Below are 70,817 nucleotides of genomic sequence, written 5' to 3' on the forward strand. Positions count from 1 at the left end.
AACTATAAACAAGGGTAGGCTGAACAAATGACCAACAGGTCAAACTTGAACACAGAACTCATTAACAACCTCTTTCTTGTATGCTTTCCTGTATGGCTGATGAACCTGGGGGATGCTTCAACAGTCAACAGTGGTAATTGTCACATACACTGTTGACTGGTATACAGAAAACTGTGAAAGGCAAACTCATCATACTCTAATGATTGTGTAATTGAAAAAATGTCTGTATAAAGACTCATTGAATAATAAGGAATGGATCAAATAAACACTAAACAAGAAACAATATATTCAAGACGTATGTAGGCCTCAATTTACCTCTGTTGTTGCATCACAGACTTGAGTGTGTTTTTTAGGGGCAAAGTGGATAACTGATGGTCTCTGTGGCAGGTAAAGGTCTTCAGTTAGTCTTTCCAAATCTCCTCCCATGGTCAAAGAGTTGGGGCCATCAGAACATGTGCTGGTCTCATTCTCTTTGAGGATCTTGTGAGATTCTTGAGTGGTGACTTGCCTGTCATCATTTTGGCTTCTTCTGTATGGCTTGATGTGGTTGACACCCAGGTCTACTGACGCACCCATGCGTCAAAGATGGCCACCGTGCGAGTATATACATTAATGTTATTAATATCTCAGCGATACAACATCGCAGACACACGGTTCGAATGTTTTTGAAAACTGGAAACTGTTTTAAAAAAATGTTAATTCATGCTTGAGCAGACTGGCCACAAGATGGCAATACATGACCGAGTTGAAGCACGCCCGTATATGGCTAATCCTTTTATGGCTTGCACAAGGGGGGGGGTTATTGCGCCTGCCTGTGACTGCTGTGACTGCTGTGACTGGCGGATTCAAGTGTCAGTCATTACATGACCGCTGACATCACTCACATCGCCCTTTACGGATGTAGGAGGGTTTTAGGACGGCATTAGATCCGTTTCACCTCGGACAAACACGGAAATACAGACTTTGACGGCCGCTAGCTAGCGAGCTAGCGTCTACTTAACTACATGGCGATGGTGAAGGTATGTTGATGATCGATGACTAAATGAATGTTATTTTGCAATATTGATCACTATAATAGCGGGCGATCACAGATAGGGTCGCGAATTTCGCGATGGTCCCGTGTAGTTAGTTCGCTAGCTAGCAGCTAGCTAGCACCTGGCTAGCTAGCAGCTAGCTAGCATCTGGCTAGCTAGCGTCTACTGATGAACCTGTGTTGATTTCCTGAGGGGTTTATGAAAAATATAAACGATCGATGACTAAATGCAATATCGATCACTATAATAGCGGGCGATCACAGATAGGGTCGCGAATTTCGCGATGGTGTACTGTAGTCCTGTTTGTAGTTCTATGTAGCATCTAGCTAGCTAGCGTCTACTGATGACCCCATATTGTAGGCCTGAGGAGAGACTCGTGACCGATGACCCGATGACCTACGACCTCAGGAAACATATCGCCCTTTGCGGAAGTTTTGGCCGCTTTTTGACGCCTGAGGTAAAAAAACCGGTTTTGCTCAGTAGTTTACTACTACTACTACTAGCCCTTACTACTACTACATAGCGGTTATGAACCTATGTTGATTTCCTGAAGGGTTTTATGAAAAGTATAACAGATCGAAGGCTAAATGAATGATATTTTGCAATATTGCTCACTATAATAGCGGACGATCGCAGATCGGCTCGCGATGTGTTACTAGCTGTCTAGCTAGCCTCCTGCTAATTTATTCTTTATAAAATTATTTTTACTTATTTTTTTATTATTTCGTATTTGTCTTTTGCCTATATGCTTGCTTTGTAGATGTGAAAGTATAGTATATAATAATCTAGATGAGTGGATATGGTTTTGGCTAAGCTGATTTAGCCTGTAGTTCAGGAGTTTGATGGGAGTTTCGTAGTTTGGTGTACACATTTTTGTACACTAATTTATACTTGTATACTACTATATATATTACATGTTTCACTATTTTTGTGAAGCAAACCCTTGTGCAAACATATTTCAAGCAACAATATTATTGATCTTTTAGTAAATGTGTAATTTCATATAAAATATGAAAGAATTTTTGAAAATATGCCTCATATTTCCAGGTTTAGGACCATATTATTTATTTATGCAATACTCTAAGTCAATGTAACCTCATTAGGAAGAGAACTGAGATTGTTCTGAACATTTTGATATGAGACATGTGGGTAAAATGCTATAATTAAGTATGTTTAGAGACACATTTATGTAACCATGCTTAAACAGCAAAAATGCCCATAGTGTGTGTCTGTGTCTCTCTCTGTTCAATAAAAACAAGTTGCTGTGCGCAATTGGCTGCCGCTTCTCGCCGGTGTGTGATTGGTTGTCTGAGAGGTAGCTGTCTTAACAATTGTAAAGCGCCTTGGGTATCCTGAAAAGGCACTATATAAATTGAAACATTCATTCATTCATTCATTTATAACAGATATGCAGATTTATCAACAGCTCAAAACACACAAGAACGCACTTCAACACATACCCAGTTGTCAAGATCAATGGTCATGCCAAGCCAGTAAAATCTGGAGCACACTACAGCTCGAGTTTTCAGGATGCCTGAATGTCCTCCAATCGGAGAGGCGTGAAATTCCTGAAAGCTTTCTTTTCTTATTTTATGGCTTTTCTACTTTTAAAGAAAAGCTGTCCTTCTGCATTGAATATTCATTAACATTCATTAAAGTCGTATAATAATTAAAGAGCTACCTTACCAAGACACTGGCTACATTTAAACAAATAAATGCTCACCCTTTTCAGTAAATTTGGAAGCATACCTCCTCAAATTTAATTTTTGGGAGTTATTATACCCAGATGGGTATGATCCCTGAGAGAGGAAGTTGAATACCTCATCCCACCTGTTCTCCATAGCTATATATGTATAGGGAGAGAGAAGAGATGGGATAACTTTTATAATTTTATTTGGATGTAAAATGGTACATTTCATAGTACATCTCTATTATATATAGAGTACTGAGTATAATGTGCTATATATCTTATCTTTTGTTTGTTTTTAAGGCATGGATTACAGTGAAGTAGAGAGCATGGAAAGAAATCTCTTAAATTTTGCGCTGACCATTCTGAACATTCTAGAAAAGTGGAGGCACCACCACGAATTTGCCTCATGAAATCCTGCCTCATGTCATCTTTGCAAAGCCAGTATGTAAAACATTTACATGTTTATAGGTCAAAATGACAATAGAAACAAATGACAAGCCTGTGGGTCTGCGCATGTGCAAAACCGCAAACGAGCACAACTCGATGCTAAGCACAACTCGACAGAACACCGGCTGTCAGGGGAGGTCAGTGTGAGAGCCTGTGCTACAGGTCCATGAAGAAGGAGTCACCACACAGTTTACGAGTAGGGAGGAGGAAGTGTAGGGCTAAAGCAGGGGTTTCATATTTCAGTCCTGTGTCCACAACACTGCACAGTTTAGCATTAAATTATTTTTAATTTTATACAACTGTATTGTTCTAAAATTGGAATAACATTGAGCTGTTGGTATCCTGGAGCTGAGCTTGAAACTCTATGGCAGTGTTTCTCAGTCCTGTTCCTAACTGCTCCACACAGTTTTAAATATTCCACGATTCAACACACTAAGTATTGAATGTACATGATCTAGCTCCAACTGCTTATCAAACAAACGGTTTATTAAGTCATTAGTGAAGTGGATTATGTGTGTTGAGCTATGTGAATTACCACAAGTAGGATTAAGAGACACTGCTCTAGGAATGAATATATTGGCAAAACAGAGTCCCCAGAGTCAGTCCTGTCAACACTATACTTTGCAGTTTTTTGTGTTCCTCCAATATGACAGTTTTTTACTTAGTTAATTGAAGAAGTGCATTTTAAGTGCATTATCAAGTACTATAGCCTAAATTCCAGCACTTTTCAAATCTGAAACACAAAGCAACATTAAAATTCATCAGGTAGATGTTCCTTCTCCTGTTTTTGAGGGGTGTTTCTTTATTCTACCACATCATATCGTTTCAGACAACACTGCATGTGACGCGGCTAGTATAAACGCCTCCGCCGTTCGCGCGAGGTGTGCGAAGTCGCGCGCTACAGTCACTCGTGAAAGTATAACTAGCTTTATAGGAGAGACACGGACAGCCATCGCTAAAAGGGAGAGCTCTTATGTGATTTAGGAAGACTGAATGTGGATCTTGTGTTTAAAAAATGTCTTTTATAGAATTATTTGTTCAATTAATTGGTTCAACGCAGACAGATTTTTTCATAACTTATAATTAGTAGGCTTGAAATTTACTGGATTCCCAGAGTTCCCAGATCCTGTTCCGGCTCAAATTAAGCTCTGGCTATAGTACAAAAGTAATTTTGTGAATCATAGCTTTTTAATTTTTTAAAACAACCATTTAAGACTCCTAATTGAAAAGGCACATTACGCATACCAAACAACAAAAAGACTATAGATCCTTGTTCCTTGTGCATGTGATAAATTACATTCTGCACAGTTATCTCAGGATATGTCAACAGAAAATAACAATCATAGAACAATATATATCTATAGTCACCATGACAACAGTTATCATGATAAGTGTTAGTATTTCAAAGTGCAAAAAGAGCAGAGCTCCTAGGCATGTTAAACCTGATGTGATTCGCTAAAATCTGTGCTCCTTATTTAAAAGGACTTCTGAGTTTAATGATTTAGCTTTCTGCTAATTTGACTTTCTTCCTCTCTCTTTCATTTAAAGTGCAGGCACAGTAAGAAATGCACAAACATCTCCATCTTCAAGTAGAAACCATGTTGGGGTTTATTTTGGTCTGGAGGTCTGGCTGGCAGCTCTCAGTTGATCGAGAGGTTCTTCACAAACTCGTTTAGGCTCTTGCGGTTCGGCATAGGTGGACAGTGGCCCCCCCTTACGCTTCCACCCCTCCCGTGGACTGTACCACTGTTGCTGGAGGTCCCCAGGAGGTACCAGAGCAGAGGAAGCACCTTCTGCTCAACCAGTTGTGGCTTGCAGGGGTAGAGTTCCCTAACCAGCTCTATAAAAAGAACAAGATAAATAAATCAACCCTGGACAGTACTGGGTTATTGCAGAAGCATTTTCTTAACCTAGAAAGATTTAATTCAATTAAAGTGACAGTATTTGGTAACTATGGTAACTCTCTGGAATGATTATTATCAATATTATAAATATTATTAATAAATATAGGAATTATAGTATTTCTGGTAAATCTTTTATCTTTTTTTTTATCTCTGGCATCTCTTAGCATATCAGTGGAATGACTTTCTGAAATAATTGTTTTTTGATAAATGTATTTGAATTTGTAGAATATTTCTGTATACACAACCACAAAAGATTAGACACTGTATATTGTATACTTACCTGCAACTTTATCAACAAGATCCACTTTAGCTTTTCCACTGAGAAATTGAGCCTTTGTGCAAAACGGTTGAAGAAGTAGTGTTATCTGAAAAAAGATAGATCAAGGACAGTGTTGGTCAAGTTCAGCAATATTTACAGTATGGTAATTCTTTTTAGAAACGTGTCCTGCTTTATCAAAACAACTAATTATTCACATAAAATGTTACACTTTAACTAAATATATATGAACAGTATCTGATAGGAGCACAAAGCTCTGTTTGCAAATGGTCATTTGGAACGCATATGCATAATTATTTGAGTGCATATTAGGCAGAACAAAAGAGCCTAAGCACATCCACTGTAAACTCCATTATTTAACAATCTGCTGTCAGATAACGCAAGATCTCCTGTCAGTCTTTTTTTTCTCTTTATATTGGACTGTGCCTTAATATGAAAGGAAATTTCCATTTGATCTGCACCACAAACATCTAGCCAAAGAGCAAGAACATTCTTTTACCGATTTGTGTGAACCTTTTCCCCAAAGGTAAAACAGAACACAATCATTGTTGTTGTTGTTTTTCTAAAGCCCAGTGGCATGTGTTCTTCAAGATGTTTTGTGAAGAGAGAAAAGAACCCACCAAGGTTATTGATGAGAGCGTGAATGGCACCTATTGTTGCCATGTAGATGGCGTTATTCTTGGAGCTGAGGTGATTGTCCACTATAGCTGGGACTAAGATCTAGACCACTTGGGCCAGGTTGTCTCTGAGCAGTGCTGGCACATCTGAGCAGTGTGATGTGCCAGCATTTAAAATGTGCCAGCATTTAATGTTCTCCAACGTATGATCCCCTATACAGATCACTTCTGAAAGCTGCTGAAAACATTAAAAATCAATTCAGTTCAAATGAGTTACCGGGAACATGTTGCCCACGACCATATATGGGTTGTCTTCGCAGTCGACCACCAGCTGATCAATGCACTTGATGCGCTCCCTGAAGTCTTTTGAACCCAGCAGGGCCTTGAGCTGCTTGACGTACTCCGTCTTGTCTGCAATGCTAAGGATGTGTGCTCTGCTGCTGTCTTTGCTGAACACACACAAGAGAGAAAACACAAGGATTGGGTTATAGTGTCCAAACAGAAAATGAACAAGGCTGCAATCAAATTAAACCAACATCAAAACCATCAAAATTGCAAACATCAAAGCAGTTCCAATCAGGATGCACTTTTTTGTTGTTGTTTTGATTTTTGTTGTTGTTTGATTTTAAATATTCACCTGCTGGCAAACTGAGGAGGAGGTACGCATGACTCCACAGCTGGGATGGAGCGCCTGCCTCGAGCTGTGTATCCTGAGGCATCTCACCCAGATCCTAAAGCCACATCAACATCATGGAGTGATGATATTGAAGTCCACATGTTGCTTCATACTTTGGTTCTATCCCAAAGGTTTCAAGCCGGTTCATTTTGAACCGGTTCATGCTGTCCTTTAACTACTGGGTCTGGGACTACACTGTGCATGCCCTACTGTAAATACACTGTATGGTGCCACGCACTGCCCTGTACTTTAATATTTTTTTACAATATATGTCTACCATCACAGTTTAGATGGTTTTTTTTTGCAGTCTGTTTCACCTAAAGGTTTTGTGAATAAGCTTTGTTTAGTGAGTAAACATGGGGCATAGTGGCTGAATGGGATAAAAAATCCTCATCGTGTATGCAAACATGTTCCATTTATACTCCTTGTCTAACCTGAGTTAGTTCTGAAGTCCTTCTAAAAACCACTCATGTGCAAGAACATCCTCGAGCACAGGACGTTTTGCAGGATCCTTTTGAAGACACCATGTTATCAGATGGCGGCAGTCTGTGTGTGTAGCAACGGGATTAGTTGAGAAAGAAAATCAATTACCATCTGAAACTTCTGATCTGACTGTTCTAATGGCTTATTCAAAGTTTATAAATGACAGAACTGTACAGAAACCTCCATCACTAACAAAAAAGACTGAACAAAACTTTTTATCATTTTAAGATGGTTACAAAATGTTGTATTGCCAATTCTCCATTCTTCATTAGTCCATTTTATCAATCTGTGGTTGTGTATTACATTACCAGATTAAATAATTACATAAATGATCATTTTGCAATTTAGACTTTCTAGTTATCTTGAAGATGCTTCTGCCTTTTCACCTCTGGATGGGTTTCCACTGAAGCACAGGTGTGCCTCAACAATGTCCTCCACCTTCTCAAAGGGCAGATGTCCACAGATAATACTGTAGAGGAGCACACCCAGACTCCAGATGGTGGCTTGACGGCCCTCATACGTCCTGTCAACCTGCCATTCAGGTGGGCTGTATACCATGGTGCCTGAGACAACGAGAGAGAATCATCAGTAACAAAATAAAAAGATTATAATAGTCTCTAATTTGATCCCATTTTTTAACTTGAGGTGCACATTTCATTCCTATGGTGAATAACCTCTAAAGTGCCTGTAGGGTCCGGTCTTAAGCAGATCGCCACAGCCAAAGTCGATCAACTTGACGTCAAGGGTGTCCAGGTTCACCAGAAGGTTCTTTCCCTTGATGTCTCTATGCAGAACTCCACGGTCATGGCAGTGAAGGACAGCCTGAACCACCTGATGCATGATCCGTCGTGCCAGTGGCTCAGGCAGTTGGCGTTGGTGCAAGTTCAAGAAGTCAAACAGGTCTATGCAGGGGACGGGTCGCTCCAGAATCAAGATGAAGCACTTGTGGCACTCAAACCATTCTAGGAGCTCCACAATATGCTCACAACGAGGTGGCTTGCACACCATCTCCATTAAAGCCACCTCTAAGGGGAGACGGCGAGTATTGCCGGGCTAAAATTAAGGAAGACTTGGTTAGTATGGGTTTGAAGTTTTATAGTGGAATTATGGTTAGCAGGTTAACATGAAAGGGATCTGGATTGGTACCAATCATTAGATGAAACCTGAATCTAAAATGTGAACTGTTTTCCATTCGTGTTGTGAGGAGTCACTGAATGGAAAATTAACAGCTTTGCGTTTATAGTCCCTTTACAGTTTTACCCATCTAAAAAGTTCCAAACATTGTTGCAATATTACATAAGTAAAGGTATTGGACTTACAACAGTGATGAACCTTTCTGCGTGATACTTTGGCACAAATTTAATGGCGATCTGGTCACATAAAAAACACAGGAAGTGAAGTTATTTACACAAAACAGACAGTATATTTAACATATCTAAGGGCTTTCAGATGGTAGCCACAGCTTCTCGGGTAACTCATAAATCTGGAGTCTGATAAATACTCATCCACAGATTACCAAGCTTATCACATTGTATAATCAGGATCTTTGTGTTCAAAAAGTGGAAAAAGGTCAAGGTACATTAGACTTGACCACTTGATTGCCATGTGAATAACAAAGGATCTCTAGGGAAAACTCATAGCTCAAAGTTCTAATCACAATCTAAAATAGAAATTAGGTCCCACAATCATTCTTGTATTGTGTGCTGATGCTCACCTGTTTTCCATCAGCCTTGCGGACTCCTGCATACACTGAGCCGAATCCTCCTGTGCCCAGAAGACGTCCCGCAGTGTAACGTGAAGTGAAGCTCACTACATGAAACAAAAAAAGTTACATCCTTGTAACTGCAAAACATTATTCAACATGGAGAACTAGATTTAAAACATTGTTGTGTAATTGTTGTGCAGTGTAAACAGCAAAGCAATTTACGTGCAAGCGCAGTGATCACACATGTAGAAGCTGAAGAGCAGGCAACACTCACCAGAACTGTTTGAAAGGGACGGGCGTGCTCTGATCAGACTGGGAGCTCGTCTGCGTCGTGGCAGTAAGTGTTTAGTAGGGACAGCCGTGGGGGGGCTGGGATGAAGCGGGGGAATCAAACTTTTGACGGGACTTCTGGGGGTGCGTGCATTGCTGGGGCTCGTGGGCAAATCATCCATGAGGACATCGGTCTTAGTCTGGGCTGGAACATTACTGTTCAGCTGCAGGTCTGATGAGAAGGAGGTTCATAGGTAAGCGGTAAGGTAAAGTTCTCAGGAAACAGGAGGGGAGCGTTTGCCGAGGTCAGCCGTTACCTTTCAGAGGTGCCGCGTCGTCTGGGCTCACGTCCCTCACCGTGTGCCTAAGGCTGCGCTTCATTCGCTGCGTGTTCTGCCGATCCGTCTGTGCGGCTGGAGCTTCTTGCTGCTCCAGACGAGGCTGACGCATCTTATATCTTGGAATCCTAGACACCTTTGTCCTCTTCTGGGAATACACACGTACGAATCACCACAAAACATGGAGTGATGATATTGAAGTCCACATGTTGCTTCATACTTTGATTCTATCCCAAAGGTTTCAAACCGGTTCATTTTGAACCATGCTCAACCACTGTGCATGCCCTACTGTAAATACAATGTGTGGTGTCACGCACTGCCCTGTACTTTATTATTTGTTTACAATATATGTCTACCATGACAGTTTAGATGTTTTTTTATTGCAGTCTGTTTCACCTAGAAGTTTTGTGAATAAGCTTTGTTTAGTGAGTAAACATGGGGCATAGTTGCTGAAAGGGATAAAAAATCCTCATCATGTATCCAAACATGAATCGCCACCTTGGATTTCAGAGTGAGGACAGTGTCCCTGATGGTTGCCAGGTCTTTGGCAGGGATGTACTTTTCCACCATCTTATCAAAGTCATGGTGGGAGGACAGGAACAGCAGCATACGCCGGCCCAAGCGCCTGAGACGAGGAACAGACCCCAAAACAGGAGAGAACCGAGAGTGAGGGATCCATGACTCACAGCATCTATTACTATCTGGGAAATTGAATAAGCTTTGTAGAATTCTCGTTCTGATCACAATACTAACCTGGTTTCTTGGGAAGAGTCCTGTGCCAACTTGGAGACTGCAGGAATAATTCGCTCTGCACCAATCTTCTCTACCAAAGTAGCCAAGTGCCGAGCAGTACACTTTCTTACTGCAGCATTCAGATGACTTTTGAGGAAAACAGAAGGAAAAAAATTAGGGCATTCAAAAAAAGAAGGTAATAACTATTAATCCATCCAATCAATGTATACAGTACAACTTTTTGCTTCTATAAAGAAACTTAATACCCTTATGTATGATCTACGTGCACAATCAAATGATCATATTCTATTCAATGGCTTAGTTTGCAACAGTTAGTGTATATATCAGACCCTCCAGAAAGTCGCGATGTTGCGATTTGCAACTTCAACGCAACTTCAAGCAAACCCCGCGAATTCAGGGCGGTGTTGCAACTTCAGCCAATCACCGCAACTTTCCCGCAAATTTGACCAATCACTGATGTCGTATTGATGTGACGTCGACAAACTCCCGCCTTACTTCCGTATATACGTTCAAGAGGAGCAGACTGAAAGCAGCATGAGCGACGAAAATAACGGCAAAAAGATCGGGAAAAGCAGTATCCCAGTACACTACATGAAAGCGGGGATAAACTGTCCAGATCCGACCCGCGAATTGATTATCTATGGCCCCCTGGATGATATTTAATTACTATTAGAACCGACCCGCAGGCCACAGCCGCCCGATGGTGTTTTGCACGCACAAACACTACATTCCCCACAATGCAACGGTAGCCCGCGAAGTCACTGCAGCGCACGCAAGTGGCGAGGGTCTGAGATAAAGTTTATAAGTTTAAACTTTAAACTGAGATAAAGTTTATTTATCTCTGATCCATATCTATGAGTTACTAGTTCGCGCTGGCGCCAACCACTGGCGATTGATCTCGATATAATAATTAATTTGTGTCCATTTTACAGGCCGCCTGGTAACAACTTACGTTCGCTAACCCCGCCCCCCGTCAACAATTAATGTTCGCCACCCCCTCCAGGTTCAAATCTCACTTCAAGCGATCTTGAAAAGTTGGCAACCCTGAATAAATAGGTAAATAGATCATTAAAATGTACTACTAAATAGAGGAAACCATACAACATTTACTCCCTATTGTAATGTACTCACAAAAAAGCAAAAACACACCGCAACTTCCATCGCAATTTTTTTGAAAAACACCCGCAACATCAAACATTTTAGCCCGCAACAATCACAAAAAAGGCCCGCGAAATCCTGGTGGGACTGATATATGTATTTTTTAAACAGAAAATGTTTGTATGTCCTCTGTGAGCTAGCTAACTAGCCTATTCTTTAAGTGGTGTGAAGGGCAGTTTGGATCAGCAGAGCGGAGATGGAACTCAATAAAAAAAATATTTAAGAGGATAAATAACTAAAAATATTGATATAGGTCGTGGCAATATTTTGAAAGAACAATGGAGAAGTAAAAACAGCAGCCATAATCAGTGTTGTGTTAGCTTCTTGTGACTGTTGTTGCTATCTGAAAGCCACAGTTTAAAGCTCACTGCATGCTAACTGACCAGAGTCCTCCAGCAAGAAGGGCGTTCATGCTCCGAATGGGGGTGCAGTTCTGCACCATGCTGTCCAGAGCTGTGTCCACGTCCTGCCTGATGAAGCCATTGGACTCCGCTGCTTTGTGGAGGAGGACCTTAGCTGTAGCCTCCACTTCCTGGTCCATCCCTTTCTGCAGGCTGGAGTACAACTCCCTCAAGGACACCACCGCCATGCGGGACACTGCAGAATGCAGGTGCAGTACCTGCAGGAAAGACGACGTTCCAGCTCGTTTCAGCCACATCCAACACTGCCACCGCCATCTTAATAAGTATAATCCACCACTGCAATGTGTTATGTAGGCCTAAATACCTTAATCACTAATTACAGTTAGATATGCCATCTGAATTTCAATTAAATGAGAAATGTTTTTAAAAAAAAGGAATTTCAAAGTACTATGCTAACTCTGACTTGAGTTTGTCAGCAACATCACCTGTAATGTGTACATGCTGATGGCTGCCAATTTTAGAATTCAGAAGACAGATACACAGTCAGCAAATATAGTGGCTTACCTCTTGAATAAGAACAATACAGACATCATGAAGCCTGCTGCCAAGCACATCAGCGTGATACTGAGCCAATCTACGGATGAACATCAACCCTTCAATTTTCTTCTCCCTGTATAAAGATATTGAACATAGACACACACTGTAACCATCGGCTACTGAAAGTAAAAAATGCTACAAGAAAAGGGACAAAGAGGAAAAAACTTCACTAAATACATGCATACTTACCATATATGCAGAACACCATAAATGACTTGCTGTTTAACCTGCCCTAACCAAATGCTTCAGAATTTTGCAGGTGTGACTTACCAGTCATCAGAGCTAAGCAGTCTGAAGCTCTGAGCGAGAGCGAGGTCTGGTTTGTAGAAGGGCTGTAAAATCTGATGCTCATGGGGATCCTCCCTGGGAGTTCCTGGTTTGAGTTCATCTAGAGAGGAATACCAGAACCCAAACAAACTGACTAGGACTTTTAGGGCTACCAGCTCAACTTTGGTTCAAATCAGCTTGAAAACTGACTGCAAAACATTATTCAACATGGAGAACTAGATATAAAACATTGTTGTGTAATGCAGTGTTAACAGCAAAGCAATTCCAACCTCTGCCAACTACTCCTTCACACATGTCGTCAGCAGGGACTGCCCTGGTGCTTTGCACTTGAGATCCTGAAAAGCACAATACATATTAACACGTACTCCATCAAAAATCCCAAATATAACTTCTGGTTTCATAGTGGTTTCTTCATGGTGCAGAAAAACATGTCCATGGGTGCAGGCATAGCAATGTACAAGAGGATCAGCAGGGGCTTTTTGTTTGTAGTATAGGGCTTTCAAAGCAGTTTTTACTCTTTTAATACTTTTTTTACTTTTTTTGTTGTTGTTGGTGCAGCAAATGATTTTGGATGCAATTTCCAGGAGAGCAAAAGAGTGAGCTCACCTTTGGCAGGCCTGAAGGCACGGAGAGGCTCTCGGCCAGAAGGTTTGGGGAGTGGAGGCAACTTTGTGAAGGTGGGCGGAGAAGGCCTCATCAGTCCTGACGAGGTGACTGTCGTGCGTGAAGCGAGCACAGGCAGTGGGGGACACCTGCTGGAGCCAACTTCACCTGCATGGGCGAATAAGGCCATTAGCAGAAATTACCTCACCATAACATTTCTCAGTGCCTTAGTACTACGTTGCATATGTTTCTTTATCTGAAAGTGCCACTGAAATATGATTCAAGCAAGATGGACCGAGAACGGCAACATCTCATATGCATCTTGCTACAATTCATGTAATGGCAGCACAATGAATTAGTACTGAAGAACTGAAAGCAGGGCATCCGTGAGCCCAGAAGCAGGAAGACATTTATCAGAGCTTCAGTAAATGTGTGACCCAGTTTTAGTTTAGCTTAGTTGTGATTCTTTTAGTTTATTGCATCATGAAGTCTTACATTTAAATACAATTTGATTCAATTTAATTATTTCGGCACAATTCAAAATTATTTTAATTCTGATACTGGTAGATACTGAAGCGCCAAACTACAGTACCGCCTAGCTCTGCTAATGGCTAGCACATGTCGCCTCTGCTAGACACTGTTCCATTACTGAGTGAAACCAGGTCAGATGAAGAGCATCAGTATGAGTATTTTGTACATTTGACAAGTGGTGACTATAAATGATCCAAGTATATGCACATTTTTTGGTTAAAATAAAATTCATGTAGTATGTATGACACCACAAAATTAGGTCTGCTCATCACTTTACCACTGACGTGGGAACAAGTGCAAGACAAGCTTAGTGCAAGACCAACTTAACTTAACCGGACACCCAAATAACCGGCCATGCCTCACTGTGTGTGCCTAGCACGTTCTTAGCAACGTAGCCATGCGCTCACCAGTACTGTCCCTCCACGGGCCCGGGTCTCTGCGCCGAGGGCTCGTGTCTCGCTTGTGTCGTCTACGATGCAGAGTGGGAGTGAGCTGCACTCCCGGAAGAGTGGCCAGAGGGTAGGAGGGCAGTAGGAAAGACCCGGGGGGGTTCCCAGACAGCAAGCGGCTGGATTTGGGCAAACCTGCATGGGAAAGGGCATCCATGCTCATGAGTTTAGCTCCGTTCACTTGACACCTGAGTGAAGTTTCTGACTAACTGATCTCCTTGTTCCCAAATATCGTATTTAGCAATATTTTAACACAAAACAAATGATGCAACATTATAAATTCTACATTTTGTACAGGTATTTCAATGACATATAAAGTAAAGCCAACATCAATAAGTCACCTCTACCAGCATCACTGGGGTTAGCTGCTTCGAAGATGTCTGGGAGCAAGGGTTGAAGATGTCTGCCGCTCCGGTGAAGTCTCCCCACTCTCTCTCTCCTCCACCCTGGAGAGTGGAGCTGGGGAGGCTCCACTGAACCTGGACATGAAACACAGGCAGAACTGTAGAGGACACGTTCAATCTTCAGACCAGCATATGAAATTAAGACCTGCAGATCATACTGCATTTTAAATAACAATAATAGATTATGATAATCGATATTTTGGCATGGCTCAAATGTATATCAAGAGTAGCATTAAGTGGATAAACGAAATGTGCTAATGAATAGGAGCAATTTGAATAACATTTAAGAAAACTTTTATTCATAATCAAATCTGCAGATGGCAGTGAGGAGCAAAAGTGGCTATGGGAGAGCTCTGGAAAGCTCTGGATCGGAACAGCGCAGGCCTGGGGAGTGGGGTGCTGGCACAATCAACTGACTGCAATAAAACATTCAAGTCTAGTCTTGCTTGTAAGCTCACATTGCCCTTGCCAACAGAAGTAGGTACAAAGCACAAACTCCTTATATCACACAGACTGCTGCTGCTTGACGCTGTCCAGGTGATACCCAATACTTAAAGAAGCCATGTTATATAGATTACAAAGATTAATAGATATATGCTTTAGCAGCAGTCCAGATGAGGTATCAGAAGCCAGCAAAGCAGCATGACAATGTTTTGTTTAGATTGTTTGGGGGTGTACTAAAATAGTGATAAATGACATCTGTAATCCATATACATGTATTATCAGTATTATACTATGCTGGTATAACAATGATTCGAAGCATTATCACCTTATACTAAACACAACCGCCTAGCAGATGAGTGAACTGATGGTGTTACAACTCTCCCCATGTTACAACCATACCCGGTCTCCCCTATAGGGTTTTCAAAGCAGTTTTAACTTTTTAAATATTTTTTTTTTACTTTTTTTGTTGCTGCAACAAACGGTTTGGATGCCATTTCCAGGAGAGCAAAAGAGTGAGCTCACCTTTGGCAGGCCTGAAGGCACGGAGAGGCTCTCGGCCAGCAGGTTTGGGGAGTGGAGGCAACCTTGTGAAGGTGGGTGGAGAAGGCCTCATCAGTCCTGACGAGGTGACTGTCGTGCGTGAAGTGAGCACAGGCAGTGGGGGACACCTGTTGGAGCCAACTTCACCTGCATGGGCGAATAAGGCCATTCGCAGAAATGACCTCACCATAACATTTCTCAGTGCCTTAGTACTACGTTGCATATGTTTCTTTATCTGAAAGTGCCACTGAAATATGATTCAAGCAAGTGGCTGAGTTGCTGTTAATCGCAAACACTTCCATTTCCTTATAATACAGCTGACTGTCGAATTTTAGGAGCGAGGAAATTTCACGACTGGATTTATTGCACAGGTGGCATACTGTCACAGTTCCACGCTGGAATTCACTGAGCTCCTGAGAGTGACCCATTCACAAATGTTTGTAAAAACAGTCCGCGTGCCTAGTAAAAATATCTTATCAATGTCTATATGAAAGAAGACAGTTATCGATGAAGAACCCACCAGCAGGCTGGAGGTAGACTGGATCCATCTGCCTCAGAACCTTGCCTTGAACATGGGGCTGAGCAAGGTGTCTCTGCCTCTCCATGTCAGGGCCTAAATGCAAAACACCAACGCAGGGCACAGAGGAAGCATGAGCATGTACTGTTAAGATCATCAGGTTTATAAGAAGGGCTACAGTGCCATGTGAATTCATTACAATGTTGAAGAATATGTGATGTCATATTTTCTGATAAAACTGATGTTTTACTGGTCAGGTCATGTGCATAAAGCTGATGGTTCTGCACCTCTGCCAGACCTTACAAACAAATGTAATAAATACTTCATCATGCATGGTTATTTGGTTTGTTGAATACGCATGTAATCTTCAGTGTTACACAGTACCAGTGTGGAGTGGTCCTTCTACAGGGATGTTAACATGGCCGACATCTGAGGGTCCCGCCGTACTTCCGTGAGGGAAGGGTGCTGGTCCACAGGGATCCGTGTGGATCACTGTCGCTTGGGGGTTGTAGGGCACACCTGAAAATCCCACAGCAGGTAAAGTGAAACCCAGCACGCCTCCCAGTGAGGCTCAAATGCCTTGTAAGTGTTTCCCAATGAACAAGTGATTATAACAAGGGCTATGGTGCCATGTGATGTCATTAGAATGTGGGGAGAATGCTTAAGAATTTGTGAGGTCATGTTAGAAATCTGTTTCTTTTTAAAAATGTTTATTTTTATTTGCTTTTTCCATGGCCACATGGACAATGTTAACATGGTGGGATTTATGAAAATTGTGCTGAGTCAAAGAAATCAAAGAAATAACCCATGCTCCATTAATTATATTATCCTGTACACATGAAATAAAGAGCTTGACAGTCATCTGTAGAATAAATATACAGGTTATTTTTCCGAACCTTAGAAACCTACTATATAAATGTGTATACATATTTAACTTTTAATTATTATGAATAAGCCTATGGAAATCCATACTCATAAGAATTAATATACTGTCTTACATAGAAGTATAAAATTATGTACAGTATATATGAAAATGTATTTTTCTCACCATGAGTGGTAAAACCTGGTGTGTATATGAAGTGGTTCTGTTCCTGCCTAGGCCTAGGCTGGTCGGTTCTCCTGGGGAAAAAACTCATTCTCCACCTGAAAAATAGAAAGAATAGAAAGACAGAAAGATATAGAAGAAATAGAAAGATTTGTTAGATTTGTATGTATTGTAATTAACAGAGCAAAATGTCTTGCGACTTGTTCTGAGCTTTTCAGCATCAAAACTGAATCCAAACATTCCACCTTCCCAACCAAACATTCTAAACCAAACATTCCAAAGTTGAGTAGCACGTGATATCACAATTTCCAGTTTTTCTAACCAAAACACCAAATCAGCCAGACTGCTACAATAACCTGATGCCGCCTGGCTTGTACCCAAAGGGTTCATACCAGAGACCGTATATATTATATATATACATCAAAGGAATGAATTGAAACTAGCTAGCGGTGGTACGCTAACGACAGCTAGCGTCGCAACAGCGGGTGGAAATTATCATACAGTTAAGCCCGCCCACTAAGAGGGAAGACATGATTGGTCAATTTTGCTGTCTGTAAACGAACAGCGGGCATGACAGTCCTGATAGGGGGAGACACAGGCTCACAGGCTTCCACTTAACCCCTCACCTTCCAACACAGATTGAATAGACACGGTTGAATAATGTATTTCCTTATATTTTTGTCATTGTTTAGATGTCGATTGCCAAACTGTAAGTAGATCAAATAAATTTGGATAAATTATATTATATATATTTATGTTTTAAGAATATTTTTAGGCCCTCTGAGAGTACATACGGTCTCACTCTGGTCTCAACACAGCTCACTGTCAAATACTGCCCACTAGTGGGACAGGGATGTAGTACAAGTGACAAACTATTTTTAAAAAATCATACATTGCATAAAATTATACACATAATCACCATTACTAGGTTAAAAGCAGGAATGCTTAGATGTATAATAATTTATAGCTATAGTAAATTATATATGCTGTTTCAGTGTGCCTAAAAATACACCATTCAAAGAAGTATGTGGATTATAGTTCTACTGTAAATTAAACATAGAAGTTATTTTTGTTGTATAGTCAAAGTCAAATTTATTTATATAGCTTTCACAGTACATGTCACAAAGCAGCTTTACAATCGTATGGGTCCCTAATGAGCAAGCCAAGGCGACAGTGGCAAGGAAAAACTCCCTATGGTGGTGGGGATTAGGAAGAAACCTTGGGAGGACCAAGACTCAAAAGGGAACCCATCCTCCATTGGGCGGCCCGTTAGCACAAGTCCGTGGTGTGCAGGATGGTTCTACAGATAATGTTTAAGGTCCTTGTTCCCCGGCCAAGTAGTCACAGTCTTTTTGGTGTAGATGGTGAGCCTCAGGTAGGAGCATCAGCACGTCCTCTTGCATATAGTGTCATTAGCGGGCACACACACAGGATGTGGGAAATCTCTCTTATTATTTGAGTGTTTGGAGTTGATTTAAATGCTTTAGCTAATATTACTGTCATTTAATTTCCCTCACAAAAGTCCCAAAAACAAACACAAAAAGCAAGAACAAATGTTCAATATAACCCACAAGCACTTAGTGTTGTGCTGAAGTCCTCCCTGAGGCCGGTCTGCAAAATCTGCCATTACACTTATTAGCTATACAGTGCTTAATTTGTAAATCAAACAATGCCGGAACGCAAACAGCGGCATGAGACAAGGGGTCACTGAGGTCAACAATGTCACCGGATCGCACACAAAACGTAACGTTTAGGCGCACAAATGTCAAAATAACAAGCCAATTCGTATATATATATATATATATATATATATATATATATATATATATATATATATATATATATATATATATATATATTACTTTTCAATTATTTACGTGTGTTTTAATGAACTGAATCTGGTATTATAAATGAGGAAAAGCACTAAAATATGCATGACATGGGGTCTCAGTGACTGGGTTGGAGTCTCTGTTTGTCGTTAAGTTCAGATGTTCACTGTTTTTGACTAACAAAAGTTAAGGGGTTTGTTGACAGGTTAGACAGATACATGTCTCAGGATTATGTATAACTTGAGCATTATTTTAATGTCAGCCTATCCATGTTCTGTATGCAATCTATTGTCATAAAATAAGCAAACGGGTCCAGGTTCCATTCTTGGGGTTCTTATGCCATGCACATTTTTTTTCTCCATTTTAAAACACTTTTTTTACTCAGCCCCACCCACATTGATCTTAATTAGCTAAATAGGTCAATCAGGTTTTAGAAAAGGTAAAACACAACGTGTGATATAGGATCCCCAGGACTGGTATACGGAACCCCTGAATTAAACAAAGTCATTACTAATTTTGCTTACCCTCTTACAGATTGGACTTTCTGATTCAACTCCTGTTGTGCTGAGACACGCATGCTGTTCACATGTCGCAGACACTGCCCTATGCAAACGTATAGTTGCTTTGCTTTTTCAAACTGCACATTTTTCTCAGCTCAGTGTGCCAGTTGTTCCCCCTGTGCACAGCTGTACTGAAACTGAACAGTGCTGGCACAAACCTTGGACAATCGTAAGTTTATAATAATCACACTAGATGAATGATCTAATTTAATGCACTTCTTCTTTCGGCTATTCTCTTTCAGGGGTCACCACAGCGGATCAAACTCCTCCATCTGGCCCTGTCCTGAGTGTCCTCCACTGACACCCCAGCCACTCTGATATCCTCTACCACTGCATCCATAAACCTCCTCTTAGGTCAAGAACTCCACTGCTGTCTCTCCCAAACATTTCCATGCCTCCACTGGAATATCATCAGGTCCAACTGCCTTACCACACTTCATTCTCTGAATTGCAGCCCTTACTTCCTCCTTGCTCACCTGAGGCACTTCCTGATTCACAACCTCTACCTCTTCTAACCTTCTTTCCCTTTCATTCTCTTGATTCATCAGCTCCTCAAAATACTCCTTTCACCTTCCCAAGACACTCTCCTCACCAGACAACACATTTCCATCTTTATCCTTTATCATCCTAACCTGCTGCACATCCTGCCCATCACAGTTTCTCTGTCTGGCCAATCTGTACAGATCCTTTTCCCCTTCCTTAGTGTCCAACTTCTCATACAGCTTGCTATATGCCTTCTCTTTAGCTTCTGCCACTGCTCTCTTTGCCTTGCGACACATCTCCTTGTACCTCTGTCTACTTTCTTCATCTAGCTGAAAATCCCAATTCTTTTTAGCCAACCGCTTTCCTCTCAAACTTTCCTGAACTTCCTCATTCCACCACCACGACTCCTTGTCTATCTTCCTCTGTCCTGAGGTCAAGTACCTTCCTAGCCACATCCCTCACTGCATTTGAAGTTTCATCCCAGGTATCCAGAACACCACCACCATTACCCAGTACCTGCCTCACCTCATCCCTGAATTTTACACCACAGTCCTCATCCTTTAACTTCCACCACCTGATCTTAGGTTCCGCTCTCACTCTCTTCCTCTTCTTCACCTCCAACATCATCCTACATATCACCATCCTATGCTGTTTAGCTACGCTCTCCCCGGGTAACACCTTGCAATCACTAACCTCTTTCAGGTTTCGTCTCCTACAGAGGATATAGTCGACCTGTGTGCATCTTCCACCACTCTTATGTTACCCTGTGCATGTAACCCATGTAGCCTATCTGTTGACCTGGTGTGCTAAACCTTAAGCACATTCTCTGCCTTACACTCATTTAGAAATTCTAAAACACACTTTTTGCAAAACATTAAACACAGTTGTTCACATAAGACATTCAAACATTCAAAACTGAAAATCATGTGTTTCTTTTGGAAAACACTGCCACGCAACTGCTACACTCACCTACCAAAATCCATACCCAGTCCTCCTCACACGTTACAACACTTGAGCTATGTATGTTTAAATCAATAGTGGTTTAAATTGATGTCCACACACTCAGTCTGTATTGTCTATCTTTTTGCAGGCTTCTACCCAAGACAATTGCATGCAAGCACCTGGGAGATGGTCTGACTTGCCAGTGGATGTACTGATGCCGGGGTTGGATGTGCCATTGCCACAAGAGGACGTGCTGATGCTCCTACCTGAGGCCCAACATCTACACCGAAGGGACTGTGGGAACTAGAACCATAAATGTAGAACCACCTTTTGTCCACAAATACGGACTTGTGCCAACAGGCTGCCCAATGGAGGATGGGTTCCCTTTTCAGTCTTGGTCCTCCCAAGGTTTTCTTCCTAATTTTTTATTTATTTATTTAAACTTTATTTTACCAGGGAAAAATCCCATTAAGAACCTCTTTTTCAAGGGAGCCCTGGCCAAGATGCAACAACAGCAATACAGTTACAGCCAACAAATAAAATTACAAAGTTAATTAAAACAGGTGCATGTGAGGGAGGCTCTCTCTCCCTCACTTCCTAATCCCCACCATCATCGTGGGTTTTTCCTCGCCACTGTTGCCTTTGGCTTGCTCATTATGGATCTGGAGCCATACGATTGTAAAGCTGCTTTGTGACAACATGTGTTGTAAAAAGTGCTATATAAATAAATTTGACTTTGACTTTATGATCACAGTGTACCCTTCTTCTGATGGCTACTTCCAGCAGGATAACTCGCCATGTTATAATTCATGATTCATCTCAGACAGATTTATTGAACACAACAATGAGTTCCCTGTACTCCAGTGGCCTACATAGTCAGATCTCAATCCAATAGAGCACCTTTGGGATGTGGTGGAACGGGAGATTCGCATCATTGATGTGCAGCCGACAAATCTGCAGCAACTGCGTAGCAATCACATGATGCTATCATGTCAACATGGACCAGACTCTCTGAGGAATGTTTCCAGTACCTTGTTGAATCTATGCCACAAAGGATTAAGGCAGTTCTGAATGCAAAATGGGGTCCAACCTGGTACTAGCTGTAATGGTGGTGAACCCGAGGGTAGAGAAGGATCCATTAGCAGGTGTAAAGATGTTGAATTTTAATATAGAAAAACAATGAACTGAAGTCCCAAAAGGGGACGACCCCAAAGGGTAGACAGGCAGCAGCACAAAAGGGCAAGACAAAAACGGGAGAGTAAAAACCAGAGAAGACTAAGAGCAGCAGACAAAGGTAACAAAAGGGCCAAACAGGCAGGAGGATCAAAAACACAGAGCAAGGATCAGAAACCAGAACATCAATCAGAGAAATACACAGGATCACAGCTTGGTAAAGACACTCAGAGAGGCAATACTTCGCACTGGCGACTTGTGAACAGAGTCCTTAAGTAGGGTGTGGTGAATAGTAAATTAGAGTCAGGTGTTCTGGTCAATATTCCAGCGATGGCGCCCTCTGGCGGTCACGGGCGTGATTGCCATTCCTGACACTAGCAAGGTGTGCCTAATAACGTGGCCGGTGAGTGTATATACTATATATACTATATTATATAGTGTATATGATTGTGATGGAAATTGTGTTATACTGATTACAAGAGAATTGTGAAGTGTGATTCAGTATGAAATCATGTGCTCATGTGTATGTGTGTATTATGACCTATGTTAAAGGAATGTGCAGAGGTAGAAAACACTCTTATCTGCCTTGACCCGCGGACCCATCAGCTGTTTCTATAAGCTGCTGCTTATGCTAAAACATGAAAACTACTGTCAGGAGAGAATGCACATGTAAGGCAAAAACTGTCTACTGTGCATTCTGCCTTGTTTCTCAGTGTGCCCAAATGTAGTGTAAACATGTGATAAGAACCCCGCCTACTAAACGGTATAAAGGAGGGGGACGGTTCTCTCTCCTCTCAGCTTCTGTTCTAGACTGAACTTTCATGCTTATTTTGTCTATTAATAAATTTCTCTTTTAACCACGCCTGAGTCCTCGTATATTTCAGAAATTTCCACGACAATGATAATGAATTACATGAATGGTTTATACCTATTATTTTTACATTTTAATTATGACCAAAACTGCTATATTTATTTAAAATATCATGGGTATACATTCAACATAATACTAATGCTACTCCCACCACTAATAATAAAACTACTGTAAATGTTTTGTTAATTTTCCTTAGCTCAAGGACAGTAACGTTTCACTGGGGGCCATCCCGTTATTTACCACTAGGTGGAGTATGGATGCCATGCAGGGCTAAATGATCACTTAATTCTACATATTTTAAATCTATTTTAATTATCTAACAATAAAAATGAATTATTGTAATAATTTAACCATCAAGCTAAAAAAAGTCTAGATCTGGTACCATGGAAATGTCTTCAGAAGGTACAAGGTGTGTGGAGCACAATGCTAATAAATCTTTTTTTCTTTTAAACTTTAGATAATTCTCCAGTGGTCTGTTTCTGTATTCATACAAGTGCTAGAGCCATCATAAGCTCTTTTTTGAGGTTCTAATTTCTGTAATCCATGTTAAATTAACTTATTCCGACAGATGCACATGAAGTCAGAATCACATGCCCACTCAACAGGCAAACAGACCATCTTTAGTAGAATTAACAGCCTTTAAAATAACTTGGATGGTGGCTGCAGTCAGCTTCTAGGAATCCTCATGAATTATCATTTGTGTAAGTCAGATCATATGGTGGTCTGAATGCCACCCTCACCACACAGTCCATAAACCACATACAGTGAATTAAGTGTAAATGGAGTTTGTCACCATACTGGACCAGTAAGATAACACAATGCAACATAATGTAAGCATATTTTATTCATTCTGCTTTAACTGGAGACTGGAGTGACTCTGGAGTGTAACTGGAATCTTGGAGGTTAAGCAACAGCTGAGCTGGAAGACAAGAGACAAAAAGGTCATTCACTCACTCAAACACTAGCTTTCACCTTCAGTGCTGTAAACCACCTAATAGGTTTACCTGGTAGGTTCTGCAGATGCATCCTGGTATCCAGGATGTCCTGGAGTCTGTTCATCAGCACAAAGTAACGTAGGAGAAGCTCCTTGGGCCACAGCACCTTCTCATCCTCCATCTGGAGCTGCATCACCTGCATGTTCGCATACTGGGAGAAAAACTTGATGTTTTTCATCCACTCCCACAATCAGAATTAGAGAAAATAATTTCTTCCTTAAATTGTGCTACCTGCACACTAGACTCGGTTCCATCAAAGTTATTAAAAGAGGTATTACCAGCGGTAACTGAACCTCTTCTAACTATAGTTAACTCATCCATTACAATAGGTCACATGCCCAAATCATGTAAATTAGCAGTTATTAAACCTCTGATTAAGAAACCAAATCTTGATCCTACTGTACTATCTAATTATAGACCCATTTCAAACACATCATTTATATCTAAGATCATAGAAAAAGCTGTTGCCCAGCAATTATGCCTATATCTGCATAGGCATCACATATTTGAAAAGTTCCAATCTGGTTTTAGGCCCCATCACAGTACTGAAACAGCATTAGTTAAAGTAACAAATGACCTCCTCCTTGCTTCGGATCAAGGTTATGTATCGCTGTTAGTGCTTCTTGATCTTAGTGCAGCTTTCGACACAATTGATCATAGGATCTTGCTAGAAAGGTTAGAACGCTGGGTTGGAGTCTCTGGCACAGCCCTTTCATGGTTTCATTCTTACTTAACAAATCGCTATCAGTTTGTAGAGCTCAATAATATTCCATCCAAACGTACAAAAGTTAAATATGGGGTCCCGCAAGGCTCCATTCTAGGACCACTATTATTTACATTATATATGCTACCATTGGGCACAGTTATAAACAAACATGGTGTCGATTTTCACTGCTATGCAGATGACACTCAACTTTACATATCAGCCAAACCTGATGACAAACTCAGTTTAAGAAAAATTGAGGCCTGTGTAAGAGATATTAAATGCTGGATGTCTCTAAACTTCCTCCAACTTAATGAGGACAAAACAGAAGTTCTCCTTCTGGGCCCTAAGGCCTCAAAACAGAAAATTCCAGATCTAATGCTTAATCTCGCATAGCTTTTCTACATCTCCGTAACATTGCTAAATTAAGAAATGCATTATCACAGGATGATGCGGAAAAATTGGTGCACGCCTTTGTTAGCTCTAGATTAGACTACTGCAATGCACTACTGTCAGGATGTTCAAATAGGAATCTAAATAAACTTCAAATAGTTCAAAATGCCGCAGCCAGGGTTCTGACCAGAACTAGAAAATTTCAGCATATCAGTCCAGTCCTATCAGCCCTGCATTGCCTCCCAGTTAAATTCCGTATTGACTTTAAAATTCTTTTATTAACTTATAAAGCATTTCACGGGCTTGCTCCTGAGTACCTTCAGGAACTTATTTCCTATTACGAACCCCCACGCCCACTAAGATCACAGGGTGCTGGTCTTTTATTAGTTCCAAAAATTAATAAGGTAACAGCAGGGGGAAGAGCCTTTTCTTGTAAGGCCCCCCAGCTTTGGAATAATCTTCCTAAATGCGTCCGGGACTCCGACACAGTCACAATCTTTAAGTCTAGGTTGAAAACCCACTTATTAAGTTTAGCGTTTGATAATTAATATCCCCCCTTAGATAAAGGTACAGATCCAGGGGTTCACAGGCGAAGGGTTTTATGGTAGACTGGGGCGCTGGTGCTGTCGTCCTGTCACTGCTCGTGGTCACTCAAGTTTGTTGACAGTGCAGTGGACGGATGCTATTGTCTCAGAATGCCCCCAAGCCTATGTTACCTTCTGGTTCTGCCTTTTAGCTAGGCTGTAATAATTTAACTAAATGCCGGAGATGCTGCCACACTCCGGAAATGTTTATAATTTCACCTGTCCTGTATATGTCCTCATACAGAGCTAATTTTCCCTGTTTCATTTCTCCACATGGCTGCCCGCCTGCTTGAGAAATAATGAGATGAGGAGACCAGCGATCCATCCTGGGCCAGCCACCTCCTGCCTAACCAGATGCATACATCATGATGGACATTATTACATATTTTTCCTTTTCTTTCTCTTCTTTCTGTCTAAATTGTTGTTGTTGTTGTCATGGTGACCGGTGTCGGCCAGAGGAGGATGGGTTCCCCCCCTGAGTCTTGGATCCTCTCAAGGTTTCTTCCTCATGCAAAAAACTAGGGAGTTTTTCCTTGCCACTGTCGCCTTTGGCTTGCTCACTGGGGGCTAGGACTCGGCACTTGTAAAGCTGCTTTGTGACAACAACTGTTGTAAAAAGCGCTATATAAATAAAATTTGATTGATTGATTGATGTTCTCCTCCACATACGTCTCCCAGTCTAAAATATCTTCTTCATATACAGTGGAGCCTCCTGGGTGGAAATAGACTCCTCATCCTCCTCAAGTGTAGTAGGAAGTCTGGACAAAGAGCAAAATGCAGTAACCAAAAAATACCTATATAGTAACCAAAAAGTTGTACATTGTATTTTGGACTAGGGCTTGTCATGGTATGCCAGCCCTGTAGCCCAAGGGAGACGCCCACACACATCTGCACACACCCTTCACTTATTCTACACAAGTGACTGTAAGGAAGGAGTGAAGCTACACAAGCCTCCCGCTCTTCTGAAGTCACAGCGCCAGGGTCTCAAATTCTCGAAACATGCATGTTCAATCCCCTGAATACTAATGACCTCCACCTGTCCCTGTGTGTCCCCACCCTCCTCCACCTTTCTTACACTACTCACTCACCACTTTACATTGTGAAGTTTTGCCTCTGACGTTGCATAGTGAGCGTTCCTTGCTCGTTTTTGCCTACCGTTGTTGTGACCTTTGCTTCTCCCTTACACCTCATTCTCAGCCTGACCCCTGGATTTGTAATGGACTCTGGACTGTATGGACCATGCTGCCCTGACCCTGCTGCCCTGTGTTCGCTTCTTTTTGTACTGTGTGTTTTGTGTGTGTCTTGTGCTGCTAGCTACAGTAGATTGTGTCTGGAGGATAAAGAAGCACTACGCTGCATTTAGATCCTTTTGTGGTTTTTCCAGCACATATTACAGTCACAAATGTTACAGGTTTTGCTTCCCATCTACGTGGGACCATTACTTACCCACTAACTAGAGACTGGCTTAATCTGCTAAAATCAGAACAAAAAACAAACAAAACTTGGCTATTAATTTGTCTATTTGCATGCATAAAGATTGTCTGAGCAAATTAAGTAAAAAAACTACAGCATGAAAGAACTACTCACCTGCATTTCAATTCGTTGTTGCACTTGAGAGTTCGCTCCTTACAGAACCGAATGTATTTTCATGTGTGGGTATACAACATGGATTTGGCTTATTAATATTGTTCATTAAATGACAATGAATGAATTCTTCTGCCCTTGCACTACTTTACCATCTGCATATTTCATTCAGCACAACTAATGACTTGTAGTGTAACCTACCAAAAATGCCAATTACAATGTTCAGGAATATGAAGGAGCGAATACAAATCCACAGAACGATGTAAATGCTGCAGGTGATGCTGTCCAGCTCTGGAACCCTTTGTACTTCTGACAGCAGGACACACCAGTGAGTCATGGTGAACAGCGTGAACAGTGTGATAAATGCATTGTACAGATCTCTGGAGAACACAACCAGCACGCTCACTTTCAAAGCAAACACTGGCAATTATCAAATACAATGTAAAAACTGATGAGTCCAAAATGACTGAGGAGCGACTTTAGGCAAACAGCCAGAGAAAAGAACTAAGAACCATTTACTACTAATGTCACGGCCTTTCCCGACAAAGGGCAACATTTTATATTTCCCTTAGCCCAATCCCAACCACTACACCTTGGGGAGTCGCAAGTTGACAGAAATGCAGAGAGAAGATGGGAATTTGCACAATATATTTATTCAACAAAAGAATTTTATATATAAAAAAAAAAAATCCATCAACTCCAAGTGCACCCAGTCCCAGTCCAGAACCTCGGCAGCCAGTTCAAGGAGGGACACGCAACAGTCCACTTAGTGTTCTGGATAGCAATGCTGCAGACAAAGGACAGAACAAAAACAAAACGCAGTCACCACTCAAAATAACTGAAATTGTAACAACGAAACACACAAACCCACAAAGACGCAACACAAAAATGGAGCCCAAAGAATATAGAATATTTTAGCCAAACAAAATGTTCCCCAATAGGCTAGCACTGGAAAAAAAACTACTTAACACCACAGCAAACCCTCCAAATTATAAACCCCAAAATAAATCAAACCAAACAAATCCAAATCCCTTACACACAACCAAAAATCAAATAATGAAATAAACCTATAGCAGTACCCAGCCTAATAGAAAGCAACTTAGCTATTTATAGCAACGGACTCCAACAAACTAAAACGAAAATGAAAAATTAAAATGTACTGCCCTAAAACTACGACTGGTGGATGGCAGAAGGTTAAAATTCTTCTAAAAAGGTAGGGGGTTGCACTTAGCTTTTTATCAGCGCGCTTCTCGTGCACAGACAGCACCAGCAGCAGAGTCTCTCACGTTCTCGCTTTCACCAGCAGCTCAGCTTTACTCCGGCACATCCCAACTTCTCAGATCAGTCGGACAAAACAGACACCGCTTGGTTCACTCGGTTCACCCTTCAAACAACGGAAGTCTTTCCGCTTTGTTGCGTACTTGCCAGAGTCGGGAGCAGTGTCCGCCTGTGTCACGCCTTTTCTGGCCTTTAACACATGAATGGTGGAGAAAATCAAGCGTTGACAGGTCATCTAGGCTACATGCTGTCTAAAGTGACGTCATTCATGAATAGTCATTTTTTATTAGAAAGCCTTTTATCTACTAAGATTTGGAAGAAAAGCAAGGGGCTATTTACACAATTCCCATAGAAACGCAACCCATTAACAGATATAACGGATATAGCATTGAAGTGATGATCACCTTTACAGCTTGTTATTTAGCAGTTGCCTGTAGTCTGCTGGTCTGAATCATGTTTAACTAATTAATTGTAATGAAAATACCATCTAAGCATTAATCATTTTAAAATGGTAGTCTGTAGCCTTATCACACAAGGGGGGAGGAGTGTTAATGTTGAACAAATAATAACTCACTTGAAACTTACCAGTAATATAAAAAGATGTAATATACCACACATACCAGTGTGAGCGGTAATTTAGGAAGGAAGTTTCTAATTGTGTCTAGCCTTATAATTTTGATTGTAAGGGCAGGGTAAAGGTTAGGTTTCTGCCAACATGTAAAATCTTATGGAATTTGTATCTGTCCCCATGGACCGAGGTATTTATGTTCCCAAATCTGAAAGGCAGAAGCCGTTCTTAATGAATTATCTCCTACGATTGGACGACAGGAACAGACAGAAATAGACCTGAACTGAACTGAGCAGATGTGTAGCCTGTCTTGTTAAGTGAGGATGTAGGTGCTTACATGTGTATCCTGACTTAGTCATGGCATGGAGTTGGGTTTAGGGGGATACTGCTGCTTCTCCCTGGTCCACCATCCACGGGACCACGTTCTTCTCTCCAGCCCCACTGGAGACAACAGCAAAACAGGAGCAGCTGGAATTCAGCCAGTTCTCTATGTGTTTCAGCAGATGTACCTGAGTTAGAAGGAGAGCTACTACCTTTGCATGTAGAAAAGCAGGTAGGCTGTTTTTGCCCTGCTCTTAAGGACGGCTGGCTCTGTCTTTTTTGAAACCTTTGAATCGTTGAATTTTAACCAGCACTCTCCTTTCTCCTCAGCTACGTCGCTGATGTAGTGCCCTGTTTAGGGAAGCAAGATGTCATTAGTCACTTTATAGTTTCTACTGCATGTTTGTGGATATTATCAGACTGCTCACCACTGTCCATGCTGCCACCCAAATGAGACACCACAGCGTGGAGTCTGTAGATGTCTGTGTGAACAGTTTCCTGCAAACAACAAGTACATCTGTTTTTTCATATGATTAAGTAAGAATGCATCTTAGATCGTTGATATGGGTCTCTCTCATATCTATCTATCTCTCTCAGCCTGTCTTTCTCAGTCTCTCTCAGCATCTTTCAATCTTCTTTTTCATCTCTCTCTCTATTTCCTCACCAGTGGGCTGACGTGCTGTACTTTCTCTCCCTGTCCTTCTCTGCTCTCATTTACTACTAATGGGTTGAGAGAACTACATCATTATGGCAGGTACGTATAAACGTAGACAGGTTGTAAATCCAAAATTTAATTGATCACTGTAGGAAAATGGCTGATGTTTACCTTGTTCTGGCACAGAGCTTTTCTCCAGATTATCCTCCTCATGTCCTTTGTCCTGGGTGTATGCTGGTCCACTGTGGACACATCACAAAGCCATTCAGTTAGCGTCTCATTGCTAATTGTGAAAGGGTGGACAGAGGTGAGAGAGCGTATGCTCAGGCCGTTGTACAAGCTGACCTTAACGGTTGCCCGAGTGAAGCCACTCCAGGGAGGACAGAGAGGTCCAGCTCTGAGGGGATGTCCATTAGGTTTGTTAGTTTCTTGCCCAGCATGTCAAACCTCTTAATGTGGAGGATCAGAACTCTGTTCCAAAAGGAAAAATGATGTAAGAACTGGAAGAGTGTGAGATGACTGCTTTAAAACTCATTGTTTGTGGTAATTCACATAACGCGAGACTCACCGTGGGAGTGTGAAGAACTCCACCACTTCACATGCCTTGGTGCCTTGACCACATTCACATTTGAACTCCAAAACCGTTGACTGAAAAAAAGTTTTCATTGAGAGTGACAATGGTTAGGATGGCTCCCTAACTTAACAAACTGGCAAAAAAGTGTTGTCCAGTAGGGGTGTGTGAGGTGACAGACCTTGAAGTAATTGTGTAGGCTGTCAGTCAAGGTAGAGCTCAGGTTAACAGAGAGGTGGTTGAAGTCCTCCACTCTGGAGCTCTGCAGTCCACAGCTTTCAAACAACAGAAATCAACAGAGAGGTTACAACATTCACACAGAAATAACCCACATTATCCCATACCAAGTGTGTGCATACTTTGTGACAATGCACACTCTGAAGAAACACATGTTAAGAGCAGTTGATTTACAAGAAGGAGACGTGGTGATATAGCACAGAATTACCTGCTGCAGGTGCGCACAGATTTGAGGTGAAACTCAAAATTTGCCACAGGGCAGATGTAAGAGAAGGAGGAAACCCTGAGTGTCTCTCCCTCCTCCTTCAGCTGAAGCAAACACATCATCAGGAACTCATGAGCATCCTGTGGAAGACAGTACATCAGAATGGCATTACTCCTGGACTTCAGCAGCAACAGAGTGAGAAAACAAAGAAGGTTGTGTGCAGTTCCTGCAGACTACTGCATGTGGTTCTGATGTGTTCTGAATGGCTCAGAGGGTTGTTTAGCCGAACCTGTTCGTAGTCCTCTCCAAACGTAGGACATCTGACTGAAATACAGGCATTCAGGGCTCTCAGGAGCTTCTTCTTCTTTGAAGAGCTACGACTAGTGAGCCTGCCTTGCTGTAGATCTGCAAAACATCTACGCACAGTAACAGGGAGACCAATGTGGTTTATAACTCTCAGCATCACAACACCTCTCTAAGCACTCATAATTGAACAGTTCATTTAGACACGTGACTTCTCTGTTCCTGATCGGGTACCTGAGCATCTGGCAGCTGGATGGATCCGTCCAGCTGGAGCACTGAGCTCTGATGGGGCTCCAGAAGCAGGAGAGACTCAGAAGACACTGCAGAGTGGCGTTCATATAACATGTATTCCCAATGTTGGGAAACCTAACAGGACATTAATGTTTAGAATAGATTTAATACATAATCAGTAAAACTTCCAGGCCACTAGGTGTCAATGTCACATAATTTCAGAATTTGAAGAAGAACTGCAAAAATACTTATTGCTCCTTTAAATGCTACGTGCCTTTATTTTGGTTCAGAGATAAAGACTGTGTACATTACATCTGTGTACACTGCAATATCACGTAATGGTTGTGTGGTAAAACACAATGTGTTCTGTCTTTACCCAAGCTGTCGGATCTCTGTGTCTCTGCCAGCAGAAACAGTGGGGGCGTGTCCTTGGCCCTCACCCTGGCCACTCTCAGTCACCCTTTCACTACTGACGATGTGCGGTAACAGGTGCTGCAAATTCTGCACACGAAAGTCTCCCTCTACCACAACAGCCGGAAATCTGAAAGAGAGAGTAGAAGTGACAGATAAATATGGAGTTTGTGTAGTGCACAAAATGTTCACATACATACAAATGTTGTTTTTAATATTTTTCAGTTTCTCTTGATTTATGCCACAATGTCAATCTATAACCATTATAGATTGTCCATACTTTACTGTGCCATGAAGATGACTTTAATAATGTACCCACCTATCCATGGGCACAGAGCACACATCTTTATCAGCAGCCCCTATGGAGAGAACAAAACCTTGGAGTAAGTGTCTTTGACTAAAACATACTATGCAAAGGTACAAAATCATAAAAGATTCTGAGCTCTGACCAGGAACAATCCCTTCCGTGTTCTTGGGTTCAGTAGGGAGTTTGTTGTTGGACCTGGGGGCAAATAATTCCAGGGAAAAATCATAGACAGAATAAATAATAACCAAATGTGCATGTGACTACACATGTGCATGTGACTACACAATTCATAAGGCTGGGACGGTTTTCATACCTGGTTAAGTGTCCCTCAGAGGAAGAGGAGCAAGAGATGGAGGAGGAGCTGACATTCAAGGACTGAGTGTCAGTTACTTGTGTCAGGGAGGATGACTCTATATGTCTCCACCATCTTTGCTTTTTCTTCTTTTTAACTTCACTATTCACACCCTCTTTGTTCTTTTTCTGTAGGAAAGCATTGGTTTGTCAAATCATGGGTATGGGAAACCTCAGTACACCCTAAAAAGCATCACATCTTAAATCAAAAAAATATCGGAGAAAATATCGGAGAATCGGAGAATAATCGGTATAAAAATGCCGGTTACTCCTTTTTAGACCACAATTTCAAAGACTGCGCCAAAAGTATAAAAACGTTAGATAGCTACCTTCATACACGAGTAAATGCAACCCATTTGTCCGATATACGCTCCTTCCTAACAGAATTAATTTAAACGTCGTCGCGTCGGGTTTGCAGATACTTTAAATGTGATAAACGTTCGCGATATATTGACCTGGTTCTATTGTGCAGCGCTGTCACGGCCTCGTTGTTAACGTCAGTAGCTATATGACGTAATAGTGCTGCGTTCTGTTGTCGTTAAGTGTGAAGCTGTAAGCTCCAGACTATTTAGCACAACTTCTATACCCTATATCCAAAACCAAACACTTAGGTCCTCAGACACAGGTCTTCTGGTGGTTCCAAAATACAAGCTTGTTACTGCTGGTGGGCGCTCATTCTGTGTAATGGCCCCAAAACTGTGGAATGGCCTCCCGCAACATCTCCGCTTCTGTTCATCCTTTTCCTCCTTCAAAACTCAGCTTAAAACTCACCTTTTCTCTCAGTATTTTCTCCCTTCCACATAGTCATAGTATGGTTTAATTAATTATATTTATTTATTTAATTGTTATTTGTTTTTTTCCCCATAGGATTTTTGTAAAGTGTCCTTGGGTACTAGAAAGGCGCTATATAAGTTTAACTTATAATAATAAATACGTTGTTTAAATATCTAAGTGACGCACTACCGCTACTAGTGGTGAGAAAGTGTACTGCATTTTATTCAAAATCAATGCGGTCCGGCGGCCCTCTGCGGCCCAAAGTTTAAAACTGTTGTTCTTTTGAGGCCCTCAAGGTGGCGTTCGCGGCCCACAGTTGGGTTAAGAATCTCATCTAGATGAGGTTTTGGGGCTAAATCATCTCTTGACTGTCATGATGATGCCCGATGTTGTGAGGGTTTTGTGTGTTTTTTTGTTTTTGTTTGCCCAATCTTTCCTTTGCAACCTTTCAGTGACTCTGCAATATACTCCGCAGGGGACGACCAAGTTCATGGTCATGGTTCATGGATCATGAAATCCCTTCACCCTTTAGTGCTAAGGTTTAGTGATTCATCTTATACATTATTATACTAGAAAAATCCAAATACTAGAATGTAAGATGATTAGTGAAAGAAATCTGCACAATTACACACACAGATTCGGCACCTTGCAGGGGGCTTTGACCTTTTATGAAAAGTGCGGTTCAATTATACTTCACATGTACAGCATTTTAAAGTCCCCTCTAATTTATAACTGTCCAACAATATTTCAGGTTGTCCTAAAATACTTCCTGATTGCTTATAAACTGTTTTTTCACAGCTGATTGCCTGACTGAATCTATAGATTGCCTTTCCTGCATTTACACTGAATGTAGTTTGACAACATAAAGGATATATGCTTCCAAAACATGCATAGAAATTCAAGTCATGGAGTACAAATTTAATTTGATCAAATTACAACTTGACAGAAAAAGTAAAACTGATTTACAAAATTCAGATTCAAATTGTAGCTGTAGAGAGAGGAATAAAATCCATCCAATTGTCATCAACAAAAAACGAGCAAAAACCGAACACACACACACACACACACACACACACACACACACACACACACACACACACACACACACACACACACAAAACAGATTTGCCAGATTTCTATACGATGAAGATTTTTTAATCAGGTGTCAACAGCACAACATCTCACTTGGATAAAGCCACTTCTGTTACGTAAGGAAGTGTCTGATGGAAGTGCCTGATGGGAGGGTCTGATGGGAGTGTTGGATGAGAGGGTTTGATGGAAGTGTCTGATGGAAGTGTCTGATTGAAGCATGTTCTGGTGAAGAGGAAATTATGTGGCTGGTAAGGGCTTGCTAGCTCTACTCTGGTGCTTACAGTAAGGTAGTGCATCGGTGATTGTTAGAGCGTCTAACAGCCAATAGTGTAAAAGAAGTGCCTTGTATCTTTTGTGCTAGTTATGTGTTTTGCACAGTGGAGGCATTGGGGTTAAAGACCCGTACTCTTACCAGAGATGGTCATGGGTCTCTTTGTATGAGTCAAGTCTTGAGACACTGGATACAAGTCTGAATTGATTTGTGAGTCTTCCTTAGAAACCTGTTACTGCTTAAAATAATTATATTTTCATGTTGTTTTCAAACTTTCGTGTTGAATCATTTAGGCAAAAGTAATTTAGGCAAAAGTCTGAATCAATTTGCAAGACTTTCAAAATGCATCACAAGTACGATTTAAGTTGTCATGTCTGATCCATTCTAGATGGATCTAGAACATTTGTGTTTCTTTTCACAAAATGTTGGCTGCAGGGATGGAATAATCTGTGGTATCTGATTAACTGTAACTGATCTTTCATTATTTTCACAGAGATAAGAAATATGCCTTAGTGTCTTAGTGTCTGATGGTGTCTTAGTGGCTAGTGGCCTGACAGTGGATAGTGGCTTAGTGTCTGATAGGGGCTCATAGTTCAAGACAGGTCATGAATAGCAGAAATTGATGCTTTTGTACTGGACAACGTGTAACAAGTCATTTGCTGGATTACAAAATTATGATAATAAGAATCACATAGCAAACCAGAAAGCTAAAATTGTTTATCCAAGTTCCCATTAAACATTCTTCGAGGTAGCTAAAAAATTATAACACGTAGTCGTCACTAGAAACAATTATTCTCTGAAGTAATCCATCTGTTAAAGTACTAGGCTATTATGTGATTAATGAAAGAATAATAATAATATTTCTTTATAAGCAACAGCACCAATTCAAAGTTTTCAGCACCAATGCATAATGTAATGTTAAGCACTTGCTGTGTTTACCACTAACGTACACAGTATTTTACTGTTTGAATGTCTGGAATGCCAGTGTTCCCACCACATGCACCTTTGGGCCGTGGGCCGTTGGGGAGTGGGCCGTTGACCACAAACCTCTCTTAGGCACACCAGAAAAAAGTGGGAAAGAACAATGTAATGCATAACATGAATGGCATAATAAATATGTCAAATATGCATGATGTAATAAATGTGTGTTCCCATTTAAAATAACTTGTAGCACCATAAAATAAACCGTGTCACCAGCACCACGATGCAGCAGCATTAGAGGTGAGAAGGTCGTGGGACTGCATCACACGGAGGAGGTCTGCTCCCGCTCCTCCACCTGTCTCCGCTGCAGTGTGCCGGACAGTGTGTCGGAATCGAGCAGCTCCACCACGCTGTAGGGAGCACAGTCCTCCAGGCCCAGTTTCCCGCAGGCCCAGCCGCACGCACCTTTCTCCAGGTCGGCCACGGCCATCCACCACTCTCCGATGCTCCACGAGATCTGGGCGGCGGCCGCGTACGCTGCCACGCAGGTGCAGAGCGCCACCATCAGCGCCGGGTAGCCCAGAACCAGCAGCGGACACACTAGGATCTTGTGCAAGAACGTGCGCTCCTCGTTGTAGATGAGGAAGATGTTGTACCAAGTGAGCGTGCCGTAGTAAAAGGAGATGACGAAGGCTAGCAGGAACACCACAGGGAAGCAGGATAGGCTCCAGAGGACCACATGTGGGCCCCGTCCTGGACCCAGTGTGCACTCCTCACGCCTGAACGCCGAGCCCGCCTCACACTCGGCGTCCAGACGCTCCTTGGAGTGTGTCATGTCTCTCAGCTCGCGGTCGGTCAACGCCAGGCGGATGTCCACCAGCTGGCCTTTTCTCTTCCCACGAGTGATCGTTCCCGTAAGTGTCACGAAGCGGCTGTCTGCAGGACCGTCCCATTCAGCTGTGAAGAACACCAATGCCAGTTTAACACAGACTAACAGATCTTTAGATATAGTGGTAGCATTTGATTCTATCAACTGTTGATTCAAAGAATGACAGAGGCAGTGAACAGGACATACAGTGAATACTGTTTTTAATTAAAAACAGATAAACTAGAGGTTCGGAAACTGGATGTCATTGCTACAAATACAGTGAACGAAATACATCTCGAGTGTCTGCTAAATGCCCTAAATGTAAAACAATAAACTTAAATCTCAATTGCGGCTACATCTATCAGTTAAACCAAATTGAATTTTCAAAGCAGTATGAGCAGACTTGTATATATATTTGTCTGTGAGCCACACCCATTGCTAACAGCTATACAAAACAAAATTAGGCACCTGCAATCCCCACAAACCCTGCTAGTAGAATCAGTTGTACTGATGAGCTCAGGGACTTTAAACATGTCACTGTCATGTCTGTCATTTGACATATGATGCAAACTATATATGCCCTGATCCACCGTATGTGATATTATTTTGAAATTAAAGTACTGAGTAGCAACAATGTCTATGCCAGAAGGTCTGGTGTGGAGGAACTTGGTGGAAACTAAACCACCCAAACTCACAGAGCACTGCTGTGTGCAGAAGTGGGTAGAAAAGGCCTGTTCTTTGTTACAGCTGGAGCCATAGAGCTCCAGTCACCCTCTGGAAGCAGCGTCAGCAAAAGCACTGTGAACTTGGAGCTTTATACATTGTTTAAAGGAGGACACTCTGGTCAAGAAGCTACCACAATGCCAAACTCTAACTGAAAGGGTGTACACTGCACCACTGCTGAACTTGTTCTCTGTAGCAATCACTCATATTTCTCTCTCTTGCAGTCTGATGGGTCCTATTGCTCCAGTGAATTGTAATGTTAATGATACAGCATACAAAGGCATTTTAGACAATTATATGTCTTCAACTTTGAGGCGACAGTTTGTGTTAGAGCTTTTCCAAAAAAAGTGTAGATAGGGAGTGGTGGGAGGAGAAAAGAACAAACAAAGAAAACGATGTAATTATGAAAGTACTTGTTTAGAAGTTACGTTACAAAGTTATCTAAATAAAGCTATTGACTTTTGAATTATAAGCACGTACAGCATTTATATACTTATTTCAGCGTATTGATTTAGTTACTCGTTTCATTCAACACTGCAGCCATAAAAAATTTGCATGCCCTTAATCCTTTAATATCGCAGATAAGAAAATGGTCAACAGAAAAAAACCCACTTTTACTTAAACATATTTCAAAACATTGTTTTTTACTCATTGCCCATTTGATTGCATATGGTGTTGATATGCTTTGATAAAGTACATAAATATGCTGAAAATATGTTAACACAGAAGTGGATGTTTAGATGTGGAAGACATGCTTGCTTTCACACTAGTGTAGAATTTGTGCCCTTTGTCAAAATCCAACCCACTTCAAAGCAACTTTTGCATGGGACACTTATTAAGCCACACCAGTGGTAAAACATGACTGAAATAAACCCAGTGATTAATTTGATACACCTGTCACAGGTGATTAGCTTTGCCCTCACCTTCCTCTGGTGGAGTACCGGGGGCCCTGGTTAAGAGTGAGGAGTCTGTATTAGAGGAGGGTAAGAGTGATGAGTCTGTATTAGAGGAGGGTAAGAGTGAAGAGTCTGTATTAGAGGAGGGTAAGAGTGATGAGTCTGTATTAGAGGAGGGTAAGAGTGAAGAGTCTGTATTAGAGGAGGGTAAGAGTGATGAGTCTGTATTAGAGGAGGGTAAGAGTGAAGAGTCTGTATTAGAGGAGGGTAAGAGTGAAGAGTCTGTATTAGAGGAGGGTAAGAGTGATGAGTCTGTATTAGAGGAGGGTAAGAGTGATGAGTCTGTATTAGAGGAGGGTAAGAGTGATGAGTCTGTATTAGAGGAGTTTAAGAGTGAGGAGTCTGTATTAGAGGAGGGTAAGAGTGGTGAGCCTGTATTAGAGGAGGGTAAGAGTGATGAGTCTGTATTAGAGGAGGGTAAGAGTGATGAGTCTGTATTAGAGGAGGGTAAGAGTGAGGAGTCTGTATTAGAGGAGGTTAAGAGTGATGAGTCTGTATTAGAGGATGTTAAGAGTGAAGAGTCTGTATTAGAGGATGTTAAGAGTGAAGAGTCTGTATTAGAGGAGGGTAAGAGTGAAGAGTCTGTATTAGAGGAGGTTAAGAGTGAGGAGTCTGTATTAGAGCAGGATAAGTGTGAGGAGAAGTATTTATTAAAATTGTTTAAGAAACAATTAAAACTCATAACTCTCATAACTGTAATTCTTTAAATATGTTATTAAATTAGTAGTATTGTGTAGGTATTATTAGATCATGGTTGTTGGTTGGTTAATACATCCTAGCCAAGCCTGTTGCATGACTCCGGATGTTAGGTGCAGGATTTATCATCTTCCTGTTTTATGTTACTTGGTGTCTAGTTAAACTAGTGACTGCTGTGAAAAGGGCAGCTGACAACAGGGGAAAGACTCTGTGACAGCTTGGAAAGACAGCTGACAAGAGGGAACAGACCCTAACGGTGCTGCCATGGGCTAGCAACTCATGGCAGCAGCCACCATGGTACCCATGTGTGTGCAACCAACTAAGCTACATTGAGTAAAAAAGCAATACCCCAAGAGTCAGCGAGAGCAGGGGTGGAAGATGACTCACAGGTGGATAACACGGTTACGGACTTTGGAACGGACATGACTACGAGAAGTGGGTTGAGCATACAGGCAGGCAGGGTGGTAGGGGAAAAGGCGCTGCAGACTTGCGTGTGTGGGTGGCGCAAGGTCACGTCAGTGAGAGGGCTGAGGATTCACCAAGGGAAGATGAAATGTTTGAGTGAAGGAGTGCAGGGGCCCCGCATTGAACAATACCTTGCACAGAATTGTTCGAGTCAGTCGGCTGAAGTCCAGCGGCAGGTTAGTTACCACAGTCCGCAGGATATCAACACCCTTGTTACTATAGAGGCCAACTCAAGCACAGGAGGTGGAGAGGAGGATAGCGGTGATGGGCCAGGGGTTAGTGGAAAGCAAAAGGGAAGAGAGAAAGGGTTAGGGCACAGATCGAAGGTTAAATGGCCAGGGGCAGGTGATAAAATGTTGTGGAGGAGTGTTAATGATGATTTGAAAGGGATGTTGGAAGGGTTAAAGGGAACAGCGGAAAGTAAGTTGAACAGGCTAGGTAAAGTTATCTATGATTATGGTGTTGCAAGATTTGGTGTTGTGCAGAAGAAAGGAATGAGTAAGGCGGTTTGTAAATCAAGGAGGCAGGTAGAAATAGGAAAACTTGTCAAGGAGTCAAGGTTATTGAGGAAGCGGTGGAAGCGGGGTAATGAGCAGGATAGAGAGAGCATTGAGTTACTGCAAGACGAGTTGAAAAGTAAGTTAGGGAAATTACGGAGAACAGAAGCTATGAGGAAAAGAAGGAAGAAGAAAGAGCGCGCTAGAGAGGCATTCTTTAAGGATCCGTTTAGATTTGTTAAAACGTTGTTTAGTCAGGAGAAGTCAGGGAGCCTAAAGGTAGGAAAGAAGGAGCTTGAGGGGCATTTTCAGAAGGTGTACTCAAGGGAGGAAAGGACTAGTGAGTTGGAATTGCCAGCAGATATTCCGCCAGTAGGTGACCTACAGTGGAAGATGGATGTTAATCCCCTTAAGTGGAGTGAGGTACAGGATGTAGTGCGGTGTGCAAAAGCTGGTTCAGCACCAGGGCCTAATGGAGTTCCATAAAGATTATATAAAAGTGCGCCAGATGTTTTGAAGTTGTTATGGAGGTTGATGATTATAGTGTGGAAGAAGGGGATTATCCCAAAGGACTGGCGAAGGGCAGGTGGTGTTCTTATTCCAAAAGGGGATTCTGTAGCCATAGAGCAGTTTCGTCCCATAAGCTTGCTTAATGTGGAGGGTAAAATATTCTTTAGTGTAGTTGCACGTAGGTTGGCAGCGTTTCTGAAAAAGAATAAGTTAATTGATACATCGGTGCAAAAAGCAGGGATTACAGGTTTTTCAGGGTGTATAGAGCATAGTAGCATGATTTGGCACCGGATTCAAACAGCGAGACCAGAGAGAAGAGACCTACATGTGGTATTCTTGGATCTGGCTAATGCTTTTGGTTCGGTGCCACATGCTCTGTTGTGGAAAGCATTTGAATTTTTTCAGATTCCAGATGAGATTACGAGGTTAGTTAAAGCTTATTTTGGAGACATTCAGTTTTGTTTCAGCACAGAGGAGTTTGTTACATCTTGGCAACGTCTGGAAGTAGGTATAATGGCAGGGTGCACAATCTCACCATTGGCTTTTACAATGGCAATGGAGGTGATTATTAGGGCTTCTAAGTGGGTTGTAGGTGGGGAGAGGCTGCATGATGGCACCCGGCTCCCACCGATTAGGGCATACATGGATGACATGACTACATTGACGACAACTGTTCCATGTGCTCGGCGGCTGTTGGAGAAGCTAGGTGATAATCTTAGGCTGGCTAGGATGAACGTTCAACCCAGTAAGTCTAGGAGTGTTTCAATTGTGAAAGGGAAGTTGACACAAGAAAAGTATGTGATGGAGGGAGAAGTAATACCGTCTATTCTGGAGAAATCAGTTAAGAGTCTAGGTAGGTGGTACACCGCAGCACTGAACGACAAAGAGCAGGTTGTAGAGTTAAGGAAGGAATTGGGTGAGGCTATTAATAGTATCGATAAGTCCTTTTTGCCAGGTAAATTAAAGTTATGGTGTTTGCAGTTTGGATTGTTGCCTCGTCTAAGGTGGCCACTAACAGTGTATGATATTCCAATGACTGAAGTTGAGAGGCTAGAAAGGATTGTTAATAAGGCTGTAAGAAAATGGCTTGGGGTTCCACATTGTCTTAGTAGTGTGGCATGGTTTGGGAGAGGAGTACTAGAACTGCCACTAACAAGCTTAGTTGAGGAGTTTAAATGTGCCAAGGTAGGCAGAGAAATGTTGTTGATGGGGTCGAAAGATGCACTGATCAAAGCAGCGGCACCAGTGACACGTACAGGAAGAAAGTGGAGTTCCCAAGAGGCAACTCAGGCAGCAAAGAGGGCATTGGAGCATAGAGATGTTGTAGGGCACGTGCAAAATGGTAGGGCAGGACTAGGGTCAGGTGATACATGGAGGGCATTCAGCAAGGCCACATCTCCTGAGAGAAGACGAATGGTGACTGGTTTTATTCGAGAGCAGGAGGAGGAAGTAAGACGGGCAAAAGCTGCAGGACAGAGTAAGCAGGGTCAGTGGATGAAATGGGAAAGTGTAGAGAAGAGGAGAATCACCTGGCGAGAGTTGTGGGCATTGGATGCAAGTCGTATAAAGTTTCTTGTGGGAGCTACTTATGATGTGCTTCCAACTCCACAAAACCTTGGGCAGTGGTTAGGTGAGGATCCAACTTGTAAGCTATGTGCAGGAAGTGGTACATTGAAGCACATCCTGTCGGCATGCAAGGCGAGTTTGTCACAGGGACGTTATACATGGAGGCATAATCAGGTACTTAAATCACTGGCAGGTGCACTTGATAAGAAGCGGTTGGAAGTTAGTGGCATGCCAGTTGCTAGTTCCAATAGAGTAATTAGGTTTGTGTGTGAGGGGCAGCATAGCAAGGAGCCAGCACAGGTTTCAAAAGTTGGCGATAAGTGGGCTGATGCAAGAGATTGGAAACTGTTGGTTGATGTAGGCTGTAAATTGCAGGTTCCAGAGTGTATTGTTGTCACAAACTTGAGGCCAGATGTTGTGTTGTACTCTGAAAGTAAGAGGATAGTGTATTTCATAGAGCTAACTGTTCCATTTGAGGACGAAGTTGATGCAGCATATGAAAGGAAAAGGTTGAAGTATGCAGATTTGGTGGCTGAGGTAAGAGAGCGGGGCTGGCAAGCATATATTAGACCTGTAGAGGTAGGGGCTAGGGGTTTCGTGGCGAAGTCTGCCACAAGACTACTGGCTGAGTTTGGATTTAGAGGCTGTGTGATGAGAGCAGTGGTAAAGGAGTTGTCAGAGGTAGCTGAGAGATCTAGTCAGTGGGTGTGGCTAAGAAGGGCTGAGGGTAGGTGGGGTAAGGATAGTACTTGAAGAGATAAATTGTTTGGTGGGTGTGATGTTGAGATATGGGTAGGATTGTCACTTGGCTTTTCCGACCCCAAGGAAAAGCTTGCAAGGTATTGTGTGTGTCCATGTCACTTTGTTTTGAAGGTCAGTCCAGGTTTGTTTTGTGGTCTGAGTACTTGGCAGTTGAGGCAATGGACCATGAACATAGTGCGCTGTGCTTCTGGATCCTTGTCGAGCCAGTATCAGATTGTAGCTGCTGCTGTGTTCTGTTCAAGCAACTAGTGTGTGCATAGGGTGTGTGAAATCTATCTTGTCCAGTAGTATTGTGTAGGTATTATTAGATCATGGTTGTTGGTTGGTTAATACATCCTAGCCAAGCCTGTTGCATGACTCCGGATGTTAGGTGCAGGATTTATCATCTTCCTGTTTTATGTTACTATGAATTAATATTGATATTAGCAATAGCAAGCGTACTATGCATAATATTACAATAGCGCATCACTAGTGTAGGCTATTATTGCAGGTTATTTTTAAATATAAATGGGTTAGTATGCCGTCCTTATTTATCTTCTTAATGATCTAAATCTCACTTCACTCATACGTGACAGCTCTGTTATGAGATTTGTGCTCTTGCAAGTTTTTTTTTACTAGCTTATGTGCCTCTGAATATTATCCACGAAGAATTTAGTTACTAGGTTATAATGTTGCTCTCAGAATGTACATTGCAACACAATATAGTTGTAACAGGGCCTAGATTTTGGCTTAAGATGGTAACAGTAAAAAATGCCTACTTTGTAAAAGTAAATGATCTATAGCTATAGGACCTTCTAGTGTGTACACATTATATCTTCAGTATAAAGAAATACTGTCCTGAGAGGGTTAAGTTGTAAAGGTTGGGGCATCAGGTTTGTGTCCAGCATCCAAATAGTGAGTGTGACTTAGAGCAATGTCAAGGGCACCACCAGGGACTTGGGGGCCCATGAGAAGACATCACAGTGGCCCCACCACCACAGTCTTTATTTGGGCCATTATAATCATTTTAACAGCCCTCCAGCACCGCTGTATAATGGGTACATTGGCTTTTCTATTATGATTTTTTTTGTATATTCATATAGCAGGAAGCAAACCAAAAGTATTTCTTTATAAAAGACATTTGACCTGACGTTCAATAATGCCACTTAGAAAGTAAAATATTTGCTGTTTAAAATTGCATGATTATTGTGCTTTTCATTAAAAAAATATCCTAGTAAATGTATCATCCTTGGAATATCTTAAGACACGGAACTGTCACCCGAAACAAAACAAAAGGCTTCTGCAGCCTCACATTACCTTAGTGCTTTAAACAGGCCTATTTGCCAGCATGAACCACTGAGGTTGATACAACAACCTTTGATATTAGTGAAAATTAAGAAAATGCAAATAAATTCAAATGTCTCTCTTTAAAATTGACAGCGTGTGTCAATTATTGGGGATGTCCAGTAGCTGCAGACACCACGATGCCCACAGCCTAAGCCTATTGTGGAGACTGACGGCTCCGCTGCAGAATTCTTGCCGGTAGATGTTATAATTCTCCCGCGTTGACATCGTCTTGTCATGTCTATTATGCTCGCTCTCTTCTTTTCTAAATAATTAAAGTAAATGTCTCAAATGCCTCGATGTAAAAATTTGGGGAAAAGGAAGCAAATCTCGCCCATAATGAAATGAAAGCCACACCTTTGGGATGCGTGTATGAAACTCCTCACACCGCTATTAACGTAATACAAGAGAACTGTTCAGTCAGACAGCTATTTGATGTGAAACGAAGTAGTTACAATTTCAAGCATTTTCAAGTACTTTAGCTTAAATTCCAACACTTTCAAACCTGAAACACAAAGCAACATTAAAATTGGTCAGGTAAATGTTCCTTCCTGTTGTTGAGGAGTGTTTCTTTATACTACCACACGGAAAGTATAAACGCTTCCACCGTTCGCGCAGGGTCGCGCGAGGTGGGCAGAGTCACACGCTACGGTCACTCGCGAAAGTATAAACCAGGCTTCACGGTGTCTATGACCTCTCCTCCGCTCCAGTCAGACTAACCTGCTCAGCGCGGCCGCGGAGGGTCTAACTCATCATGTGATCCCTCCGCCACACGGTTCACACTACTGAAACGTGAAAAAATAAGTCCGCAATGCCGTAAAGATGGAGCAGTCTAAGCCAGGGTCTAAACAAACTATGAAACGTAAAGGTGGCGCTGAAAAGCTGAGATTCTGTCAGGGTCAAGATATTAAGTTTGTTAGTTATTTTGTTATGAAACTATGTGGCTTTGTAATCATATTATTGCTGCAATTAATAAATAATAAAAGCTGTCATATACACTACGTGCCATGTATTCATATACAGTATACACACACAAATACATATATATATTAGGGATGGGACGCGATTTAAAAAATTAATCGAATTAATCAGAAGCTTTGTAAATAATTAATCGAAATTAATCGTATTTTAATCGCATTTCAGTATTTAACATGAGAAATATTAATTTAAGTTTGAATGATGAATAAATCAATGAACATAATTATAAACTTCAACATCTTGTTTATTTACTACATAGACCAATAGATGAGTGCAGAAAATATATAAAGGGTGCCACAACTGAAAAAATGTTGAGAAACACTGATCTATAGATTCATCATCATCTATAACACAGGTGTCAAACATTTTATGTGGCCCGCAAGAGCTTAAAAAGCCAAATTGTCAAAAAAAAAAAAGTAAAAGTGAGCAAAAACTACATTTCCCACAATGATGTTACCCGCGAAGTGACGGCATCTCGACACTGCAGTGTTTCCATATCAATGCGATTTTCCCAATAAGTGTAATTAAGAAATACAAATAATGATTCGAAAATGTCCAGGAAGAGAAACGTCGATGCAGATAGAAGGTGTTTCAAGAAAGATGGGAAACTGGGAAAGCGATGTTTGCGCTTCAAGGAGAAAAACGGGTATGAAGCGGTGGCGGTTGTCAAAGAGTACAATATACGTCGGCATTTTGCGACCAAACACGGAGCTAAGTATGCCCAAATTAGCCATCAAGAAAAACGACAAATTGTCAAAGAATTGAAAAGCAAACTGCGATCGCAACAGAATGTGTTCACCACAAACGAAACTGCAGTAAAAGCTGCTTTGTTGTGGCTAAAGAAATCGCCGTGCTTCAGTCTTTTTCAGAAGGGGCATTTTTTAAGCACAATCGCTATTTTCACAGTAATTTGATATTTAAAGTTTTGAACAAAGTAAATGTGATATATTTGATTTAAAAAAAATTATTCACTTGGATAGTTTGATCGTTGATTGATGGAGTAATGTGGGTTTCATAACCTAACAAATTTAAAGGATTTATGTTATAATAACAGCAACAAGCAAACATTTTTTACATTTACGCAAATATATCTGTAATATTTGTAACTTAAATAAGTAATAAATTCAGAGGTATTTAACATTAAGGAGTAGGTACATTAATAAGTTACATATGGCCCTCCGTGGGTAACGATTATGCTGATGTGGCCCGCGGTGAAAATGAGTTTGACACCCCTGATCTATAATATGAGCTGTCACAACAAGATAATTCTTTTTGCTAACAGAGGTCCAGTGATCCCCAGTCAGAGCCACATTGGTTGCGCTCTTCACAATAACCTGCTTTACTTCCCTTTCCTCATCATACAGCTGCTGGATTTTCTTCGACATTGTCTTTCTGGACGGCAGTTCGTAACTTGCATCAGTTGACGCAATGTGCAGCGCTTCTTGTAAGCTTTTATCTTCGACCACAGAGAGCGAACAACACTGTAAATAATGTGACGCGTCAAGTTTAAACGCGTGCGGAGTCGCGCGCTACGGCCACTCGCGAAAGTTTAATCCAGTCTTAATGGTCCAATGAAGGTAATTTAAAAACCAGGACATTTCCTCACTTAAAAAAACCCGGGATGCCCTGGACAGGATGTGAAATACGGACATGTCCCGGGAAATACGGATGTTTGGTCACCTTATCGTACTAGGAATACATTTAGCAGCTAAGTTATCATTACTGAGTTATCATTAGCCCCAATGTTTTGCGTTGAGGTGGTAACGAAGGGTGGAAGTGCTCCTGTGATAAACGAACTCCTTCCTACATAAAGTGCAAATAACACTATTTGTGTTTGTACTTCCATCTGGATGTTTCTTATATTTAAATTACCCATCCACCAGCGTAGTCTCTTCAGTCATCTCCATCATGATCTTATTGTGCGTCCATATAATCTGTATGTCTGGAACTCCACGAGAAACATTCCACGGTGCAAAAGTGTTCCAAAACGCTATAAATCCATTTTGATCAATTTGAGTAAAAATGTGTTTTCTTTAGCAAGAAAATGGTAGGCTGAAAACCACTGTTTTCTGTTTCAAACTATCAAATACCATACTAAGGTTAAAATACAAACAAATCAAATCAAGATTTTAATATTTAAAGATTTATTTTAAAAAACAATTCTTTTTTTGCAAAACGCAATAAATCCATGCCATGTTTTTTCATGTCTTGTATATCCTTTGGCATCAATAGAACATTTTTTTGACTGAAAATGTGCAAAATACAATAATAAATAACTGTAAATTGTACATCTTAATATAATAGTTTGACCATTGGTACTAAAAACACAAATTTCAAAACATTTCATTAACGAACAAGACATTGTCACGCTAGAGCCTCGAACCCCTCCCTTCAAGCGTGTGTTAATGTTCTCCGTGTCTTTATTTGTACGTCCGTTGGTGTGTGTGTGTGTGTGTGTGTGTTCACTTGTCTCGTTAGACTAATGCAGGGGTGGCCAACCCGCGGCTCGCGAGCCGCATGCGGCTCTTTGCCTGGTTTCATACGGCTCCCCAGCCGGTCCGCGGGCTCACCTGCATAAACGGGGCGACACACTGCTACATTTTCGTGGTGCGCGGTTAGTTTACAAGCCTAGCGAGCCGCTAATACTTTTAAAACCGGCGTAGTGGAAAACACGCATTTGACTGTCTTCACAGCTTGACACTCACACCCCCCCCCACCCCCCTCCCCCCGCTAAACTGATTACACTCGCCCATGTACGATGTGGCTCTTTGCCGTAAAGGCCCATTCACACCCTACGGTAATTACGGATACGGACCCTTTCGTCCGGTTCCGGAGGTCGTTTCATCCGTCAGTGGGTCCGTTGCCAGAGCGCTTACGAATCCGTAGTAACGGAGCAATATAAACCGCAAATCAGGGGGCAGTAGAGAGTCAGAAGCATCGGACGTACACCAATTCGGGAAAATCAATGAAGAAGAGTACTGGACTTTAAAAAATGACGTTCGAGTTAGAAGAGAAACTTTGCGAGTTGGTTAGAGGCTACATTCTGCTACGGTGCCAGGTCATCGCGATAAACAGCGATGCAAAAACAGCTGGGAGGAGATTGCTGGTGCGCTGGTGCCGGAAATTTGACTATACTGCCCTCTAGAGGATGTATTTAAAAAAATCATAACAACGTTGGAAACGGAAAGAGGTATAGTGGCCCCCTACGGAGGCTACGTTTGGTACGGACGGACGAAATTCGTCCGTGTCCGGAGGTATAAAGCAGGCTTAACACAGTAAGAAAAGTGGCTCTTGGTCTATGACGGGTTGGCCACCCCTGGACTAATGTGTTTCACGCGGTGCTTGTTAGGCTACGTGTATATAGTGTGTGTGTTTGTATCGTTTGGTGCTCGTCTTTAACGTGACATTCGTTGTGTGTTAAACCGTGTCAGCACGCCGTGAGCGTGTACTGTGTAGTGTATTCTACTGGTGTTATGATGCGCCGTGAGCGTTTACTGTTCAGTGTGATTGACAGCTGTTTCAAGACGCCGTGAGTGTGTCCAACGTCAAGCTCAATAAACGTAGCCTTTGAACGCACCTCGTCTTTGCATCCTCGACTCTCTCGCACCCGTTACAGACATAAATAGTGAAAATAGTATAACTATTAACATAAATAGTATAACTGCTATACGAACAGGCTCCTCTATACCATCAAAACCGTTCATTTTAGCGGACTTTGAGAGTGAAAAACGAGATATATTTTAACAAAGTAGGCTACAAGAAATGCCGGGCGGCTCAACAGGTCGCGTCTATGATGTTTCCATATGTGGTGGTGTGCTGTGATTGGATGAGTGGAGATGTGGCATTCTGCGGGAAATCAGAATTGGCGTTTGTTTCATTTTGGAAGGAAAGAGAGAAAACAGGGCAGTATTACACGGCGGATGTGGCGTTTTGATAAGAATTGAATATTGGCTTTTCAAGAGTGGTCACATACCATTCTGATTCCGGCTCTAACTCTTTTTTTTTTAACGGCGTTTATCGCGTTCTGGAACCAAACTCTATATATATATATATATATATATATATATATATATATATATATATATATATATATATATATATATATATATATATATATATATTAAAGTAAAAAAGAAAAGATAAGTAGAGATAATAAATAACAACCATGAGATGTAAGATAGTTAGCATGGCTTATTACATCGAACTTGGCGATAGAATAAAAAATATATAATTTAATCAATTCGGTGTCGTCGGGATATGGTGTCTCAACCAAATGAAAATGCTGCAATGTGTTTCATAAACACATGTTTGACGACACCGAATTGATTAAATTATTATTTTTTTGTTCTATCGCCAAATTCGATGTAATAAGCCATGTAAGTTGAACTACTATTTGTTCAACTTCTTTCTTTACTTTTGATTAGTGGTGGGCCCATTGATCTATATTAATATAATATATTAATATAATATAGATCACTGGGTGGGCCGTTAACGGCGTTAACGCCGATGTGTCATGTGACTCCTTCCAATTGGCTGGTGACTAAATGTTGCTGAGCCAAATTGCTCAGGCGCGCACACGGTGAGATTTCGGGCACGCGTGCCTGAAAATATCAAACACGTTAGATAAATGTCTCACAGGCACTAGAGGCAGAAAATCTTGTCTCAAGCGTCCGCACACGGCGCTGTGTGTGTGTGTGTGTGTGTGTGTGTGTGTGTGTGTGTGTGTGTGTGTGTGTGTGTGTGTGTGTGTGTGTGTGTGTTGGGGGGGGGGGGTCTCCCTTCAAGCCAATCAGATTCATGAACTGCAGGCGTCATGGCAACCGATTTGTTTATAATTTCTTCCCTTAAGAATAACACGTTGATCGTTCCTTTAATAACCACGCGAGTGTGGGGGGAGGGGAGGGGGTCTCCCTTCTAGCCAATCAGATTCATGAACTGCAGGCATCATGGCAACCGATTTGTTTGTACTTATAAATATAAAATTAGACCACTAAAACTGTTCTTGACTCCGTCCGAAATCGCGTACTTAGCTAGATGTTATCGCTATAGGAAGCTAGCTAGATTTAAACTACACCGAAACAGGAGGATAAGCTTCGTTTTGAATTGACCCATCGCAGAATGGAAACTCCCGACGGACAAATAAACAACCACAGACAACAGGCTGCACTGAACTTCAAGGTTTTACTGTTGAAACACTGATACGGACCTCAACCTGTGAGTGTGGCCTACGTTCATTATAGGACTATATTGTTATCAGGGCTCTCAAGTCTCACGCATTGAGCGTGTGACACACGCATTTGACCGTCTTCACACGCTCACACGCCACACTTCCGATTTCACACGGCGAGAAAAAAAATCTAGTTTATTTACCTCCGATCCATATCGATCGCGACATACAAACCCCCACCCCGCTCAACAACTTACGTTCGCCACCCCCCGCTCAACAACTCACGGTCGCCACTCCCCCCCCCCCCCCCCCCCCCCGCTCAACAATTCTCACACTCTTGACATGAATCCAAAACTTGAGAGCCCTGTTGTTATTACAGCCCGAACCGCTTTCAGCCCGAACCGTTTCGAAGCTCTCGGCGCTGTGACTTGTGATCGTTTTTTTGAGTCGATAGGATTTATAGATTTTAATAAATTTAAGTAAAAAATGTTTAACCCCCCCCCCCCCCCCCCCCCATTAAAATGAATGGCGGAATGTTCAGTCTAACTGCCAGTTAGTGTGTGCAGTCATGAAAAATGATCAAAACTCTCTGGATAAACTGCTGTAAAATCCTTAAACCTTCTCCTGGAACGGGACTGCTTTTTTAATCCCACTCCTGCTCGCCCCCGCTTGTTTTAGTCCCGCTCGCTCCCGCCAAAAAAATCGCTTGTTTTAATCCCGCCACCGCCCGCAATCCTAATATGAATTGAATTAATTTTAGTACTTGAAATTTTCTTATGTATTTATTAAAACAGCAATATTGCGATGAATCACGCTGTCCCATTTCTTACCACAGTCCAAACACATGCCGTCAGGTGACGTACACCAACACTTTCTGATATCTATCACAACAAGCAAATGGTAGACTATTTCTATCTCCATTAACTACAATGGAATATGACTTCCATACATCAAACTTCCTGTAGTTGGTTTAATTGTGGTGTATTCGCCTGTTTTAATTGAATTTTCCACAGCTGAAACTGGTTGACCGTCTACACTGTAGACTCTACAGTCTCTGCCATTTCTGTATCAAAATGACAAAATGACACACACTTCATGTTCACGTGATCAGTTGCTTATCCAATATTTTGAATTAGTTTATTGCTTACTTACTGAATGATTCGTTGTTTTCGTCCTGTTCCCTATGCATGGAAATCATTGCGTTGTTATTATTATTATAACTTTCTAGACTATTTATTATTTATTTATACATACATCTCTCTCATACCCACTTCACACAGTCACACATATACAACACACACACACACACACACACACACACACACACACACACACACACACACACACACACACACACACACACACACACATCTCTCTCATGCACACTCCACACACACCACACTGACACATGCATACCTAAGGAGGTGTTGACATACACACAACACACACCTTCATGCACATCACACTATACACACTACACACCTTCATACACACAGCATACAGTACCACACACCATACACAGCTTAACACATGCAAACCTCTACACACATTACACTCAAGGGCACAACTTTTCAAGCCAACTTTTTGGATGTTGTTGAATGGATGCAGGAGAGAGTACTCAGTTGAGTGGACCCAGGAGAGAGTACTCAGTTGAGCAGACGCTGTTGAGTGGACACAGGAGAGAGTATGCAGGTGAGTATGCAGTTGAGTACGCAGTTGAGATTACACAGGTGAGAGGACGCTGTTGAGTGGACACAGGACAGAGGACACCATTGAGTGGACGCAGGAGAGAGTACGCAGTTGAGAGGACACAGGAGAGAGTACTCAGTTGAACAGACGCTGTTGAGTGGACACAGGAGAGAGTACGCAGGTGAGTACGCAGTTGAGTACACAGTTGTGATTACGCAGGTGAGAGGACGCTGTTGAGTGGATGCTGTTGAGTGGACGCAGTTGAGGGTACGCAGGTGAGAAGATGCAGTTGAGTGGACACAGTTGAGTGGACGCAGTTGAATGGACGCAGGAGAGAGTATGCAGTTGAGAGTACGCAGTTGAGTGGACGCAGGAGAGAGTACTCAGTTGAGCAGACGCTGTTGAGTGGACACAGGAGAGAGTGCAGTTGAGTACACAGTTGAGATTACGCAGGAGAGAGTACTCAGTTGAGTGGACGCAGTTGAATGGATGCAGGAGAGAGTACGCAGTTGAGAGTACTCAGTTGATTGGTCCCAGGAGAGAGTACTCAGTTGAGCAGACGCTGTTGAGTGGACACAGGAGAGAGTACTCAGTTGAGCAGACGCTGTTGAGTGGACACAGGAGAGAGTATGCAGGTGAGTATGCAGTTGAGATTACACAGGTGAGAGGATGCTGTTGAGTGGACACAGGACAGAGGACACCATTGAATGGACGCAGGAAAGAGTACGCAGTTGAGAGGACACAGGAGAGAGTACTCAGTTGAGCAGACGCTGTTGAGTGGACACAGGAGAGAGTACGCAGGTGAGTACGCAGTTGAGTACACAGTTGTGATTACGCAGGTGAGAGGACGCTGTTGAGTGGATGCTGTTGAGTGGACGCAGTTGAGGGTACGCAGGTGAGAAGATGCAGTTGAGTGGACACAGTTGAGTGGACGCAGTTGAATGGACGCAGGAGAGAGTATGCAGTTGAGAGTACTCAGTTGAGTGGAAGCAGGAGAGTGTACTCAGTTGAGCAGACGCTGTTGAGTGGACACAGGAGAGAGTATGCAGGTGAGTATGCAGTTGAGATTACACAGGTGAGAGGATGCTGTTGAGTGGACACAGGACAGAGGACACCATTGAGTGGACGCAGGAGAGAGTACACAGTTGAGAGTACGCAGTTGAGTGGACGCAGGAGAGAGTACTCAGTTGAGCAGACGCTGTTGAGTGGACACAGGAGAGAGTACGCAGGTGAGTACGCAGTTGAGATTACGCAGGTGAGAGGACTCAGATGAGTGGACGTTGAATGGACGCAGGAGAGCGAACTCAGTTGAGTGGATGCAGTTAAATGGATGTAGGAGAGAGTACGCAGTTGAGAGTACTCAGTTGAGTGGACACAGGAGAGAGTACTCAGTTGAGCAGACGCTGTTGAGTGGACACAGGAGAGAGTACGCAGGTGAGTATGCAGTTGAGATTACACAGGTGAGAGGATGCTGTTGAGTGGACACAAGACAGAGGACACCATTTAGTGGACACAGGAGAGAGTACGCAGTTGATAGGACGCAGGAGAGAGTATGCAGGTGAGTATGCAGTTGAGTACGCAGTTGAATGGATGCAGGAGAGAGTATGCAGGTGAGTATGCAGTTGAGTACGCAGTTGAGATTACACAGGTGAGAGGATGCTGTTGAGTGGACACAGGACAGAGGACACCATTGAATGGACGCAGGAAAGAGTACGCAGTTGAGAGGACGCAGGAGAGAGTACTCAGTTGAGAGTACTCGGTTGAGTGGACGCAGGAGAGTGTACTCAGTTGAGCAGACGCTGTTGAGTGGACACAGGAGAGAGTATGCAGGTGAGTATGCAGTCGAGATTACACAGGTGAGAGGATGCTGTTGAGTGGACACAGGACAGAGGACACCGTTGAGTGGACGCAGGAGAGAGTACACAGTTGAGAGTACGCAGTTGAGTGGACGCAGGAGAGTGTACTCAGTTGAGCAGACGCTGTTGAGTGGACACAGGAGAGAGTACACAGTTGAGTACACAGTTGTGATTACGCAGGTGAGAGGACGCTGTTGAATGGACGCAGGAGAGAGTACTTAGTTGAGTGGACGCAGTTGAATGGACGCAGGAGAGAGTATGCAGTTGATAGTACTCAGTTGAGTGGATGCAGGAGAGTGTACTCAGCTGAGCAGACGCTGTTGAGTGGGCACAGGAGAGAGTATGCAGGTGAGTATGCAGTTGAGATTACACAGGTGAGAGGATGCTGTTGAGTGGACACAGGACAGAGGACACCGTTGAGTGGACGCAGGAGAGAGTACACAGTTGAGAGTACTCAGTTGAGTGGACGCAGGAGAGTGTACTCAGTTGAGCAGACGTTGTTGAGTGGACACAGGAGAGAGTATGCAGGTGAGTATGCAGTCGAGATTACACAGGTGAGAGGATGCTGTTGAGTGGACACAGGACAGAGGACACCGTTGAGTGGACGCAGGAGAGAGTACACAGTTGAGCAGACGCTGTTGAGTGGACACAGGAGAGAGTACGCAGGTGAGTACGCAGTTGAGTACACAGATGTGATTACGCAGGTGAGAGGACGCTGTTGAATGGACTCAGGAGAGAGTATGCAGTTGAGAGTACTCAGTTGAGTGGACGCAGGAGAGTGTACTCAGTTGAGCAGACGCTGTTGAGTGGACACAGGAGAGAGTATGCAGGTGAGTATGCAGTTGAGTACACAGTTGTGATTACGCAGGTGAGAGGACGCTGTTGAATGGACGCAGGAGAGAGTACTTAGTTGAGTGGACGCAGTTGAATGGACGCAGGAGAGAGTATGCAGTTGAGAGTACTCAGTTGAGTGGACGCTGTTGCGTGGACACAGGAGAGAGTATGCAGGTGAGTATGCAGTTGAGATTACACAGGCGAGAGGATGCTGTTGAGTGGACACAAGACAGAGGACACCATTGAGTGGACACAGGAGAAAGTACACAGTTGATAGGACACAGGAGAGAGTACTGAGTTGAGCAGACGCTGTTGAGTGGACACAGGAGAGAGTACGCAGGTGAGTACGCAGTTGAGTACACAGTTGTGATTACGCAGGTGAGAGGACGCTGTTGAATGGACGCAGGAGAGAGTATGCAGTTGAGAGTACTCAGTTGAGTGGACGCAGGAGAGAGTACTCAGTTGAGCAGACGCTGTTGAGTGGACACAGGAGAGAGTACGCAGGTGAGTACGCAGTTGAGTACACAGTTGTGATTACGCAGGTGAGAGGACGCAGTTGAATGGACGCAGGAGAGAGTATGCAGTTGAGAGTACTCAGTTGAGTGGACGCTGTTGCGTGGACACAGGAGAGAGTATGCAGGTGAGTATGCAGTTGAGATTACACAGGTGAGAGGATGCTGTTGAGTGGACACAGGACAGAGGACACCATTGAATGGATGCAGGAAAGAGTACGCAGTTGAGAGGACACAGGAGAGAGTACTCAGTTGAGCAGACGCTGTTGAGTGGACACAGGAGAGAGTACGCAGGTGAGTACGCAGTTGAGTACACAGTTGTGATTACGCAGGTGAGAGGACGCTGTTGAGTGGATGCTGTTGAGAGGACGCAGTTGAGGGTACGCAGGTGAGAAGATGCAGTTGAGTGGACACAGTTGAGTGGACGCAGTTGAATGGACGCAGGAGAGAGTATGCAGGTGAGTATGCAGTTGAGATTACACAGGTGAGAGGATGCTGTTGAGTGGACACAGGACAGAGGACACCATTGAGTGGACGCAGGAGAGAGTACACAGTTGAGAGTACGCAGTTGAGTGGACGCAGGAGAGAGTACTCAGTTGAGCAGACGCTGTTGAGTGGACACAGGAGAGAGTACGCAGGTGAGTACGCAGTTGAGATTACACAGGTGAGAGGACGCTGTTGAGTGGACACAGGACAGAGGACACCATTGAGTGGACGCAGGAGAGAGTACGCAGTTGAGAGGACACAGGAGAGAGTACTCAGTTGAACAGACGCTGTTGAGTGGACACAGGAGAGAGTACGCAGGTAAGTACGCAGTTGAGTACACAGTTGTGATTACGCAGGTGAGAGGACGCTGTTGAGTGGACGCAGTTGAGGGTACGCAGGTGAGAAGATGCAGTTGAGTGGACACAGTTGAGTGGACGCAGTTGAATGGACGCAGGAGAGAGTATGCAGTTGAGAGTACTCAGTTGAGTGGAAGCAGGAGAGTGTACTCAGTTGAGCAGACGCTGTTGAGTGGACACAGGAGAGAGTATGCAGGTGAGTATGCAGTTGAGATTACACAGGTGAGAGGATGCTGTTGAGTGGACACAGGACAGAGGACACCATTGAGTGGACGCAGGAGAGAGTACACAGTTGAGAGTACGCAGTTGAGTGGACGCAGGAGAGAGTACTCAGTTGAGCAGACGCTGTTGAGTGGACACAGGAGAGAGTACGCAGGTGAGTACGCAGTTGAGATTACGCAGGTGAGAGGACTCAGATGAGTGGACGTTGAATGGACGCAGGAGAGCGAACTCAGTTGAGTGGATACAGTTAAATGGATGTAGGAGAGAGTACGCAGTTGAGAGTACTCAGTTGAGTGGACACAGGAGAGAGTACTCAGTTGAGCAGACGCTGTTGAGTGGACGCAGGAGAGAGTATGCAGGTGAGTATGCAGTTGAGATTACACAGGTGAGAGGACGCTGTTGAGTGGACACAGGACAGAGGACACCATTGAGTGGACGCATGAGAGAGTACGCAGTTGAGAGGACACAGGAGAGAGTACTCAGTTGAACAGACGCTGTTGAGTGGACACAGGAGAGAGTACGCAGGTAAGTACGCAGTTGAGTACACAGTTGTGATTACGCAGGTGAGAGGACGCTGTTGAGTGGATGCTGTTGAGTGGACGCAGTTGAGGGTACGGAGGTGAGAAGATGCAGTTGAGTGGACACAGTTGAGTGGACGCAGTTGAATGGACGCAGGAGAGAGTATGCAGTTGAGAGTACGCAGTTGAGTGGACGCAGGAGAGAGTACTCAGTTGAGCAGACGCTGTTGAGTGGACACAGGAGAGAGTATGCAGGTGAGTATGCAGTTGAGATTACACAGGTGAGAGGACGCTGTTGAGTGGACACAAGACAGAGGACACCATTTAGTGGACACAGGAGAGAGTACGCAGTTGATAGGACGCAGGAGAGAGTATGCAGGTGAGTATGCAGTTGAGTACGCAGTTGAATGGATGCAGGAGAGAGTATGCAGGTGAGTATGCAGTTGAGTACGCAGTTGAGATTACACAGGTGAGAGGATGCTGTTGAGTGGACACAGGACAGAGGACACCATTGAATGGACGCAGGAAAGAGTACGCAGTTGAGAGGACGCAGGAGAGAGTACTCAGTTGAGAGTACTCGGTTGAGTGGACACAGGAGAGAGTACACAGTTGAGTACACAGTTGTGATTACGCTGTTGAATGGACGCTGTTGAATGGACGCAGGAGAGAGTACTTAGTTGAATGGACGCAGTTGAATGGACGCAGGAGAGAGTATGCAGTTGAGAGTACTCAGTTGAGTGGACGCAGGAGAGTGTACTCAGTTGAGCAGACGCTGTTGAGTGGACACAGGAGAGAGTATGCAGGTGAGTATGCAGTCGAGATTACACAGGTGAGAGGATGCTGTTGAGTGGACACAGGACAGAGGACACCGTTGAGTGGACGCAGGAGAGAGTACACAGTTGAGAGTACGCAGTTGAGTGGACGCAGGAGAGAGTATTCAGTTGAGCAGACGCTGTTGAGTGGACACAGGAGAGAGTACACAGGTGAGTACGCAGTTGAGTACACAGTTGTGATTACGCAGGTGAGAGGACGCTGTTGAATGGACGCAGGAGAGAGTATGCAGTTGAGAGTACTCAGTTGAGTGGACGCAGGAGAGAGTACTCAGTTGAGCAGACGCTGTTGAGTGGACACAGGAGAGAGTACGCAGGTGAGTACGCAGTTGAGTACACAGTTGTGATTACGCAGGTGAGAGGACGCTGTTGAATGGACTCAGGAGAGAGTACTTAGTTGAGTGGACGCAGTTGAATGGACGCAGGAGAGAGTATGCAGTTGAGAGTACTCAGTTGAATGGACGCTGTTGCGTGGACACAGGAGAGAGCATGCAGGTGAGTATGCAGTTGAGATTACACAGGCGAGAGGATGATGGTGAGTGGACACAAGACAGAGGACACCATTGAGTGGACACAGGAGAGAGTACACAGTTGATAGGACACAGGAGAGAGTACTGAGTTGAGCAGACGCTGTTGAGTGGACACAGGAGAGAGTACGCAGGTGAGTACGCAGTTGAGTACACAGTTGTGATTACGCAGGTGAGAGGACGCTGTTGAATGGACGCAGGAGAGAGTATGCAGTTGAGAGTACTCAGTTGAGTGGACGCAGGAGAGAGTACTCAGTTGAGCAGACGCTGTTGAGTGGACACAGGAGAGCATACGCAGGTGAGTACGCAGTTGAGTACACAGATGTGATTACGCAGGTGAGAGGACGCTGTTGAATGGACTCAGGAGAGAGTATGCAGTTGAGACTACTCAGTTGAGTGGACGCAGGAGAGTGTACTCAGTTGAGCAGACGCTGTTGAGTGGACACAGGAGAGAGTATGCAGGTGAGTATGCAGTTGAGTACACAGTTGTGATTACGCAGGTGAGAGGACGCTGTTGAATGGACGCAGGAGAGAGTACTTAGTTGAGTGGACGCAGTTGAATGGACGCAGGAGAGAGTATGCAGTTGAGAGTACTCAGTTGAGTGGACGCAGGAGAGTGTACTCAGTTGAGCAGACGCTGTTGAGTGGACACAGGAGAGAGTATGCAGGTGAGTATGCAGTTGAGATTACACAGGTGAGAGGATGCTGTTGAGTGGACACAGGACAGAGGACACCGTTGAGTGGACGCAGGAGAGAGTACACAGTTGAGAGTACTCAGTTGAGTGGACGCAGGAGAGTGTACTCAGTTGAGCAGATGCTGTTGAGTGGACACAGGAGAGAGTATGCAGGTGAGTATGCAGTCGAGATTACACAGGTGAGAGGATGCTGTTGAGTGGAGACAGGACAGAGGACACCGTTGAGTGGACGCAGGAGAGAGTACACAGTTGAGAGTACGCAGTTGAGTGGACGCAGGAGAGAGTACTCAGTTGAGCAGACGCTGTTGAGTGGACACAGGAGAGAGTACACAGGTGAGTACGCAGTTGAGTACACAGTTGTGATTACGCAGGTGAGAGGACGCTGTTGAATGGACGCAGGAGAGAGTATGCAGTTGAGAGTACTCAGTTGAGTGGACGCAGGAGAGAGTACTCAGTTGAGCAGACGCTGTTGAGTGGACACAGGAGAGAGTACGCAGGTGAGTACGCAGTTGAGTACACAGTTGTGATTACGCAGGTGAGAGGACGCTGTTGAATGGACTCAGGAGAGAGTACTTAGTTGAGTGGACGCAGTTGAATGGACGCAGGAGAGAGTATGCAGTTGAGAGTACTCAGTTGAGTGGACGCTGTTGCGTGGACACAGGAGAGAGTATGCAGGTGAGTATGCAGTTGAGATTACACAGGCGAGAGGATGATGTTGAGTGGACACAAGACAGAGGACACCATTGAGTGGACACAGGAGAGAGTACACAGTTGATAGGACACAGGAGAGAGTACTGAGTTGAGCAGACGCTGTTGAGTGGACACAGGAGAGAGTACGCAGGTGAGTACGCAGTTGAGTACACAGTTGTGATTACGCAGGTGAGAGGACGCTGTTGAATGGACGCAGGAGAGAGTATGCAGTTGAGAGTACTCAGTTGAGTGGACGCAGGAGAGAGTACTTAGTTGAATGGACGCAGTTGAATGGACGCAGGAGAGAGTATGCAGTTGAGAGTACTCAGTTGAGTGGACGCAGGAGAGTGTACTCAGTTGAGCAGACGCTGTTGAGTGGACACAGGAGAGAGTATGCAGGTGAGTATGCAGTCGAGATTACACAGGTGAGAGGATGCTGTTGAGTGGACACAGGACAGAGGACACCGTTGAGTGGACGCAGGAGAGAGTACACAGTTGAGAGTACGCAGTTGAGTGGACGCAGGAGAGAGTATTCAGTTGAGCAGACGCTGTTGAGTGGACACAGGAGAGAGTACACAGGTGAGTACGCAGTTGAGTACACAGTTGTGATTACGCAGGTGAGAGGACGCTGTTGAATGGACGCAGGAGAGAGTATGCAGTTGAGAGTACTCAGTTGAGTGGACGCAGGAGAGAGTACTCAGTTGAGCAGACGCTGTTGAGTGGACACAGGAGAGAGTACGCAGGTGAGTACGCAGTTGAGTACACAGTTGTGATTACGCAGGTGAGAGGACGCTGTTGAATGGACTCAGGAGAGAGTACTTAGTTGAGTGGACGCAGTTGAATGGACGCAGGAGAGAGTATGCAGTTGAGAGTACTCAGTTGAGTGGACGCTGTTGCGTGGACACAGGAGAGAGCATGCAGGTGAGTATGCAGTTGAGATTACACAGGCGAGAGGATGATGTTGAGTGGACACAAGACAGAGGCCACCATTGAGTGGACACAGGAGAGAGTACACAGTTGATAGGACACAGGAGAGAGTACTGAGTTGAGCAGACGCTGTTGAGTGGACACAGGAGAGAGTACGCAGGTGAGTACGCAGTTGAGTACACAGTTGTGATTACGCAGGTGAGAGGACGCTGTTGAATGGACGCAGGAGAGAGTATGCAGTTGAGAGTACTCAGTTGAGTGGACGCAGGAGAGAGTACTTAGTTGAATGGACGCAGTTGAATGGACGCAGGAGAGAGTATGCAGTTGAGAGTACTCAGTTGAGTGGACGCAGGAGAGTGTACTCAGTTGAGCAGACGCTGTTGAGTGGACACAGGAGAGAGTATGCAGGTGAGTATGCAGTCGAGATTACACAGGTGAGAGGATGCTGTTGAGTGGACACAGGACAGAGGACACCGTTGAGTGGACGCAGGAGAGAGTACACAGTTGAGAGTACGCAGTTGAGTGGACGCAGGAGAGAGTATTCAGTTGAGCAGACGCTGTTGAGTGGACAAAGGAGAGAGTACACAGGTGAGTACGCAGTTGAGTACACAGTTGTGATTACGCAGGTGAGAGGACGCTGTTGAATGGACGCAGGAGACAGTATGCAGTTGAGAGTACTCAGTTGAGTGGACGCAGGAGAGAGTACTCAGTTGAGCAGACGCTGTTGAGTGGACACAGGAGAGAGTACGCAGGTGAGTACGCAGTTGAGTACACAGTTGTGATTACGCAGGTGAGAGGACGCTGTTGAATGGACTCAGGAGAGAGTACTCAGTTGAGCAGACGCTGTTGAGTAGACACAGGAGAGAGTACGCAGGTGAGTACGCAGTTGAGTACACAGTTGTGATTACGCAGGTGAGAGGACGCTGTTGAATGGACGCAGGAGAGAGTATGCAGTTGAGAGTACTCAGTTGAGTGGACGCAGGAGAATGTACTCAGTTGAGCAGACGCTGTTGAGTGGACACAGGAGAGAGTATGCAGGTGAGTATGCAGTTGAGATTACACAGGTGAGAGGATGCTGTTGAGTGGACACAGGACAGAGGACACTGTTGAGTGGACGCAGGAGAGAGTACACAGTCGAGAGTACTCACTTGAGTGGACGCAGGAGAGAGTACTCAGTTGAGCAGACGCTGTTGAGTGGACACAGGAGAGAGTACGCAGGTGAGTATGCAGTTGAGATTACACAGGTGAGAGGATGCTGTTGAGTGGACACAAGACAGAGGACACCATTGAGTGGACACAGGAGAGAGTACACAGTTGATAGGACACAGGAGAGAGTACTGAGTTGAGCAGACGCTGTTGAGTGGACACAGGAGAGAGTATGCAGTTGAGTACGCAGTTGAGATTACGCAGGTGAGAGGACGCTGTTGAGTGGATGCTGTTGAGTGGACGCAGTTGAGGGTACGCAGGAGAGAGGATGCAGTTGAGTGGACACAGTTGAGTGGATGCAGTTGAATGGACGCAGGGGAGAGCATGCAGTTGAGAGTACTCAGTTGATTGGTCGCAGGAGAGTGTACTCAGTTGAGCAGACGCTGTTGAGTGGACACAGGAGAGAGTATGCAGGTGAGTATGCAGTTGAGATTACACAGGTGAGAGGACGCTGTTGAGTGGACACAAGACAGAGGACACCATTGAGTGGACGCAGGAGAGAGTACGCAGTTGAGAGGACGCAGGAGAGAGTACTCAGTTGAGTGGATGCTGTTGAGTGGACACAGGAGAGAGTATGCAGGTGAGTATGCAGTTGAGTACACAGTTGTGAATACGCAGGTGAGAGGACGCTGTTGAGTGGATGCTGTTGAGTGGATGCAGTTGAGGGTACGCAGGTGAGAGGACGCAGTTGAGTGGACACAGGAGAGAGTATGCAGGTGAGTACGCAGTTGAGTACACAGTTGTGATTACGCAGGTGAGAGGACGCTGTTGAATGGACGCAGGAGAGAGTACTTAGTTGAGTGGACGCAGTTGAATGGACGCAGGAGAGAGTATGCAGTTGAGAGTACTCAGTTGAGTGGACGCAGGAGAGTGTACTCAGTTGAGCAGACGCTGTTGAGTGGACACAGGAGAGAGTATGCAGGTGAGTATGCAGTTGAGATTACACAGGTGAGAGGATGCTGTTGAGTGGACACAGGACAGAGGACACCGTAGAGTGGACGCAGGAGAGAGTACACAGTTGAGAGTACGCAGTTGAGTGGACGAAGGAGAGAGTACGCAGGTGAGTACGCAGTTGAGTACACAGTTGTGATTACGCAGGTGAGAGGATGCTGTTGAATGGACGCAGGAGAGAGTACTTAGTTGAGTGGACGCAGTTGAATGGACGCAGGAGAGAGTATGCAGTTGAGAGTACTCAGTTGAGTGGACGCAGGAGAGTGTACTCAGTTGAGCAGACGCTGTTGAGTGGACACAGGAGAGAGTATGCAGGTGAGTATGCACGTGAGTATGCAGTTGAGATTACACAGGTGAGAGGATGCTGTTGAGTGGACACAGGACAGAGGACACCGTTGAGTGGACGCAGGAGAGAGTACACAGTTGAGAGTACTCAGTTGAGTGGACGCAGGAGAGAGTACTCAGTTGAGCAGACGCTGTTGAGTGGACACAGGAGAGAGTACGCAGGTGAGTACGCAGTTGAGTACACAGTTGTGATTACGCAGGTGAGAGGACGCTGTTGAATGGACTCAGGAGAGAGTATGCAGTTGAGAGTACTCAGTTGAGTGGACGCAGGAAAGAGTACTTAGTTGAATGGACGCAGTTGAATGGACGCAGGAGAGAGTATGCAGTTGAGAGTACTCAGTTGAGTGGACGCTGTTGAGTGGACACAGGAGAGTATGCAGGTGAGTATGCAGTTGAGATTACACAGGTGAGAGGATGCTGGTGAGTGGACACAAGACAGAGGACACCATTGAAAAGACACAGGAGAGAGTACACAGTTGATAGGACACAGGAGAGAGTACTGAGTTGAGCAGACGCTGTTGAGTGGACACAGGAGAGAGTACGCAGGTGAGTGTGCAGTTGAGTACGCAGTTGAGATTAGGCAGGTGAGAGAACGCTGTTGAGTGGATGCTGTTGAGTGGACGCAGTTGAGGGTACGCAGGTGAGAGGATGCAGTTGAGTGGACACAGTTGAGTGGACGCAGTTGAATGGACGCAGGGGAGAGCATGCAGTTGAGAGTACTCAGTTGAATGGACGCAGGAGAGTGTACTCAGTTGAGCAGACGCTGTTGAGTGGACACAGGAGAGAGTATGCAGGTGAGTATGCAGTTGAGATTACACAGGTGAGAGGATGCTGTTGAGTGGACACAGGACAGAGTACTCAGTTGATTGGACGCAGGAGAGAGTACTCAGTTGAGCAGACGCTGTTGAGTGGACACAGGAGAGAGTACGCAGGTGAGTACGCAGTTGAGTACACAGTTGTGATTACGCAGGTGAGAGGACGCTGTTGAATGGACGCAGGAGAGAGTATGCAGTTGAGAGTACTCAGTTGAGTGGACGCAGGAGAGAGTACTCAGTTGAGCAGACGCTGTTGAGTGGACACAGGAGAGAGTATGCAGGTGAGTATGCAGTTGAGTACGAAGTTGAGATTACACAGGTGAGAGGACGCTGTTGAGTGGACACAAGACAGAGGACACCATTAAGTGTACGCAGGAGAGAGTACGCAGTTGAGAGGACGCAGGAGAGAGCACTCAGTTGAGCGGACGCTGTTGAGTGGACACAGGACAGAGTATGCAGGTGAGTATGCAGTTGAGTACGAAGTTGAGATTGCACAGGTGAGAGGACGCTGTTGAGTGGACACAAGACAGAGGACACCATTGATTGTACGCAGGAGAGAGTACGCAGTTGAGAGGACGCAGGAGAGAGTACTCAGTTGAGCGGACGCTGTTGAGTGGACACGGGAGAGAGTACGCAGGTGACTACGCAGTTGAGTACACAGTTGTGATTACGCAGGTGAGAGGACGCTGTTGAATGGACTCAGGAGAGAGTATGCAGTTGAGAGTACTCAGTTGAGTGGACGCAGGAGAGAGTACTTAGTTGAATGGACGCAGTTGAATGGACGCAGGAGAGAGTATGTAGTTGAGAGTACTCAGTTGAGTGGACGCAGGAGAGTGTACTCAGTTGAGCAGACGCTGTTGAGTGGACACAGGAGAGAGTATGCAGGTGAGTATGCAGTTGAGATTACACAGGTGAGAGGATGCTGTTGAGTGGACACAGGACAGAGGACACCGTAGAGTGGACGCAGGAGAGAGTACACAGTTGAGAGTACGCAGTTGAGTGGACGAAGGAGAGAGTACGCAGGTGAGTACGCAGTTGAGTACACAGTTGTGATTACGCAGGTGAGAGGATGCTGTTGAATGGACGCAGGAGAGAGTACTTAGTTGAGTGGACGCAGTTGAATGGACGCAGGAGAGAGTATGCAGTTGAGAGTACTCAGTTGAGTGGACGCAGGAGAGTGTACTCAGTTGAGCAGACGCTGTTGAGTGGACACAGGAGAGAGTATGCAGGTGAGTATGCACGTGAGTATGCAGTTGAGATTACACAGGTGAGAGGATGCTGTTGAGTGGACACAGGACAGAGGACACCGTTGAGTGGACGCAGGAGAGAGTACACAGTTGAGAGTACTCAGTTGAGTGGACGCAGGAGAGAGTACTCAGTTGAGCAGACGCTGTTGAGTGGACACAGGAGAGAGTACGCAGGTGAGTACGCAGTTGAGTACACAGTTGTGATTACGCAGGTGAGAGGACGCTGTTGAATGGACTCAGGAGAGAGTATGCAGTTGAGAGTACTCAGTTGAGTGGACGCAGGAAAGAGTACTTAGTTGAATGGACGCAGTTGAATGGACGCAGGAGAGAGTATGCAGTTGAGAGTACTCAGTTGAGTGGACGCTGTTGAGTGGACACAGGAGAGTATGCAGGTGAGTATGCAGTTGAGATTACACAGGTGAGAGGATGCTGGTGAGTGGACACAAGACAGAGGACACCATTGAAAAGACACAGGAGAGAGTACACAGTTGATAGGACACAGGAGAGAGTACTGAGTTGAGCAGACGCTGTTGAGTGGACACAGGAGAGAGTACGCAGGTGAGTGTGCAGTTGAGTACGCAGTTGAGATTAGGCAGGTGAGAGAACGCTGTTGAGTGGATGCTGTTGAGTGGACGCAGTTGAGGGTACGCAGGTGAGAGGATGCAGTTGAGTGGACACAGTTGAGTGGACGCAGTTGAATGGACGCAGGGGAGAGCATGCAGTTGAGAGTACTCAGTTGAATGGACGCAGGAGAGTGTACTCAGTTGAGCAGACGCTGTTGAGTGGACACAGGAGAGAGTATGCAGGTGAGTATGCAGTTGAGATTACACAGGTGAGAGGATGCTGTTGAGTGGACACAGGACAGAGTACTCAGTTGATTGGACGCAGGAGAGAGTACTCAGTTGAGCAGACGCTGTTGAGTGGACACAGGAGAGAGTACGCAGGTGAGTACGCAGTTGAGTACACAGTTGTGATTACGCAGGTGAGAGGACGCTGTTGAATGGACGCAGGAGAGAGTATGCAGTTGAGAGTACTCAGTTGAGTGGACGCAGGAGAGAGTACTCAGTTGAGCAGACGCTGTTGAGTGGACACAGGAGAGAGTATGCAGGTGAGTATGCAGTTGAGTACGAAGTTGAGATTACACAGGTGAGAGGACGCTGTTGAGTGGACACAAGACAGAGGACACCATTAAGTGTACGCAGGAGAGAGTACGCAGTTGAGAGGACGCAGGAGAGAGCACTCAGTTGAGCGGACGCTGTTGAGTGGACACAGGACAGAGTATGCAGGTGAGTATGCAGTTGAGTACGAAGTTGAGATTGCACAGGTGAGAGGACGCTGTTGAGTGGACACAAGACAGAGGACACCATTGATTGTACGCAGGAGAGAGTACGCAGTTGAGAGGACGCAGGAGAGAGTACTCAGTTGAGCGGACGCTGTTGAGTGGACACGGGAGAGAGTACGCAGGTGACTACGCAGTTGAGTACACAGTTGTGATTACGCAGGTGAGAGGACGCTGTTGAATGGACTCAGGAGAGAGTATGCAGTTGAGAGTACTCAGTTGAGTGGACGCAGGAGAGAGTACTTAGTTGAATGGACGCAGTTGAATGGACGCAGGAGAGAGTATGTAGTTGAGAGTACTCAGTTGAGTGGACGCAGGAGAGTGTACTCAGTTGAGCAGACGCTGTTGAGTGGACACAGGAGAGAGTATGCAGGTGAGTATGCAGTTGAGATTACACAGGTGAGAGGATGCTGTTGAGTGGACACAGGACAGAGGACACCTTTGAGTGGACGCAGGAGAGAGTACACAGTTGAGAGTACTCAGTTGAGTGGACGCAGGAGAGTGTACTCAGTTGAGCAGACGCTGTTGAGTGGACACAGGAGAGAGTATGCAGGTGGGTATGCAGTCGAGATTACACAGGTGAGAGGATGCTGTTGAGTGGACACAGGACAGAGGACACCGTTGAGTGGACGCAGGAGAGAGTACACAGTTGAGAGTATTCAGTTGAGTGGACGCAGGAGAGAGTACTCAGTTGAGCGGACGCTGTTAAGTGGACACAGGAGAGAGTACGCAGGTGAGTACTCAGTTGAGTACACAGTTGTGATTACGCAGGTGAGAGGACGCTGTTGAGTGGATGCTGTTGAGTGGACGCAGTTGAGGGTACGGAGGTGAGAGGATGCAGTTGAGTGGACACAGTTGAGTGGACGCAGTTGAATGGACGCAGGGGAGAGCATGCAGTTGAGAGTACTCAGTTGATTGGTCGCAGTAGAGTGTACTCAGTTGAGCAGACGCTGTTGAGTGGACACAGGAGAGAGTATGCAGGTGAGTATGCAGTTGAGATTACACAGGTGAGAGGACGCTTTAGAGTGGACACAAGACAGAGGACACCATTGAGTGGACGGAGGAGAGAGTACGCAGTTGAGAGGAAGCAGGAGAGAGTACTCAGTTGAGTGGATGCTGTTGAGTGGACACAGGAGAGAGTGTGCAGGTGAGTATGCAGTTGAGTACACAGTTGTGATTACGCAGGTGAGAGGACGCTGTTGAATGGACGCAGGAGAGAGTACTTAGTTGAGTGGACGCAGTTGAATGGACGCAGGAGAGAGTATGCAGTTGAGAGTACTCAGTTGAGTGGACGCAGGAGAGAGTACTCAGTTGAGCAGACGCTGTTGAGTGGACACAGGAGAGAGTATGCAGGTGAGTATGCAGTTGAGTACACAGTTGTGATTACGCAGGTGAGAGGACGCTGTTGAATGGACGCAGGAGAGAGTACTTAGTTGAGTGGACGCAGTTGAATGGACGCAGGAGAGAGTATGCAGTTGAGAGTACTCAGTTGAGTGGACGCAGGAGAGAGTACTCAGTTGAGCAGACGCTGTTGAGTGGACACAGGAGAGAGTATGCAGGTGAGTATGCAGTTGAGTACGAAGTTGAGATTACACAGGTGAGAGGACGCTGTTGAGTGGACACAAGACAGAGGACACCATTAAGTGTACGCAGGAGAGAGTACGCAGTTGAGAGGACGCAGGAGAGAGTACTCAGTTGAGCGGACGCTGTTGAGTGGACACAGGACAGAGTATGCAGGTGAGTATGCAGTTGAGTACGAAGTTGAGATTGCACAGGTGAGAGGACGCTGTTGAGTGGACACAAGACAGAGGACACCATTGATTGTACGCAGGAGAGAGTACGCAGTTGAGAGGACGCAGGAGAGAGTACTCAGTTGAGCGGACGCTGTTGAGTGGACACAGGAGAGAGTACGCAGGTGAGTACGCAGTTGAGTACACAGTTGTGATTACGCAGGTGAGAGGACGCTGTTGAATGGACTCAGGAGAGAGTATGCAGTTGAGAGTACTCAGTTGAGTGGACGCAGGAGAGAGTACTTAGTTGAATGGACGCAGTTGAATGGACGCAGGAGAGAGTATGTAGTTGAGAGTACTCAGTTGAGTGGACGCAGGAGAGTGTACTCAGTTGAGCAGACACTGTTGAGTGGACACAGGAGAGAGTATGCAGGTGAGTATGCAGTTGAGATTACACAGGTGAGAGGATGCTGTTGAGTGGACACAGGACAGAGGACACCGTTGAGTGGACGCAGGAGAGAGTACACAGTTGAGAGTACTCAGTTGAGTGGACGCAGGAGAGTGTACTCAGTTGAGCAGACGCTGTTGAGTGGACACAGGAGAGAGTATGCAGGTGAGTATGCAGTTGAGATTACACAGGTGAGAGGACGCTTTAGAGTGGACACAAGACAGAGGACACCATTGAGTGGACGCAGGAGAGAGTACGCAGTTGAGAGGAAGCAGGAGAGAGTACTCAGTTGAGTGGATGCTGTTGAGTGGACACAGGAGAGAGTATGCAGGTGAGTATGCAGTTGAGTACACAGTTGTGATTACGCAGGAGAGAGGACGCTGTTGAGTGGATGCTGTTGAGTGGATGCAGTTGAGGGTACGCAGGTGAGAGGACGCAGTTGAATGGACGCAGGAGAGAGTATGCAGTTGAGAGTACTCAGTTAAGTGGACGCAGGAGAGAGTATGCAGTTGAGAGTACTCAGTTGAGTGGACTCAGGAGCGAGTACTCAGTTGAGCAGACGCTGTTGAGTGGACACAGGAGAGAGTACGCAGGTGAGTATGCAGTCGAGATTACACAGGTGAGAGGATGCTGTTGAGTGGACACAGGACAGAGGACACCGTTGAGTGGACGCAGGAGAGAGTACACAGTTGAGAGTACTCAGTTGAGTGGACGCAGGAGAGTGTACTCAGTTGAGCAGACGCTGTTGAGTGGACACAGGAGAGAGTATGCAGGTGAGTATGCAGTCGAGATTACACAGGTGAGAGGATGCTGTTGAGTGGACACAGGACAGAGGACACCGTTGAGTGGACGCAGGAGAGAGTTCACAGTTGAGAGTACTCAGTTGAGTGGACGCAGGAGAGAGTACTCAGTTGAGCAGACGCTGTTGAGTGGACACAGGAGAGAGTACGCAGGTGAGTACGCAGTTGAGTACACAGTTGTGATTACGCAGGTGAGAGGACGCTGTTGAATGGACGCAGGAGAGAGTATGCAGTTGAGAGTACTCAGTTGAGTGGACGCAGGAGAGAGTACTCAGTTGAGCAGACGCTGTTGAGTGGACACAGGAGAGAGTACGCAGGTGAGTACGCAGTTGAGTACACAGTTGTGATTACGCAGGTGAGAGGACGCTGTTGAATGGACTCAGGAGAGAGTACTTAGTTGAGTGGACGTAGTTGAATGGACGCAGGAGAGAGTATGCAGTTGAGAGTACTCAGTTGAGTGGACGCTGTTGAGTGGACACAGGAGAGAGTATGCAGGTGAGTATGCAGTTGAGATTACACAGGTGAGAGGATGCTGTTGAGTGGACACAAGACAGAGGACACCATTGAGTGGACACAGGAGAGAGTACACAGTTGATAGGACACAGGAGAGAGTACTGAGTTGAGCAGACGCTGTTGAGTGGATACAGGAGAGAGTATGCAGGTGAGTATGCAGTTGAGTACGCAGTTGAGATTACGCAGGTGAGAGGACGCTGTTGAGTGGATGCTGTTGAGTGGACACAGTTGAGGGTACTCAGGTGAGAGGATGCAGTTGAGTGGACACAGTTGAGTGGACGCAGTTGAATGGACGCAGGGGAGAGCATGCAGTTGAGAGTACTCAGTTGATTGGTCGCAGGAGAGTGTACTCAGTTGAGCAGACGCTGTTGAGTGGACACAGGAGAGAGTATGCAGGTGAGTATGCAGTTGAGATTACACAGGTGAGAGGACGCTGTTGAGTGGACACAAGACAGAGGACACCATTGAGTGGACGCAGGAGAGAGTACGCAGTTGAGAGGACGCAGGAGAGAGTACTCAGTTGAGTGGATGCTGTTGAGTGGACACAGGAGAGAGTATGCAGGTGAGTATGCAGTTGAGTACACAGTTGTGATTACGCAGGTGAGAGGACGCTGTTGGGTGGATGCTGTTGAGTGGATGCAGTTGAGGGTACGCAGGTGAGAGGACGCAGTTGAATGGACACAGGAGAGAGTACGCAGGTGAGTACGCAGTTGAGTACACAGTTGTGATTACGCAGGTGAGAGGACGCAGTTGAGTGGACACAGGAGAGAGTACGCAGGTGAGTACGCAGTTGAGTACACAGTTGTGATTACGCAGGTGAGAGGACGCTGTTGAATGGACGCAGGAGAGAGTACTTAGTTGAGTGGACGCAGTTGAATGGACGCAGGAGAGAGTATGCAGTTGAGAGTACTCAGTTGAGTGGACGCAGGAGAGTGTACTCAGTTGAGCAGACGCTGTTGAGTGGACACAGGAGAGAGTATGCAGGTGAGTATGCAGTTGAGATTACATAGGTGAGAGGATGCTGT

At 44.2% G+C, this 70,817-nt stretch overlaps 3 protein-coding genes and 1 long non-coding RNA gene across 10 annotated transcripts; all 4 read right to left on the reverse strand.

Annotated features, from left to right (window-relative positions):
* Positions 1–2,861: 2,861 nt before the first annotated feature.
* LOC143485565 (uncharacterized) lies at positions 2,862–17,622 on the reverse strand. Of its 5 annotated transcripts, none has more exons than XM_076985018.1 (25): positions 17,136–17,622; positions 16,472–16,606; positions 16,091–16,183; positions 15,553–15,717; positions 14,524–14,661; positions 14,141–14,317; positions 13,206–13,370; positions 12,869–12,934; positions 12,582–12,699; positions 12,279–12,384; positions 11,736–11,971; positions 10,195–10,320; positions 9,940–10,066; positions 9,421–9,589; positions 9,108–9,335; positions 8,843–8,937; positions 8,448–8,498; positions 7,803–8,181; positions 7,515–7,691; positions 7,080–7,191; positions 6,607–6,700; positions 6,247–6,418; positions 5,356–5,440; positions 4,916–5,011; positions 2,862–2,877 (listed from the first exon to the last, which is right to left on the reverse strand). In XM_076985018.1, exons 1-20 carry the CDS (start codon positions 17,221–17,223, stop codon positions 7,085–7,087), a joined length of 2,946 nt encoding a protein of 981 aa, XP_076841133.1. In that variant the 5' UTR covers positions 17,224–17,622; the 3' UTR covers positions 2,862–2,877; positions 4,916–5,011; positions 5,356–5,440; positions 6,247–6,418; positions 6,607–6,700; positions 7,080–7,084. The 5 variants fall into 5 exon arrangements, with proteins under 5 accessions (XP_076841133.1, XP_076841135.1, XP_076841134.1 ...); XM_076985020.1 differs by lacking the exon at positions 2,862–2,877 and having other exon boundaries at positions 4,127–5,011; positions 9,108–9,204; positions 9,235–9,335; XM_076985019.1 differs by lacking the exon at positions 2,862–2,877 and having other exon boundaries at positions 4,129–5,011; positions 9,421–9,586.
* A 10,314-nt stretch (positions 17,623–27,936) lies between these two features.
* On the reverse strand, positions 27,937–30,543 carry LOC143485674 (uncharacterized). 3 transcript variants are annotated; one of them, XR_013122978.1, is made up of 6 exons: positions 30,417–30,543; positions 29,845–30,313; positions 29,629–29,767; positions 29,433–29,536; positions 28,671–28,717; positions 27,937–28,581 (listed from the first exon to the last, which is right to left on the reverse strand). It is a non-coding gene; the product is annotated as an uncharacterized LOC143485674 (long non-coding RNA). The 3 variants fall into 3 exon arrangements; XR_013122979.1 differs by having other exon boundaries at positions 27,937–28,717; positions 29,848–30,313; XR_013122977.1 differs by having other exon boundaries at positions 27,937–28,717.
* Positions 30,544–31,252: 709 nt separating this feature from the next.
* LOC143485745 (ubiquitin carboxyl-terminal hydrolase 37-like) lies at positions 31,253–33,406 on the reverse strand. Its single transcript, XM_076985275.1, has 8 exons — positions 33,017–33,406; positions 32,650–32,816; positions 32,479–32,531; positions 32,349–32,388; positions 31,995–32,159; positions 31,622–31,753; positions 31,374–31,500; positions 31,253–31,258 (listed from the first exon to the last, which is right to left on the reverse strand). Exons 1-8 carry the CDS (start codon positions 33,041–33,043, stop codon positions 31,253–31,255), a joined length of 717 nt encoding a protein of 238 aa, XP_076841390.1. The 5' UTR covers positions 33,044–33,406.
* Positions 33,407–36,024: 2,618 nt separating this feature from the next.
* Positions 36,025–39,412, reverse strand: LOC143485747 (transmembrane protein 169-like). Its single transcript, XM_076985276.1, has 3 exons — positions 39,337–39,412; positions 38,260–38,334; positions 36,025–36,702 (listed from the first exon to the last, which is right to left on the reverse strand). The coding sequence occupies exons 1-3, from the start codon at positions 39,410–39,412 to the stop codon at positions 36,068–36,070; spliced, it is 786 nt and encodes a 261-aa protein (XP_076841391.1). The 3' UTR covers positions 36,025–36,067.
* Positions 39,413–70,817: the final 31,405 nt, after the last annotated feature.

The sequence above is a fragment of the Brachyhypopomus gauderio genome, unplaced genomic scaffold (genome assembly GCF_052324685.1).
Source record: "Brachyhypopomus gauderio isolate BG-103 unplaced genomic scaffold, BGAUD_0.2 sc37, whole genome shotgun sequence".
In the NCBI taxonomy this organism is placed as follows: domain Eukaryota; kingdom Metazoa; phylum Chordata; class Actinopteri; order Gymnotiformes; family Hypopomidae; genus Brachyhypopomus; species Brachyhypopomus gauderio.

Coding starts and splice junctions, on each gene's coding strand:
- LOC143485565 (XM_076985018.1), bottom strand. CDS start 17,223: ATGAGTTTTTTCCCCAGGAGAACCGACCAGCCTAGGCCTAGGCAGGAA. Junction 15,718..16,090: donor AGTCTACCTCCAGCCTGCTG/GTGGGTTCTTCA, acceptor TCGCCCATGCAG/GTGAAGTTGGCTCCAACAGG. Junction 7,692..7,802: donor ACCCTACAGGCACTTTAGAG/GTTATTCACCAT, acceptor TCGTTGTCTCAG/GCACCATGGTATACAGCCCA.
- LOC143485745 (XM_076985275.1), bottom strand. CDS start 33,043: ATGGGTTGCATTTACTCGTGTATGAAG. Junction 32,532..32,649: donor TCTGAGGGACACTTAACCAG/GTATGAAAACCG, acceptor ATTTGCCCCCAG/GTCCAACAACAAACTCCCTA. Junction 31,501..31,621: donor TCCAGCTGCCAGATGCTCAG/GTACCCGATCAG, acceptor TACTGTGCGTAG/ATGTTTTGCAGATCTACAGC.
- LOC143485747 (XM_076985276.1), bottom strand. CDS start 39,412: ATGTCCGTTCCAAAGTCCGTAACCGTGTTATCCACCTGTGAGTCATCT. Junction 38,335..39,336: donor TGCTCTCGCTGACTCTTGGG/GTATTGCTTTTT, acceptor CCTCTAATACAG/ACTCATCACTCTTACCCTCC. Junction 36,703..38,259: donor CGGTACTCCACCAGAGGAAG/GTGAGGGCAAAG, acceptor TGTTCTTCACAG/CTGAATGGGACGGTCCTGCA.